This window comes from Helianthus annuus, chromosome 5 (assembly GCF_002127325.2).
Source record: "Helianthus annuus cultivar XRQ/B chromosome 5, HanXRQr2.0-SUNRISE, whole genome shotgun sequence".
NCBI classification, from domain to species: Eukaryota; Viridiplantae; Streptophyta; class Magnoliopsida; order Asterales; family Asteraceae; genus Helianthus; species Helianthus annuus.
Genome location: NC_035437.2, coordinates 153,134,385 through 153,185,719, shown reverse-complemented (window position 1 = coordinate 153,185,719; position 51,335 = coordinate 153,134,385). Strand labels below are relative to the sequence as shown.

At 40.4% G+C, this 51,335-nt stretch overlaps 2 protein-coding genes and 1 non-coding gene across 3 annotated transcripts; 2 read left to right on the top strand and 1 right to left on the bottom strand.

The window, feature by feature from the left end:
* Positions 1-17,908: 17,908 nt before the first annotated feature.
* Positions 17,909-20,538, top strand: LOC110941559 (heterogeneous nuclear ribonucleoprotein 1). Its single transcript, XM_022183199.2, has 4 exons — positions 17,909-18,301; positions 18,404-18,666; positions 18,877-20,014; positions 20,102-20,538. Exons 2-4 carry the CDS (start codon positions 18,415-18,417, stop codon positions 20,113-20,115), a joined length of 1,404 nt encoding a protein of 467 aa, XP_022038891.1. The 5' UTR covers positions 17,909-18,301; positions 18,404-18,414; the 3' UTR covers positions 20,116-20,538.
* Positions 20,539-21,671: 1,133 nt separating this feature from the next.
* Positions 21,672-21,744, top strand: TRNAF-GAA. Its single transcript has one exon. It is a non-coding gene; the product is annotated as a tRNA-Phe (tRNA).
* A 3,652-nt stretch (positions 21,745-25,396) lies between these two features.
* Positions 25,397-27,466, bottom strand: LOC110941558. The gene is made up of 2 exons (XM_035990282.1): positions 27,282-27,466; positions 25,397-26,745 (listed from the first exon to the last, which is right to left on the bottom strand). The coding sequence occupies exon 2, from the start codon at positions 26,737-26,739 to the stop codon at positions 25,618-25,620; it is 1,122 nt and encodes a 373-aa protein (XP_035846175.1). The 5' UTR covers positions 26,740-26,745; positions 27,282-27,466; the 3' UTR covers positions 25,397-25,617.
* Positions 27,467-51,335: the final 23,869 nt, after the last annotated feature.

Sequence of the window (51,335 nt, the reverse complement as noted above, 5' to 3'; positions counted from 1 at the left end):
ATCACCTATAAAATTGGATACCAGAGTTCAAATGTGTAAGAGGGTAGTCCAAAGTGTGAGAAAAATCTTGTTTAATTAGGGTGGAGGGAGTGATCAATCACTGGTGAGTGTTTGAGTTATTTTCTAGCTAATAATATCATGCCATGTCAAGTCTCCACTCCACTCCCTATTTTGTACTCAATCCCTGACAATGGTCAAACACATGGAGAGAAAAAAAATGTGATTGGTTGAAAAGGGTTGGGACCCATCATTAAACCTCTCTCTCTCCTCCTTCCCTCCTCTTCACGCATCGGTGTATACTCACCGCCGAAGCCTCTCTCCGCTCACCGATCCAACACCGGCATCCCCTTCCCCGTGCAGCAACCCCACTCCCCGAGACCATACCGTCCCCCCTTAGTATGGTAAAGTAACATTAGAAAAGCTTGAAGGGATTTATGGTCGATTCACGGTTCGGTTGTAGACACCCTAACAACTTTCTCAAATCACTTGACTGAAGCATTGAATCTAAGAAATCACTAAACTTTGCCATTTCATTGGGAGGTGTTGACATCGACAAAATATTATTGATTCTAATTGATCTATCTATGTTTTGATCTGTTATGAAATCGGTTAATAGATATGTCTAAACTTTATGCATTGAATCAAATATTAAAGGTCAGATACATAAATATTAGAAGGAATACGTAAGCCTACTTCACATATCTAATGAATTTCATCAAAAAAAAAATGTATGTTTTATTGACGATACACGATGAAAGGTAATGCATCTTAGCCGTTCCACGCATGATGTGATTTAAGTAGACACTTGATGCAACACATATGGATATGTAGTCATGATTAGGGATGACTTTGGACATGTTTGAGATAGACATTGGTAATCTTTTCGATTGGAAAATTATGTCTTATGTTGGTTTAGTTCTGTTTATACATAAAGGAAAACATTAAAACATACCTGTTATAGCAGACAGTGCGTCGGAGAATCCAGTAATGGAGTTCGACATGCTTGTCATCGTGATCTGGTTCCTCCTTAGGGTGCTGACTAATGATGGGGACTTAGGAAACCGAAAAGGGATATCGGCTAGGAGAGGAGGTCGAAATTATGATGTTATGGCTAATGGGGTGTGCGTAATTGTGTAACTGAGTAACCCCTTAACCTCCACATAATTCTCCTTATATAAGCACCCAGGAGGAAACCTAATTAGTTAATAAGGGTAATATGGTCCATCAACAATTACCAACTAATTATTTAATAGGTTATTAAATATTTTGATCTATATTATGTAAATGATTATGATGGCTATAGATTAAATATTAATACATAATATATTTAATCTTACATTCTCCCATTTAGCCGAGTAATCATTTACTATGAGTAGTAGATAAGTCTGATCAGGAGTTAACACTCATTTTAGCCTTAAACAATTACTATAGCAGAGAAATACAGCCGTTGAATCATTTTGCGACTCAGGACCCCCATTAATCATACTATAGCCTTAATTTAAAACCTAATCGTCATGATCAAAATACACGTAAGCCCTTTGTTTGACTTGTAACTTTATTTGTCTATATACCATTATACCGGTTGAACATATTCTAAGAGACATACAAAATCAAACTGAGGAAATTTCATTAACATAAAACATAAGCTAGTACAATATGCTCAAATAAGGTCTTTACTAAATCCCATATTCCGAACATGTTCTTCGTAAACCTTAGGAGGGAGACCTTTAGTCATCGGATTCGCAAGCATATCCTTAGTACTAATATACTCGATACAAAGATTATTTTCCTCAACTCGTTCACGTACAAATAGATATTTTGTATCGAGATATAAACCAGCTCCAGTCGAACTGTTACTGTTCGAGAAACTAACGGCAGCTGAATTATCACAGTAAAGCTTCAATGGTCTAGAAATGGAATTAACAATTTTGAGTCCAGTGATCAGATTTCTAAGCAACATTCCATGACAGGTTGCGTTATAAACAGCAATGTACTCTGCCATCATTGTGGAAGTTGTGGTCAACTGTTGTTTATGACTCTTCCATGAGATAGGGCCGCCTGCTAACATAAAGATATAGCCCGAAGTGGATTTCTTGTCATCTTTGCACTTGGCAAAGTCTGAATCAGAATAGCCCACCACTTCTAAATGATCACTTCTTCTATAAGTCAGTTTATAGTCTTTCGTCTCTTGCAGATATCGAAGTACCTTCTTAGCTGCTTTCCAGTGATCTAGGCCAGGATTAGTCTGATAACGGCCTAGCATTCCAGCAATATAAGCGATATCTGGGCGAGTACAGAATTGAGCATACATCAAGCTCCCAACTACTGATGCATAAGGTATCTGGCTCATTTGCTCCTTCTCAACCTCTGTTGTCGGACACTGGAATGAACCGAAAACATCTCCTTTAACTACTGGAGCGACGGAGGGTTTACACTGTTGCATGTTGTAACGTGTAAGGACACGATCTATGTAAGCCCTTTGGGACAATCCTAAGATCCCTTTGTGTCTATCTCGGTGAATTTCGATGCCAATGACGTAAGAAGCATCTCCGAGATCCTTCATGTCGAAGTTATGCGAAAGTTACTGCTTCAACTCATGCAACATGTCTAAACTATTACTTGCCAATAGAATATCATCTACGTAAAGGACAAGTATAGTGAAGTTACTCCCACTCATCTTGAGGTAGGTGCATTGATCCACTTGATTCTTCATAAAACCTTGCTTCTTCATGACTTCATGAAACTTGAGGTACCACTGACGTGATGCTTGTTTCAACCCGTAGATGGATTTCTTCAACTTACAGACTAGATGCTCCTGACCCTCAGGTTTAAAGCCTTCAGGTTGTTTCATGTAAACATCTTCGTCCAAATCTCCGTTAAGGAAAGCGGTTTTAACGTCCATCTGATGCAGCTCTAAATCGAAATGAGCTACTAGGGCCATGACGATCCTTAATGAATCTTTACGAGAGACAGGTGAAAACGTCTCTTGATAATCAATTCCCTCTTTCTGAGTGTAGCCCTTTGCAACCAATCTCGCTTTGTAGCGTTCAACGTTCCCATTCGGATCCAGTTTTGTTTTGAACACCCATTTGCATCCTACGGGTTTGACTCCGTTGGGTAATTCTACCAAATCCCAAACGTCATTTTTCTTCATGGATTCAAGCTCATCAATCATCGCTTTATTCCATTCAGAAGACTGATCACTGCTAATGGCTTCATTGTAAGAGATAGGATCATTGAGCTTTCCGGGATCCATTTCAGTCAGGTAGGTAATATAATCATCCCAATTAGTAGGCTTTCTTTGCCTAGATGACCTCCTGAGTGGATTGTCGGGTTCAGCGTTGTCGTGGTTATGAGTGTTTGATGTGCCTTCGTCATGAGGTATAATGGGTTCTGATTGTAGAGGTGAATTTGGAGTTGGTCCAGTAGTCGCATTGGGTACAAGAGGAGTAATCGGAGTAATGGTAAGCGACGAGTCTCTCCCCCCCGCGTCTTGTACTTCTTGCAATTCTTCGTAAGGGTTGGTACTGCTCCCACTGACCTTGAAATCCTCCAGGAACGCGGCACGCTTGGTTTCAACAATACTGGTGACATGGGAAGGACAATAGAAACGATAACCCTTAGAGTTCTCAGGATACTCGATAAAGAAACAGGTAACTGTTTTAGGGTCAAGTTTCCTTAGGAAAGGATTATAAAGTTTTGCTTCAGCAATGCAGCCCCATACTTTCATATATTTAAGACTCGGTTTCCTTCCTATCCAAAGTTCATAAGGAGTTTTAGGGACAGACTTAGAAGGAACTCTATTGAGTATATGAACAGCTGCTTTTAACGCTTCAGTCCAGAGGAATAATGGTAAATTAGTGTTGGCTAACATACTGCGCACCATGTTCATAAGGGTACGGTTTCTTCTTTCAGCGACTCCGTTCTGCTGAGGTGTACCAGGCATGGTGTATTGGTTCACAATCCCCTGGCCCTTACAAAACTCATAAAATGGACCAGGAGCTTGACCCACATCAGTATGTCTTCCATAATATTCACCGCCTCTATCTGATCTCACAACTTTAATCTGACGATCTAATTGCTTTTCAACTTTAGCCTTATAATCTTTAAAAGTTGTAAGAGATTCAAATTTCTCCTTAATAAGATACAAGTACATGTAACGAGAATAATCGTCAATGAAAGTGATAAATGAAGTATGTCCTGTTATGCCAGCGATTTGGTAGGGACCACTAATGTCAGTGTGAATGAGTTCTAATAAATTAGAACTCCTAGTGGCACCTTTCTTATTCGCTAATGTCATTTTACCTTTAAGACATTTGACACATGTTCCAAAATCAGAGAAATCGAGAGGAGGTAAGACTTCATCCTTTACGAGACGATTTAATCGTTCTTTTGAAATGTGGCCTAAACGCTGATGCCACAACATGGATGAAGTCTCTAAGTCTCGTTTCTCTTCCATCTTTGTGAGTGATTCATTAATGTTATATGACAACAAAGATTTGGAAAAGGCATCATCTAGTTCTAATCTATAGAGACCACCATCCAGAACACCAGTGCCATAAAGAACAGAATCATAGAGGATAGAGAGTTTGCGATGACCATGGGAAACAATAAAACCGTCCATGTCTAACTTTGGTCCTGATACAAGGTTCCGAGTTACCTCAGGAACATATAAGGTATCATAAAGTTTAATACATAAACCAGTTTTCATAACTAATTGTAATGTTCCAATGGCCTTCACTTCTAATTCTCGATCATCCCCAACCTTAAGCGTTCTTTGGTTTCTTTCCAGTTTCCGGATTGAAAGGAATCCCTGAGTAGAATTGGTAACATGAACCATAGAACCAGAATCAAACCACCAAGAATTAGCAGGAACACTTAAATTATAGGACTCAAGTATCATAAAATAATCGTTACCTTTCTTAGCCAGCCACTCCTTAAAGTCAGGGCATTCCTTCTGCATGTGTCCTGTCTTTTTACAGAACTTGCAGCGGATACTGCCTAACGAGTTCTTAGAGCTGGAAGGTGCACTTGTATTAGGATTAGGATTAGGCCTTTGGACTTTTGAAGCATCCTTCCTCTGATAATTGTTCTTCCTTTTCTTAGAATTGGAGGTAGTGAAGTTTGCAACATCAGTATGGCGATCCATCCTCATACGCTCTTCCTCCTGTATGCACATAGCGACCAGTTCACTCATTGTCCATTTGTCCTTCTGAGTGTTGTAATTGATCTTGAATGCTTCAAAGGACGAAGGAAGCAAAGTAATGATGAAATGAACAAGGAAACCATCACTGATTTCCATTTCCAGCTGTAACATCCCGAAATTTCAAAACTTTATACTAGAATTATAAAATGTATAATAAACAAGAATAAACTAACTAGGATAAATAACCTAGTTAGTTAAGAGTCTTGTAGTAACACTTGAATGAGTTAAAAGGCCAAGAATATAAACTAAATAAGAGTGGAGGGACTAAAGTTGTTAAAATAGAAACTTAAATTACTAAAATAGTAAAAATCAACCAAACACCCCATTCAAGAGGTGTCTGGTCGATCAACAAGCAGGGGCGACAGGGGATTTCTTCACCCAAACCCTAATTTGCAAGAAAATCACAAATTGGAGCCTCAAATCAGTTAGAAATCGAAATTCAAGCACTGAATCGTGATCACCTTGTCAAAGGGATCCTAAGGTATGTTGAATTAGGTCATTTTCGTTCGATTCAAAGTTCATGTATGTGATCAAAATCGGATGTAGAGCTTGATTATGTGTAGTAAACATGAAATTGGAAGTAAAGTAAGGTTTAGGGACAAACCCTAGATGATTTCTTGTTAAAATCTTGCATGTTAGTTGTAGGAATCAAAATCACTATAGTGGGTGATTAGTAAGTTAGTAGAACTTGATAAACACTAGGACTAAGACTCTTGTTCTAGTGAAAACTGAAATTGTGAGATAATCTCTGAAATTGTTGATGTTAAAATATGTGTATATTGTCTAATTGAAGTTGATTTGAGTGATAAATTCAAGTTATGAACTTGGTTTAGATCATGTAAAAATCTGACCCGCAAGGTGTTTGATAAAACGCCTAAATGAGGATTAAAATGTTAAAGATTGCTAAAAACGCAGATTTACATATGTAATGAATGAATGCGTTAAAGCTTATGAAAAAGAGTTCTAATCTTTTATGAATTGGACTCTTTAGGCAAGGAATCCGGAACGTGAAGTGGACACGCCGGAGGTGATACCCGCGGAAAAGGTGTGCTTTGAAGGTACGTGACTTTAGTCTCGTCGAATTAAGTTTAGTTGCTTTGGTTTGACATGTAATTGATGTTGTAGTGTAAAGGATGCGTTTGATGTGTCGATAAGTGACGAAGTGCACTCGACTATCAAACGGGTCAAAATAAGAACTCGGTATTTAGTTGGGTCAGTCAATGAAGTGATGGTTTTCACTAATTGGCAAAACGGGTCAAAATGATGTTTTCAAAAGAGTCACGAGAGTTGCGACTTGAAAGTCTCATGCCTTGTTAAATGATAAATTGTACCATACTAATGATTTGGTAACGGCGAATCTAAGTATAAGAACCCGGGATATGGGTCAAACAATAATGTTAAAGGAAAAAGGATTGTTTGAAACGGAATGCTTGAATTCCGAATAATCAAGTAATAGCCATAGAGGAATTTCAAAGCCATGGAATTGGCGTGAAAACACCAAGTATGTGAGCCCGGGTAATTGGGTAAATATGTTAAAAGGGTTTAAGAATGAAAAGAGGTGCTATGCACTCACACTAATGGGTCGAATAATGGGAATAAGGAAATTCGTGAACCAATTTGTGGTATCTCGGTTTCCGCAATGTAAAATTTACATGGTTAAGTCCGAAGTTTTATTACGGACTCATAGCAAGAAGAATTGGTTGAATCGGATCAATGAGTAAAGAGTTATGAGCTTCTAAAGTTGAAAAATAGCCAAAGTGCAAATGTGCAGAACCCACCGTAAATTACGGTTCCACCGTAATTTACGGTGGACAACAATGTGTTACGGTGTTTTGCTACTGTTTTACGGCAGAACCATAACATTTCCAGGTCCACCGTAATTTACGGTGATACCGTAATTTACGGTGGAACCCAGTAAAAATTTATATTTTATAGTCACTTGTGTTGTTAAAACCTGTTTATACATTATATATTAAAGTCAAAACTAACGGTTTTTAGTGTTTGACTCTAGGTATGAATGAATCTCTCCCGGATGATGATCAAGCACTTCGTCAAGAACCGAACATGCAATTTGAAGCTTCCGCACTGAATATAATCTTGTCTAAACTTTAAAAATGTCATAAAGATTTTGTTAATGGTGTTTTGAATCCTTTAAACTAGTTGTTAGTTGACTAGTAGGGGTTGCCTTTAAATGAATTATGCATTATCTTGAACATGCTTGGAAAAATTCTACTAGTATGCATGGTTTAAAACACGAAATGCTTTTGTAAACTCTGATTTTTACAAAGTTTCATGAAATATTTAGTTAAATTATGTTAAATTATTAAGGGTGTTACAAGTTGGTAATCAGAGCTTAAGGTTGTCAACAAAAGTGTTCGGTTCAAGCTTGATCGATCGTCCGGTAAGAGTTAACTTATTATGTTAACAAATTATGTTCTATATGTGAATAAGAAAGAAATTAAAGGGCATGGGAAGAGTGTGTTAACACACTCAAACCCGGGAAGTGCACCAAATTTAAACGGTTAAAGCAAGTTGAGAACTTGACTAAACCAAAACAAAAGAAGCTATGTTATAAACGAAATGTTTAACGTTTAAATGTAAACATTTCAGTTTCAAAGATGACGGATAAGGGAAATGACGAAGCGGTGCCAAGAGTCACCGAACAAATGAGAGAAGTGATTGCTGAAGAGGTAGGAAAAGCAATCGAGAATAGTTTGTCGGGTTTCATCGATAAAATCCAAACCACGGTGTTATCAGTGGTGGATGAAAGGATAAAGAAACTGGAGGATAATGCAAATTTAGCCAAGGAGAAATTGGTAGAGCGTAAGGGCTGCTCGTACAAAGAATTTATGGCATGCAAACCACCACTCTACAACGGAGAAGTGGATCCGATAGTGTGCCAAAGGTGGTTAAGTGATATAGAAGGGGTATTTGAGAGAACCCACTGTGACGCGAATGACTTCGTGGCGTATGGCACGGGTCAACTGAGAGGTCAAGCAAAAGACTGGTGGGATAATAAGAAAAAGGAAATCGGTAGCAAAGAAGCGAAGGCGATGACATGGGATGAGTTTAAGGTACCCTTCCTTAAACATCACAGTCCCAAGGCGGTTATCAATCGAATCAAAGAAGAATTTATCCAGCTTAGGCAGAAGGGCGAATCCATTGATAAAATCACGGGAACCTTTCTTGACAAATTAAGGTTTTGTGATGAATTGGTAACGACCGAAGAACAGAAGGTGTATTATTATTATAATATGCTAAGCGCAGAGTATCAGGAGTTCATGACTCCCTCAAAGTATGAAACCCTCACCGAAATCATCAACGCCGCTCGGGAAAGAGAGATAGAGTTGAAGAAACAAGTTGAGAGGGGTGAAAGAAGGGCGCAAGTGGTTAATCCAAGTCCTACAAAAAAGGCACGCGTAAATGACTCATCAAAGAAGCAAGAAGGAAAAAGTAACTCGCCAAGCTGTAAAGTATGTGGGAAAGGGCACAAGGGAGAGTGCCGGTTTAAGGACAAGCCGTGTCCTATATGCGGGAAGACAGGGCACACGGCTGCATTGTGCCCAGGGAAAGTTTCGGTATGCTACAAATGTTATCAGCCGGGTCACAAGAAATCCGAGTGCCCGAAATTGTCCGGAAAGAGGGAAGATAAGAGTGCACACACCGAAGCACCAAAAGCTAAAGCTAGATCTTTCCAGTTAACGACAGTGGAGGCGAAAACGGAGCCCGATGTGGTCTCAGGTATATTTGCCATAAATTCAATTCCTGCTCATGTGTTATTTGATACGGGTGCGAATAAGTCCTTTATTTCACATGGACTTATTCGACATCCTTCCTTTGTATTAACAAAATTACCTATGCCATTAGAGGTAGAAATAGGTGACAACAAAAGCTTCCTTGTATGTGACATATGTCGAGATTGTAAGATAAGCATAGATGATGAGGAATACCCGATAGATTTAATTCCTATGTCCATGGGAGAGTTCCAAGTAGTGGTCGGAATGGATTGGCTATCCCGACATAATGCGAAAGTCATGTGTTTCCGCAAGGAGATAAAACTAAAATCTCCAAGTGGGAAATCGATTATCATACGTGGTGAGAAGGAAGGAAAACCTGTTATGTGCTCAATGATAAAAGCTTATAAGCTCATGAAGCACGGATGTAGAGCATTCATGATATACGCAAATGAACCAAATAAAGAGTCGTTAAAGATTGAAGACGTGCCGGTAGTGCGCGAATACGCCGATGTGTTCCCGGAAGACCTACCGGGAATACCGCCGGAACAGGAGATAGAGTTCGGGATCGAATTGATTCCGGGCGCGAAACCCGTGGCCAAGGCGCCGTATCGGCTTGCACCCTCAGAATTGCAAGAGTTAATGTCTCAAATTCAAGATCTCCTCGACAAAGGCTTTATTCACCCAAGTGTGTCACCGTGGGGCGCACCGGTGTTGTTTGTTAAGAAAAAGGATGGGAGTATGCGTATGTGCATCGATTACCGCGAGTTGAACAAACTCACGGTGAAAAATCGATATCCACTTCCAAGAATTGACGACTTATTCGATCAATTTCAAGGTGCTAAATGGTTCTCCAAGATCGACCTTAGATCGGGGTACCACCAGTTGAGAGTCAAGGAGGAAGACATACCGAAGACGGCTTTCCGTACATGGTACGGACATTACGAATTCTTGGTGATGTCCTTTGGGTTAACAAATGCGCCCGTGGCCTTCATGGACCTCATGAACCGGGTCTGCAAGTCCATGTTAGATAAGTCGGTAATAGTGTTTATTGACGACATTTTAATATACTCAAAGGACGAAGCGGAACACGCAAGACATTTGTACGAAGTCTTGGAGACGCTCAGAAGGGAAAAGTTGTATGCAAAATTTTCAAAATGCGCCTTCTGGTTGCGAGAGGTGCAATTTCTTGGGCACGTCATCAACGCAAACGGGGTATTAGTAGACCCGTCAAAAATAGAAGCCGTGGCGAAATGGAATCCACCGAGGAATCCTTCGGAAATCAGAAGCTTTTTGGGGCTTGCGGGTTATTATCGGAGGTTCATACAAGATTTCTCCAAAATTGCCATGCCACTGACCAAACTAACCCGCAAGGAGGAGAAATTTATGTGGGGCGAGGACCAAGAAAAGGCGTTCCAAACGCTTAAGGAAAAATTGACACAAGCACCGGTATTGTCATTACCGGATGGAACGGATGATATGATAGTTTACTCGGATGCCTCGCATTCGGGGCTTGGTTGCGTTCTGATGCAACGAGGCAAGGTTATAGCCTATGCCTCAAGGCAGCTGAAAACTCACGAAAAGAGATATCCTACTCATGACCTCGAGCTAGCGGCGGTGGTGTTCGCCTTGAAAATATGGAGGCATTATCTGTACAGGGTAAAGTTCACTATTTTTACCGACCACAAAAGCCTAAAGTATTTCTTCGATCAGAAGGAATTAAATATGAGGCAAAGGCGGTGGTTGGAGACGGTCAAAGACTTTGATTGTGATATACATTACCATCCCGGGAAGGCTAATGTAGTAGCGGACGCGCTAAGCCGAAAGACAGATTATGCGCCTATTCGAGTCCGATCGATGCAACTAATAGTGACATCGGGATTGCTTGACCAAATTCGAAAATCTCAAAGTGAAGCAATAAAAGAAGAGAATGTGAAAAAGGAAAGAATAGTAGGGCAGTTAAAAGATTTGGAGGACGGCAACCAAGGATTAAAAACTCGATTTGGGAGAATTTGGGTTCCCAATACATGTGGAGCCAAAGCACTTTTACTTGACGAGGCCCATAAATCTCGTTATTCGATACATCCGGGGGCGACCAAGATGTATAATGATTTAAAACAAAATTATTGGTGGCCCGGAATGAAAAGAGATATCGTGAAGTATGTGGAGAAGTGCCTGACTTGTTTACAAGTCAAAGCAGAGCATCAAAAACCATACGGTAAGCTGCAGCCATTAGACATTCCAGTTTGGAAGTGGGAACAAATTACGATGGACCTGCTGACTAAACTGCCCAAAACTAGCCGTGGTTTTGACGCCATATGGGTAGTAGTAGATCGATTGACAAAAAGTGCACATTTTATTCCGATTCGTGAGACCTATACATCAGAAAAGATGTCAGAAGTGTATACTAACGAGATTGTGGCGCGTCACGGAGTACCGATATCCATAGTGTCCGAAAGAGATACCCAGTTTACTTCGGATTTTTGGCGTGGTTTCCAAGAACAAATGGGAACCAAGCTGTTTATTAGCACGGCTTACCATCCCCAAACGGATGGGCAAAGTGAGAGAACAATACAAACGTTGGAAGATATGTTGCGTGCTTGCATTATCGACTTTGGGGGCAGTTGGGATGTCCATTTACCCTTAGTCGAATTCTCATATAACAACAGCTATCACACGAGTATTAAAATGGCTCCATACGAGATGTTATATGGTAGAAAGTGCCGAACCCCAGTTTGTTGGGGAGAAGTTGGTCCGCGGGGTTTAGCTCAGACTGATATAATCCGAGCTACAAATTGTAAGATCGACTTAATCCGCACTCACTTAAAAGCAGCTCAGGATCGACAAAAATCCTATGCGGATAAACGAATGAGGCCAATAGAATTTCAAGTGGGCGATAAGGTAATGTTGAAAGTATCGCCGTGGAAGGGGATAATTCGATTTAGAAAAAGAGGAAAGTTGAGCCCAAGATTTATCGTGCCATTCGAAATCGTAGAACGGGTTGGAAAGGTAGCATACCGTCTCGAGCTACCTGAGGAGTTGAGTGGAGTACATAGCACATTCCACGTGTCACATCTTCGTAAATGTTTAGCGGACGAGACTGCTCGTGTCCACTACAACGATATCGAGGTGGATAACAGCCTTAACTACGCGGTAAGGCCAATTGAAATTCTAGATCATAAAGTGAAGAGTTTGAGAAACAAAAAGATCAACCAAGTGAAGGTTAAATGGGAACACCGTAAGGGTGCGGATACTACGTGGGAGTCCGAAGAAGAAATGCAACGGCTCTACCCTACGTTATTCGGTACGTAATTCGGTTTCGGGGACGAAACCCTCTTTAAGGGGGGTGGACTTGTAACATCCCGAAATTTCAAAACTTTATACTAGAATTATAAAATGTATAATAAACAAGAATAAACTAACTAGGATATATAACCTAGTTAGTTAAGAGTCTTGTAGTAACACTTGAATGAGTTAAAAGGCCAAGAATATAAACTAAATAAGAGTGGAGGGACTAAAGTTGTTAAAATAGAAACTTAAATTACTAAAATAGTAAAAATCAACCAAACACCCCATTCAAGAGGTGTCTGGTCGATCAACAAGCAGGGGCGACAGGGGATTTCTTCACCCAAACCCTAATTTGCAAGAAAATCACAAATTGGAGCCTCAAATCAGTTAGAAATCGAAATTCAAGCACTGAATCGTGATCACCTTGTCAAAGGGATCCTAAGGTATGTTGAATTAGGTCATTTTCGTTCGATTCAAAGTTCATGTATGTGATCAAAATCGGATGTAGAGCTTGATTATGTGTAGTAAACATGAAATTGGAAGTAAAGTAAGGTTTAGGGACAAACCCTAGATGATTTCTTGTTAAAATCTTGCATGTTAGTTGTAGGAATCAAAATCACTATAGTGGGTGATTAGTAAGTTAGTAGAACTTGATAAACACTAGGACTAAGACTCTTGTTCTAGTGAAAACTGAAATTGTGAGATAATCTCTGAAATTGTTGATGTTAAAATATGTGTATATTGTCTAATTGAAGTTGATTTGAGTGATAAATTCAAGTTATGAACTTGGTTTAGATCATGTAAAAATCTGACCCGCAAGGTGATTGATAAAACGCCTAAATGAGGATTAAAATGTTAAAGATTGCTAAAAACGCAGATTTACATATGTAATGAATGAATGCGTTAAAGCTTATGAAAAAGAGTTCTAATCTTTTATGAATTGGACTCTTTAGGCAAGGAATCCGGAACGTGAAGTGGACACGCCGGAGGTGATACCCGCGGAAAAGGTGTGCTTCGAAGGTACGTGACTTTAGTCTCGTCGAATTAAGTTTAGTTGCTTTGGTTTGATATGTAATTGATGTTGTAGTGTAAAGGATGCGTTTGATGTGTCGATAAGTGACGAAGTGCACTCGACTATCAAACGGGTCAAAATAAGAACTCGGTATTTAGTTGGGTCAGTCAATGAAGTGATGGTTTTCACTAATTGGCAAAACGGGTCAAAATGATGTTTTCAAAAGAGTCACGAGAGTTGCGACTTGAAAGTCTCATGCCTTGTTAAATGATAAATTGTACCATACTAATGATTTGGTAATGGCGAATCTAAGTATAAGAACCCGGGATATGGGTCAAACAATAATGTTAAAGGAAAAAGGATTGTTTGAAACGGAATGCTTGAATTCCGAATAATCAAGTAATAGCCATAGAGGAATTTCAAAGCCATGGAATTGGCGTGAAAACACCAAGTATGTGAGCCCGGGTAATTGGGTAAATATGTTAAAAGGGTTTAAGAATGAAAAGAGGTGCTATGCACTCACACTAATGGGTCGAATAATGGGAATAAGGAAATTCGTGAACCAATTTGTGGTATCTCGATTTCCGCAATGTAAAATTTACATGGTTAAGTCCGAAGTTTTATTACGGACTCATAGCAAGAAGAATTGGTTGAATCGGATCAATGAGTAAAGAGTTATGAGCTTCTAAAGTTGAAAAATAGCCAAAGTGCAAATGTGCAGAACCCACCGTAAATTACGGTTCCACCGTAATTTACGGTGGACAACAATGTGTTACGGTGTTTTGCTACTGTTTTACGGCAGAACCATAACATTTCCAGGTCCACCGTAATTTACGGTGATACCGTAATTTACGGTGGAACCCAGTAAAAATTTATATTTTATAGTCACTTGTGTTGTTAAAACCTGTTTATACATTATATATTAAAGTCAAAACTAACGGTTTTTAGTGTTTGACTCTAGGTATGAATGAATCTCTCCCGGATGATGATCAAGCACTTCGTCAAGAACCGAACATGCAATTTGAAGCTTCCGCACTGAATATAATCTTGTCTAAACTTTAAAAATGTCATAAAGATTTTGTTAATGGTGTTTTGAATCCTTTAAACTAGTTGTTAGTTGACTAGTAGGGGTTGCCTTTAAATGAATTATGCATTATCTTGAACATGCTTGGAAAAATTCTACTAGTATGTATGGTTTAAAACACGAAATGCTTTTGTAAACTCTGATTTTTACAAAGTTTCATGAAATATTTAGTTAAATTATGTTAAATTATTAAGGGTGTTACACCAGCCCCTTCAGCTTATTGGCCATGTCATTCATCATCATGATGTGCTCGCGAATGCCGCTCCTCCCATCATACTTAGTTGTCGCCAGCTTGAGAATAAGGGTACTAGCGTGCGCTTTAGACGTCCCCTTGAACTGCGCCTCCACAAAAGCCAAGTAGGTTTTAGCATCTTCAGAATCAGGAATAGCTCCCCTGATAGCATTGCTTATGGACTGCTTCATAAACATGAGACACATGCGGTTACACCTAGTCCACTTTTCATGAAGTATCTGCTCAGCAGCAGTACTCTGAGTGGTAAGGTCCACTGGCTTATTCTCCCTTAGAGCATAATCAAAATCCAGCAGCCCAAGCGTAAGCATGAGAGCATCCTTCCACGCAGCAAAGTGATCACCAGTCAAAGATGGAATCCCCTGATTTGGTGCTGATAGTGGAAATAAGATGAGCAAGTTATGATACTAAGGAAGAAGTCCTAATGTGATCTAAGGGCACGTTAAGCTAAGGCAGGCATAAATAATGACCATTTTACGTTATGAAGCTGTGATATTGTCTATTACTAACATCAAAATAATAGACTTAGTTAAAAATTCTACTTAAACGAAGACAAAACAGCTTTGGCCAGAAGTGTAATCATTTAAGCATATGTGCAAAGTGGTTGTAACAAATCAGCTTTGGCCAGAAATTGAAACAATCACTTTAGTTATGCACTTGTTAAGTATGCCATCTATGAAAGAATTAAATCAGCTTTGGCCAGATATTAAAACATTCATGCTTATGATGCACACTTAACATAGCTTTCGTAATACTTGAATGGTAAGTAGATGTATCAAGTCAGCTTTGGCCAGAAATGATACATCAGAAGCTCATTCAAGTTAAGCTATTTTGGTTTTGCAAAACATTATCTGATTCTGATTAATTAATTAAATAACTACAAAACCAATTATTTAATAGCAAACTACCCGTTAGTTCACATCTAAACAGCCTAAAATAATGAGGTTTCGAGTCAGGTCTCGACTGAGTTATGAGATCTCAAGTCAGTTATGAGGTCTCGAGTCGCAACCTTGTTGTCACGAGTCGGAACCATGGTCTCGACTACTATATCTTATGAGATCTCGAGTCATGATGAGGTCTCGAGTCGCAACCACGGTCTCGAGTCGCAACCTTATGGTCTCGAGTTATGACGTTATGGTCTCGAGTCGCAACCTTATGGTCTCGAGTTATGACGTTACGGTCTCGAGCCGAGACCTTTGTCTCGAGTTGTAGACCTTTTAGCCCTTATGATTTCGAGTCGAGACCTTATGGTCTCGAGTCGAGACTGATGGTCTCGAGTCGTAATCTGATGATCTCGAAGCTTCCTGTCAACAGCTGTTTATTGTGATAACATAACTGAAAATTCGAAATCTAAGGGATTATGAGATATTATTTTCTGTTTTAAGATGATCTAATTTTATCAACATATTTTGAAAATTATAACTGTTTATCTAATAACAGTTTTCGAATAAAGTTAAAAGATAAAATTGGATCAAACATGGAAAAAACACTCATTAATCCTAAAACATTCCAAAACATAACAGAATTATCGAATTTTCCCAAGAACATGATGAACCCTAAAAGCATAAAACATAAATTCTGGAACCCGAAACCTGAATATTAATAGTTTTTTCTAAACAGATTTCGGCTAAAACATAACCCAGTTGAATTTGAGTGAACATATAATTAACCTTTTTCCCGAAAACAGAGATCTCGAGTCGATCTTCATGACTCGAAACCGGCTGTCACTGTTTTAAAGTTACAAAAAATCCGTTTTCCAAGTTTCAATCCTAGAATTATGGATACGAAAACAGAACTGACTAATCAACATATGCTCTGATACCACATGTTGGTTCAGTTCTGTTTATACATAAAGGAAAACATTAAAACATACTTGTTATAGCAGACAGTGCGTTGGAGAATCCAGTAATGGAGTTTGACATGCTTGTCATCGTGATCTGGTTCCTCCTTAAGGTGCTGACTAATGATGGGGACTTAGGAAACCGAAAAGGGATATCGGCTAGGAGAGGAGGTCGAAATTATGATGTTATGGCTAATGGGGTGTGCGTAATTGTGTAACTGAGTAACCCCTTAACCTCCACATAATTCTCATTATATAAGCACCCAGGAGGAAACCTAATTAGTTAATAAGGGTAATATGGTCCATGAACAATTACCAACTAATTATTTAATAGGTTATTAAATATTTTGATCTATATTATGTAAATGGTTATGATGGCTATAGATTAAATATTAATACATAATATGTTTAATCTTACATCTTATACTCTGCCAAATACATGTAGGGTCTTTGGGTATAGCCACTACACATAAAAAGAAAAAGAAAATACTTTCAAGTGTTTGTTTTTTTCTTGACATTCTAACTTTTTTACAATCATATGTTTCTAATAACTACAACAAATTATAATATGATAAACTGCATAGCATCACTGATTCACCGCTATAAAATGTTTGAAATACTATTTCATTGTCATATAAATTTCGAATGGTAAGATCAAACTTCATAACATTCAAAATATAAATAACATTATCAAATTCATATCTCAAAAGAAAACATTTCTCACATAACGAAAATATTATGATGAATCAATACTATAAAAGTTCAAGAGAAAACAAAAAGAAAAATAAGTTTTTGCTTTTCGAGTATATGGTTCATGTGATCGCTATATGGTTACGTGTAATCGGGCCAAGTTTGCCATACCCATAATTTTTTTTATCAATCCCATATCCAGCATCATACCCAAAAACCCCTCTCATTATCCGTCCGAATACTTTGAATTCCCATTGTGTTTGATTTTTTTTCTTTAAAAAAAAAACAATAAGAGTTAAATGCCATTTTAGTTCATCTGGTTTGGGCCATTTTGCCAATTTAGTTCAAATGTTTTATTTTTCGTCTGTGGATCCAAAAAGGTTTCACTGTTGCCATTAGTCCACTGAGTTAACTTCATCCATTTTTTTTATTAACGAGAAGGGCAATTCGGTCATTTTATATGGCTGAATTACCCTTCTAGTTAACAGAATTATATATAAAATGACTGAATTGCCCTTCTCGTTAGCAGAAAAAATAGATGAAGTTAACTCAATAGACTAAAATGGCAACGATGAAACCTTTTTTGACTCACAGACGAAAAATGAAACATTTGAATTAAACTGACAAAATAGCCCAAACTACAGGGACTAAAATGTCATTTAACTCAAATAATAATAATAATTAATCCCATAACTTAAAAAAAAAATCCCATAAACTTTTATCTGGATTTTATTTAATTAAAAATTACTGAAATCCAAGATTTAAAAGCTCATCATCTTCTGTCATCTCTTCAAATATTCTTACACCAGAGGATTTGCCCAAACCACACTGTCTCCCTCTCTCTCCTCTTCCTATTAATTTATATTATTATTCCCATCAATCCCAACTACAAATTCCATTTCTTTTCATTATTATACACAAACCAGTGGGGAATAACCAAGAAAATGTGAACCTTTTTCACCAACAATACCTTCCCTCTATTCTTAATATTATTATTTTTCACAGATCTCCTTTTTCATATTAATGCTGAACCCAATTTTCATTCTTTTCAATTTCCATAACTTTGTTTTGTTTTTTATAATCATTTTCTACAATCTCTTTGATTTGTGAGTGTTTAGAAATCTTGAATCTACTTGGGATTGATGTTTGATGGATCCAATTTTAATCAATTAGTTATCTGATCATTGTCAAGATAAGGTAAACATTTGCAAGTTTTAATCTTTTTCATACCCACATTTTGAATTATTAAATTTGGTTTAAATTCAAGAAATCTTTCAACTTTTGATTGATTTAATGTAGAATTGAATTATATGGCAATTCAACATGGGATTGTGGAGAAGAGTGAATCTGAGTTTGGAAAGCTCTTCATTGGTGGGATTTCTTGGGATACTGATGAGGGTAGATTGAAAGAGTATTTTAGTAGCTATGGTGAAGTGATTGAGGCTGTGATCATGCGAGATCGGATAACGGGTCGGGCTCGTGGATTCGGGTTTGTGGTTTTTGCTGATCCTGTTGTTGCTGAGAAGGTTGTGTTGGAGAAACATATGATCAATGGTCGAACGGTAAGCTTGTTTAAAGTTTTCGACCCTAGTTTACATTAGGGGTCTGCTAAATGTACCCCGGTATGCTAAACATACCCCTATTGAGTTAAGGTAGAGATATAAAATGACTGATTTAGTTGAGGGAGGGGTACGTTTAGCACAACGCTGCTTTACAGTATCAATGTTTGAATGTGAATGAACTAAGTGGTTCATAAGTTCATTGTCTTTCAGGTTGAAGCAAAGAAGGCTGTCCCAAGGGAAGACTATAACGGGCTGAACCGAAGCAATGGTGGTATTCAAGGGTCACCGGGCCCGGGTGTGCGTACGAAGAAGATATTTGTAGGCGGTTTAGCATCTACGGTAACCGAGAGTGATTTCAAAAAATATTTTGAGCAGTTTGGTGATATTACGGATGTTGTGGTGATGTATGATCACAACACTCAAAGGCCAAGAGGTTTCGGTTTCATCACATTTGATTCGGAAGAAGAAGTTGATCGCGTGTTAATCAAGACGTTTCATGAACTTAATGGTAAAATGGTCGAGGTTAAACGGGCGGTCCCAAAAGAGTTATCACCAGCCCGTAACCAGAGCCCGTTGGTTGGGTTTAACTACGGGTTAACCCGGCCCAACACGTTGGTTACTAGTACCTACCCACAAGGTTATAGTATGAGCCCGAATGGAGGTTATGGAGTTCGAACCGATAGTCGGCTTAGTCCGATTGGTGGGGGACGAACTGGGTTCTCTCCATTCGGGTCATCTGGTTATGGTTCGGGTATAAATCTTGAGCCGGATTTCAGCCCGGGTGCGTTTGGAACCATCCCTAACAATATCGGGTACGGGCGAGTTTTAAGCCCGCAGTTTAATGGAAACCCAAGTAGGTTTATTAGCCCTATTGGATATAATCAAAGCAGCGTCAGAAACGAATCGTTTATCGGTTCATCAACCCGAAACGTGTGGGGCAACAGCGGGCTCACAAGCCCGGGTGGGTCGGGTGCTTATTTGGGTTCAGGAACTAGTGGTTTTGGAGTATTTGGAAATGGGCCCAATTGGGGTTCATCTCCTATACCTACTCAAGGTGGAATGAGCTCTTCTGGGCCTTTTGGTTATAATAATAGTGGAAGTATTGGACCCATAGGGGGCCATGAAAACAATAATGGGCTAGCAATTGGACGAAACGGGCCTAGTATAAGCCATGAAGGGTCTTATGGTAACTTGTACCGTAGCGGTTCAATGTACGGTGACCCAAGTTGGCAGTCTTCACCTACTGATCTAGACGGGCCGGGTCCGGGCCCGGGTTCATTCAGTTATGTGCTAGACAATTCAGAAGATGTTGGAAACTATAGCATTACAAATAGACAAACTAATAGTGGTATGTAATAACTTTTAAATTAAAAGAATATTTTCTATAATATTTTCAAGATTTGCATTATTAACTTTTTCTTGGTGAATATTGTAGGGATTGCTACATAGAAGTTTTCAAGATTTACATACAAGAAGGTAACAAATAGGAAGAACCCTAGATAATCCTATTTAGTACAATACAACACATAGATTTCATGATTTAAAAGGGTATTTGGTGTCAAGTTTTGTTTCAATTGACCTTAGGCTTCCGAAAGGACAACGGTTGATGTGCGTCTTTTGAATGAGGGTCGTTAAATTAGACCAAATAATTTGCATTTCTGTTTTGGGTTATTCGGTTCGGGTTTCATTTGTTGTCGAGTTGTTGTAACATCGGGCAAGGTTGCCCTTACTTGATCTTCGTTTCGACGATGTATTTCGATTTTGATTACAAAGTGTGAAAGATTGGATACTTGAGTTAATAAGTTTATTAAAATAAACATTTTTATTTTGTGGTGATGTATAATGAAATGAAATAATAAACATTTTTATTTTGTGGTGATGTATAATGAAATGAAATAATAAACATTGGTCCCATTTATTGATACTAAGAATATAACAATTGGGCCCGTAAAATAAACAATAACATGAATCAATTCCATTTGTTCTTGGGTCCACATCAAGTAGATAATAAGATCCATACTCGTTTTTCTGCACACCATATAAATATGATTTCGCGAATCAATATTTTAAAGGGTCGTACTATATTCACCACCTTTTAAATTATGTGATCATTTTCTTAATTCTTTTTAATTAATATTTTATGTAAATTGAAATATACTGTTATGTTTTTATTTTAAGGAAAATTGGTATTTAATAAACCAAGCTTTAACCAGTTGGTAAATAATAATCCAATCTACAGAATTGGTATATAATAATCCTACCTATCAATATTTTGGTACTCAATGAACTTCTGTTAATTTTTTTTAACTGAAGTTAGTTTTTATGTTTTATTTATTACACAAACAGTCCCTGTAGTTGTAATTTACTAGTTTTAACTATTTTATGAAACAAAAAAACCAAACGAAAATCCTCCTTTTCCTCGATTTGAGGTTTATAAAATAGTTAAAACTAGTAAATTACAACTACAGGGACTATTTGTGTAATAAATAAAACTTAAAAACTAACTTCAGTTAAAAAAATTAACGAAAGTTTATTGAGTACCAACATGTTGATAGGTAGGATTATTATATACCAATTCTGTAGGTTGGATTATTATTTACCAACTGGTTAAAGCTTGGTTTATTAAATACCAATTTTCCTTCCTTATTTTAATTATATATTGATCTAATTTTTTCAAAACTATGGTGTACCCAATAATATAATCTATATTGGATAACTTGGTTTATGATCAAATTTATATCAATGTACAGATAAAATCGTATCCTAGCGGCATACGCGAATTTATATACCACATTAAAAAAGAAAATGAAGTTATATATAAACAATAAAGAATTTATATAACACGTTGTAAAAGAAAACTAAACTTATATATGAAGAAGAAATAGAAAATGAACGTAGTTGGTATCTACAAGAAAGATCAACCAACAAGAAAAATCGAAAATAACTAAAATGATCATTTTTCATTAAATAAATCATGCCTTTCGAGTTTCGTAGATGTCACAGTTGCGGGGATAGCTCAGTTGGGAGAGCGTCAGACTGAAGATCTGAAGGTCACGTGTTCGATCCACGTTCACCGCATATTTTTCTTTTTACTTTTACTTCCCAATTTATTCATAAGAACTCACAGTTCGCATGATTTCCTTTCACATTCATGATTTATGATATTTAATGCAAACTAGTGAGAGTTGCATCATACAAAAATTTACATCATAATGAATCTTAAGAAATACAAAAGCAAACTTTAAAAATCGTTCAGAAAATAAAACGTATAAGGAAAAAAAAATTATATTAATACTTGGATAAAAATAACGCAACGGCACACCTGAGACTTTATAAAAATTGTATCTTTAAAAATATAATAGAGAAACAAAAGTTGCTCAAAATGTCGGTTCCGATACTGATGTTGTTCAAAGAAAATGAACGTATTCTTATTTGCTTATCAATCGATTACCATAGGCATGGTCTTAAATTTGATTGTGTTGATGCATTATGAGAACTAGTATTTCTAAGAACTAATTATTAATTTTTAATAAATGTGTAAACGGACATAGATGAACAATCGTAAACGAAAATAGACCAGGACGTGTTTATCTCATTTGCTTTTTATACTTTTGGTTTCTTGGCGCCAGATGTTGTGGACCTACTTAGCCGAGTTCAAAGGGTCCCGCATAGTAATGTTTTGATCGCGAGATCTATGGACGTAGTTTCTAAAAGACTTAGTTTTGATATTCAAAAAAGGGTAGCGGCGCAGCTTATTACCCGTTTACCATCTATCTCGATGTAAATTCATGGTGAATAAGTTTGAAACAAAAAAAAAATAAGTTGAACGAAAGCAACATCGTTTCATGTTTGTTTGTTTAATTAAACGAACAAAATTTTTGTTTATATCTATTCATTTATATATTAAATAAAAATAACATAAATTAACTTTCTACTAAACGGTTCATGTCAGTTGTCACCCAGTAATATTACACTCACGTAAACAAATTAAAGTCGAGTTAACATCCAGGGCGGATTTACCTTTTTCATCACAGGAAAATCAATTGTTAATGGAGTTTTCTTTTTCATAAAAAAGGCTAAAAATAAAGACTAAGAAATTTCACAAATGAGAAGCTATCAAAAGTTTTGATAATACATGATAAATATGGAGGATGAAATGATAGGCCTAAATGGCTAAATCCCCTATCAATAAGATATATTTAATGGCTTAGAGTATACGGAGCGAGAGGTCTTAAAAAGAGGCGTGAAGCGACCTGTGGCAGCCACATCAACAACCTGAAGTCGTGGACCTCAGAGAGTCAGAGTATAACTCGAACAATCAAGTTAATTGAGGACATATGAGACTAAGTATCAAAAGATACCGACACATCTTTACTGCACACTTTCAAGACCTAAATCTCATACGAGACATGTTTTGTGGAAAAAGGATGATCAGAATCATCCTTGAGATGGTGATCGCCGATATCTTTCGGTCGTTTGTTGGTGTGACGGTTGTACATGTTCTTTTGAAAAAACCTATTAGAGGCATGCATAATTATTTAAAGAATTTATATGTCATTCTACTAACTTATTAATTTGGTAATTGCATGTCTTTTACTCGTTTATTATTACTTTCACAAAGTAATGATTCTTTACGCAATGGTAAAAGATAATATTACTGTTACTAATAGGAACAAATTCAATCTACATCCACCTTGTCCCCTTGTCTTCACCAATTCCAATTTTCTTTCTTGTAAAGTCGCCGATTATTGTGGTCCATTTTGTGACTTTTCCAAAATAATTCTAAAATTTAGTGGGACATTTTATTATGTGTCAAAGTGAACATATTTACTTTATATTATATATATGGGGAAAGTTATTGTACAAATAAAGTTAACGTACTAAACGTACAAACTGAAGGAAAAGACAAAAACACGCGGTGGCATTTTCATAATTATCTGCTTGTAGGGTAATTATCAAAATTAATTTACAAATGATAATGTAGAGTAATTTTAATCTTTTGTAGAGTAATAATTTTGTAAAATGTTCTTGTAAAGTAATTTTAATCAAAACACTATACCTAACAAAAAAAAAACCCAAAAAACCTACCCCCCCCCCCCACAAAAACCTAAAAAAAAACCTAATCTCCCCACCCCAACCCACCCACCCACCCAATCTAAAAGTTAAAAACTAAACCATAAAGCTAAACTCCATAACTAAATGCTAAAATTTTTTTACAAAATTACTCTACATGATCATTTGTAGAGTAATTTTGAATTATATGTTATTTGATAAACTTGCAGGGTAATTTTGATTTACTTGTAGAGTAATTTTGATAATTACCCTACAAGATCAAAGTTACTTTACAAAACATTTTACAAAATTACTCTATAAAAGATCAAAATTACTCTACAGAATCATTTGTAGAGTAATTTTGATAGTGTCTAATAATTAAGAAAATGTCACCGCATGTTTTTGTCTTTTCCTTCAGTTTGTACGTTTTGTACGTTAACTTTATTTGTATTTGATCTTTTGCCTATATATATTTAGGTCTACGTTTAAAATTTATAGTTTAATACGTATAGCTAATCAACTTTCAAATTATTTTATTTTTACTAAATAATCATGTTGATTTTGTTGCATTCAGATATAATATATGAGATATTTATAAATTTTATGACAATCGAACAAGAGAGTATGATTTGTACTAAATTCCAATAATAAGTATAAATGTGTATAGATCATTTTAAGTTTTATCAGCCTATTTATACCCTTAAATTTTTGTTATTAGAAATAAAAGTATATAATCTCGTATAGTATAAGAAAAAAACCAGTACGTCTTTTTCTCTTAAAATCGTAACACCCCTTCTGTCTTACTTTTCAACCGTTGGTTAACTCATATTACCCGTCCATTTAATCATTTATAGATTCACTACTAGTAACACTTAAAATCCGTCCATAATTTATATAAATAAACACGACATGAGTTTAAGGCTATATGGATCAAACTTCACTTCACCATAAAGGCATAAACTCATGTCGTGTTCATAAGGAAAATCGGTCCATAATTTTGGTTTAATGGTTTCATTGGGTCACCAAAATTTTAATGGAATTGAGATCAAACTTCACCCTAACAATGATAAATCATTGTGTTGAATGTTGATGTGAGACCGTAACTAAACATATGATTGAATCACTTCACCTTCTAGCTTCGTCAATGTGGCTTTGATTACATTATCATTAACAACACAAGCATTTAATCTACCCAAACAAAACAAAACTAATATTCTTCAACTAATGATTGTGTCATATCCGGATCTTAAAGCAACAATTTGAACAATTATACCATGCTTCTTACCGTGATCCTTGACGTGTTTTATCATTTAACTCAGCCCGTCAATCCGTTTACAAGGATGTTCTTGAATGTCGTAAGACGGATGTACATGTGGTTCGAACATTTACCAACTCTCATTACTCAACCTCACAATATAAATACAAAATATATACTTAAAGGTTGTTTGGTAACTTCTGATTAAGATGTCTGAGCCATTAAGTGTTGGACCAGTAAGAAGAAGTCTGAACCATTAACAGCCAGTATAATGCTTAAACGTTCAAAGGCAAATGTCTGACCAATTCAGATTAGGCGTCTTAACCATTCAGACTCAATATAATGCTTAACCATTCAGAGTTAAATGTCGGAACCATTCAAACATCTGCTTGCGAATTAATAAACTGTCTGAACCATTAAGTGTTGAACCAGTAAAAGGTCTTTAACCATTAAGAGTCATTATTAAGAGCTAAACAAAGTAACACGTATTCAGTGGTAAACAAAGACTAAACTCCATAAACACCGAGGTTAAAACACATCGATCCATACATACATACATACATACATAAATTAAAAGAGTATTAATCACGGGTCTTTTTTATTCTAACCCCTAGTTTGTCTGTCACCTGTGAATCACAAACACTTTAAAAGAAAGCCCGACTCCCATAAAACACCCGACCCTGCGACCCATTGGGCGTCTGAATCTTCTGGTCCGAACCCGACTTCCCAGAATCCGGCCCCTCTTTCTCCACCACATCCAACGGGAGTTTCATCTTCGCCAACGATTCAGTAAACTGTTGCATACTCTTCATGTACAGATCCACAAAGTCCTGCTGCACCACTTTCTGATCAAAATCGGTGTTGATCGTCACAATCGGCTTCTTCACCAGATTCTCACTTTCAAGATCACCGTTCTTCGCGGGGTTTTCCTTTTCTTTCAGAGGCGAATCGTATTCTTGACTCGCACATTGAGATTCATTAGTTGACACACTTGTAGGTGGGGACTCGGGTTTTGGAACTTCAACCGTTTGTTCCACAATGTGTGGTTCGGTTTGATCATCGGTGTCGGATGAGACTAAACTCTCCGAGCTAAGACCATAGTACTCGCTCACCATCATATGGTTTTCGTTCGCAATCTTGGGATCCGGGAACTCAATCTTGTCGAATTCAGCTAGTTCCGACTCGGTGGCAACTCGTTCACCCGCAGGTGGCGGTGAGATCGCGATTACGTCAGGGGAGGCTCCGGTGTACGATAACGACAAGTGAACAAAACCGGACGGCGAGTGGAAAAGATCAGTGGAAGATAAAGTGAACTCGTTTTCTAACTTTCCGTTTTTTATCAGGATTTCGGACAAAGGGATCAAAGCAAACCCTAACAGTTGATCTTCAAGATAATTCCTCACCCTGCTCAACATGTATATTTCACACTTAAGTGAAGAATCAATCGTCGGAACATTGATTTGAAGGGTTTCGTTAAAAACCGGATTTTGACCACCACCATTGATGGTTTGAGTGGTGACTGACTTTTCAGGGTTGCTTGTGATGCAAATTTTGGCATAAACATCTTGCTTGTGGTATATGCATATGTTTTGAATGTCTCTAGCTTGGTGAATATGAACCTGAAGAACACCAAGAACTAATTCGGGCTCGGGTTTTTTCGTTGTGGGGTTCGGGTTTTTCGTGAAAAGATTGAGGTTCCGGTTTTCGGGTTCAGGATAGAGAGATGAGGCCTTGAATGGTGACACAACAGATTGTGGAGATTCCATGAAAACCTGCAAATTTTACTCAACTCATAGTTAACTTTCACAGAATTAAACAGCAAGAAGTTTAGATCATTGGGTTTCTGAACAAATATTAATCAAATTCATAACCCTAAACATTAAATTATAACCAATTATGAAAAGTTAAAAACTTTTGAATGATCAAGAAACAGCAGAATTTGGAGTCAAGTAACAAACTTTTTGCAGCAAGATTTCACAAAGAACAATTTAGTCAACAACCCAAGTCAACAAATCAGGCAAACATCATAAACCCATGTAAAAAAGCTAATTGAAAATCAAACCTGAAAAAGTAGAATAGCAAGAACCCTAATCTTGATCTCAAACCCCAACTCCAAATTAGTCAAAAAAAAAAAATGATCATAAACTCAAATTTCCAATAAATAAACAGAACCCATAACAATAAACTTAAAATCAAGAATCCAAGAGAGTAAAAATAGAACTTTGAATCAAAGATTCATAATCAAGAAAGTAGAAAGGGGAAAGTACAAAAGCATGAAGTATATAAGGAAAGTTGGGTGATTTTTTACCTTTTTTATGAGATTTTTTGATCCCAGAAAACCTGCACGCAATCAAGTTCGAGAAGCGAGAAGAAGGAATAATAATAATAATAAGGATAAACTGAGAAAGATAATATTGTCCCTTGAAAACAATTGATGGGTTTTCTGGAGTGTGTAGTAGTCTGTGAAAGCTTCTGCATTCGTGTGTCCCCATTTTTATAAGTTGCTTCCTACTTTATATTATTTTATTTATATTTATATATTAAAAACATGAATACCTTTCGAGTATTAGACCATGTGTAGTGGTAACAATTTATAATGCCCTCACCATGGGGCATTATGCGACACGTGGCATCCTAATCATACTTGGGCATTATAGCAAAAGTGGTGTAGTGGGCATAATGCCCTATAATACCCCTACCAATCATTAAACAAAAAAAAAAAAAACTATTTTCTCATTGGCTAGTCAAACCCATTCAAACCTTCCACAATTCATTTTAGGCGTTTTCATTAAGAGCATACGTAGTGCCCCTCATAGCGCCGCCATGGCGCCGGAAACACCATAACGCAGGGCGCTATGCCCAAAAAAAAATTGGAAGCGCGATGATTTTAGCGGCGTGATGGGGTGAATGTTTTTAATATTTGACCGTTGTCAAACGGTCATATTTAAAAAAAAATCAATTTTTTTTTTTTATTTTCACACTATAAATCATGGTTGTAAAACAAGGTTTCCAAGGCCGAGTACTTTCCGAGTAGTCGCTACAAGGTATGCTGCCGAGCCGACTTTCTCCAACTCCGCCTAATTACTCAGAATTGGTCAAACGCGGTCAAACTCGGCCAAAATCGGATCTAGTAAGTCAATTTGGGGCGAGTTTGACTTAAAAAATAATAAAACATAATTTATATGACTATCATATTAAATAATAAATATTATTTTCACGTATTTTGTTATAAATATTATTAAATTTATGTTATTAGACATATATTTAATTTCCGAAAACTAATTTCTTTATAATTTAACATGTCCGGGTACTCCCCGAGTACCCTCCGCCTATACCGAGTACTCTCAACTCCCTGGTTGACCGACTAGGGAGCGCCTAACGACTTTTGCAACCATGCTATAAATACATTCCAACTCTTCCATTTTTTTACAAATCAAACTCAAATATTCTCTCATTCTCTATATTTTTTTTAAAAAGTGTTGAAGCTACTCTCACCCTATTCAAAAAAATGGGTTCCCCGTCGGAAGACTCTTTCACCGAAATTTACCGAAAATTTTTTTCTCCCGAAGAAGACGCGGCCGAGGAAGAAGCGGTTACGAGTGCATGTACTTTTGTGATACAAGCATTTGAGCACATTCGGCCTACTCCCCCTCCACGACCCATCTTGCGACGCACCTATATCTTGCGAGATCGTGAAGCCGCGAACGAGCGTTTGATGAAAGACTATTTTGATGCGACACCGGTTCACGGACCGAATGTTTTTAGACGGCGTTTTCGGATGAGCCAAAGGTTATTTTTGCGCATTAATAATGATTTGGAAAATAGGTATGATTTCTTTAAGCAAAGAATGGACGCGCGAGGATATCTAGGCTTCACCTCAATTCAAAAGGTCACATCCACCTTACGCGTATTATCATACGGAAACACGTACGACATCAACGACGAGTACTTGAAGATGGCGGAGAAAACAACCCGAGATTGCTTGGAACATTTTTGCTATGGTAATTTTTATTGTCTTTTATTTATTTACTTTTATATATTTATTTTTTAGTAGCTTACTAGTAAAACTTTTATATATTAAATTATATTTTAGGTATATGCCAGTTATATGGAAAACGTTATTTGAGACACCCCACTTGGAACGACCTTCAACAAATATATGAGGTGCATCTAGAAAAGCATGGAATACCCGGCATGATTGGTAGCTTGGATTGTCGTCAATGGCGTTGGTATAATTGTCCAACCGCATGGCGAGGTCAACATACACGGGGTGATCAAAAAGGGCCAACTTTGGTATTACAAGCTGTTGCGTCATACGACCTTTGGGTTTGGTCGGCCTTCTTTGGTGTAGCCGGGTGTTTTAACGATATTAATACGTTAGAGGCTTCACCATTAATAGAGGGCTACATTTCTGGAACTATACCAAAGGCCGGTTTTCATGCAAACGGGAACGACTACGAGCATGGCTACTACTTGGCCGATGGTATCTACCCGGAGTATTCGATTATTGTTAAAACGTTTTCTGAAACGTTCGATGAAAAAAGAAAGTATTTTAAAAAATTACAAGAGTCTTCGAGAAAGGATATCGAGAGGTGTTTTGGGGTTCTACAGCAACGATGGCATTTTCTCAGAAATCCTTGTCGCATGTGGCATAAGGATAGAATACGAATGACCATGTATGCTTGCATCATTTTGCATAATATGATCATTGAGGATGATGGAAGAGCGATATGCCAAAACTATATTCCAGAAGATTTAGTCGAAGGAACCCAAGCAACAATGGAAGAGAGACTCGCAAATGCTCAGCTATTGCGATCTAGAGAAATACATAACACGTTGAAGGCGGATTTGGTTGAGCATGCTTGGGCGATTCGCCCAATTCGATTCAACAGTGATCACGACGAAGATTCCGAGGAAGAAGAGGTTGAGGAATTCGAAGACGGGAACTTTGAAGACGTAGGTTTGGATGCTGGAGAAAACGAAGAGGAAGAAGGAGAGAATGAAAATGAAACCGAAGAATAAATTTATTTTTTAGGTTTAATTTTTTTTCTTTAACTTTTTTTTTATTTTAATGTATTGTTTTTTATTTAATGGAATGTTTTTTAATTTTATAAAACTTAAAAATTAATTAAAAAAATTAAAATTAAATTAATTGAGCAATGATGACAAAGGGGCTTTATGACTACGGCCTCAAATTGCATAACGCCCCATAAAGCCCCTTGCTGACGTGTCATGCCACATGTCGCATAACGCCCCCAAAAGGGCTTTATGACTACACATGGCCTAAAACGCCAAACCATTTTTTTTGCCCTATAATGCCCTATGTAATGGGGAAGGGGGCGTTTTTTTGCCCTATAATGCCCTATAATGCCCCACTACACATGGTCTTAATATTTTTATGTCGTTTAGCTTTTTGTCATTAGATATACTGTTACATATTTTAGCAACAATAATAGTAATCATACTTATTACACCATGTGTAGTGGGCTTGATTTTTTTCAAAAAAAAGCCCCCAAACACGCTCAATCATGCCCCACCTCCATCCTAACGGGCGTTTCCTAGCGTTTTTTTTTTTCTAAAAAAGCCCCCCGGCGTTTTTTAAATCACGCCAAACATCCAATTGTTTGGCCAATCACATGCATTCTTTCCTATGCTTGCCCAATACCATTTTTTGGATGTTTTTTTTATTTAATTGCTTAACACCCTTTTTTAATATAATGCCCACATCCCCACTACACCCATTTTAGAAAAACGTCCAACAATGCCCCTTGCTGACTGTACTGCCACATGGCGGAAAACGACCAAGGGTATGAGCTTTATTCACCAAAATCACGACACATGGTCTTAGACCGTGTGTAGTGGGGCGTGATTTATAAAATTTTAAAAAAAAAACGCCCTATAACGCCCCGGTAACCACTACACCCGGCGTTATTTTTCCAAAAAATTGAATCAGGCGTGATTATTAAAACACCATTTTGCATTGTTGGAGCTTTGACTTATGTTTGACCCACCAATGAGAAATCACTTTGTTTCTTTTTTTTTTTTTTTTTTTTTTAAGGATTGAAAGGGGCATTATTTGGGCATTATTACCACTACGCCACTTTTGCTATAATGCCCCCTTGCTGACTAGGACGCCACGTGTCAGATAATGCCCCATGGTGGGGGCATTATAAGGTGTTACCACTACACATGGTCTTAGAGTATTAACATTGGACCCTCTATATTTACGTGAGTGAGTTCTCTATATTATTTAGACTTTAGAGTCGTTGTGAGTGAGGCAGAAAAAAAATATTACTGTTTATTAGTAAAAAATTGATGAAAGCACTATTCAATTTTGAATTACCGATCGACCATTATACCACTTTCAACGCCAACTCTACAGTTAGACGGCCACTAATTTTCAGTTTCTTTGATACATTTACAAAACGAGTATTTTTTTTTTTTTTTGTCAAATAGACATATCATATATTTTATTTACTATAATATAATAATTTCAATTATAATTCATTCAAAATTTATTTTTTTGACGGTTTTCTATTCAAATCCAATACTTCAAAAATTCTTAATGTAATGAAGAGTAAATTCTAGTTGATGTAATAAACATAATATTTAAAATATATGGGTAAAGATATAATAAAAAGTTTATTTAGGTAGGAATGTTAGAAAGTAATTTTGACAATCTATTTATTAATCAAGAGCTAAGATTAAATGAGTGAAATTGAAGAAAAAAAAATGAGGCACGTGGGTTTGTGTAAGGGCATTCTAGTAAATCCAAGCCAATAGTTTATCTCTCCTCCAATTCCTCTTATTTTTTAAACGTTAATAACTCTTTCATACGACATTATTTATTATATCAATTGCACCCAAAAAAACGAGCGTTTTATCTTTAAAACGAGTATACTATTGCTATATTTTTGAAAAATTTTTCGAAAACCCAGTTGCGTAAAACGCAATGGACAAAAAGCGTAAAAAATGACCTTTTTCTAAAACGCAATGGCGGGAAAACACAAAGAAATGTCTTTTTTCTAAAGCGCAATTGCCTAAAAACACAAAATAAAGTGTTTTTTCTAAAACGTAATGGACTGAAAACACATAAAAATGTCTTTTTAAAAAAAACACAATGACCTAAAAACACAAAAGAAATTGTTCTTTCTAAAACACATTGGACCAAAAAACACATAAAAATGTGTTTTCCTAAAACGCAATAGATAAAAACACAAAAGAAAATGTTTTTTTTTCTAAAACGCAATGGACTAAATACACATAAAATGTATTTACCTAAAACGCAATGAACTAAAAATACAATAAATGTGTTGTCTCTAAAACCCAATAAACTGAAAATACAAAAAAAGACAGTGTTTTTTCATTACTTTGTAAAACGCAATGACTTAATTCAAAAACTCAGATCGTAAAAATGAAATTTAAAAATTTCTTACATAGATCGAAGCCCGATTCCTTCATATTTCTTCAACGATTGACAAAATTTGAATGTTAGAAACACTTATCAGCGATCGAATTGAAAGAACCGAGTGATTCGCTTCAAAATCACGAGAAAAAAATAAGATATTGTATGAAATTTAAACTGGGTTTCTTCAAAAAAGTTGAATAACACGTTGATTGGGTGTTTGAAACATTGATTGGTGACGAAAATCGCACTATAATGTAGTGATTATTGAGATAGAAAGTGAAGAAAATGTTGAAGAATGTGGGTTTTGAAAATGGTGTGTTTTAAAGTTACAGAGAGAAGAATAGAGAATATTAGATAAAATTGACTAAAATACTCTTTATTTTTATTTTAAATTTTGTCACATATCATAATTTTATTGTTTTTTATTTTTTCTAACTAAAATAAACTTTCTATTTAATTCTGTATCTAAAATATAATTAGCAGCCATTACTATGATAAATACATATATATAAAGATTAATCACAACTCACTTGGTTTTATTGGTTGTTTGAAATAAATTTACCGGGGTAATCCTTAAAAAAAAAAATAAATTAAAAAAAAAACTTTTTTGAGATTAAAAAAAACATTAGAAAAAGAAACAATAAAACTGTTATTAACGGTAACCTAACGGCTGTGAGCATCATTATTTTTAGTTTATGTTAAAATAAGGGGGCTACTTTCTACACCCCCTCTATCTACTTTTTTCACTCCTCTCCTCTTACAGTTTTCCTCTCACAAGGGGGGGTATAATCAGGAAGATAGGGGGGTGTGTATAGAATTAGCCTAAAATAATCTAAATTTACCGTAAGGGACCCACAGCTACGCATGTGATGACGTGGGTGGGAGCTGAATCAGGTGAGTGCGACCACAGTGTATGCAGCCTAGGACAGTGGGTCTCATTTTGTTCTTTAATCAAGTTAGCCCCAGACAGATTTGTAATTGTCATTGAGGCCCACCAACTTTTTGAAACTGTTCATATGGGACCCCTTGAGTTCTAGTATTGTTTTTCAGTTCTTTGTCGGTGGAATGTTCAATTGACATTTTTAATTTTTTAGTTTTTTATTTGTTTTTCAGTTATTTGTCGGTGGAATGTTCAATTCACATTTTTTTTAATTTTTTAATAATAATATATGAAAACCAACGTTTCTAGAACCGGACCAAATGTAAGAACCGTCCAATCGGTTAAATCTGAAAAAATATATAAAAAACGGTCCAACCCTTACAAAAACCGGTCCAATCGGCTGGTTTCCCGATCCAACCGCCAGGTCGCCGGTTCAACTCCAGTTCAATGTATTTTCGGCCCAATACCATGACCCGGACCGGCTCAACCTCCGGTCCGATCCAAGTCTGAAAACACTGTACAAAACTTGAAAACTCATCTTTAACTAATTAAAGATTGTTATGGATATCTTTTACCAATATTAAATGTACAATAACAATGATATAATTCATTTTTTTTACAATCATAATGTATAAACTTGCTTTATAACGTAATCTTGAATGAATCCGGATTTCAAAAATCGAAAATCAATCCAATTTTGATTGTCGTTGTTGCATATACAAAGCAACACAACCCAATAATCTTTGTTGTGAACATGACTTAGAGGCTGTTTGTTTGAGCTTTTAATAAGCTCTTAATGGTTTAGACTTCATACCAATTCAACACTTAATGGTTCAGACTGTTTGTTTCGTAAGTAGATGTCTGAATGGTTCAGACATATGCCTCTGAATGGTTACGCATTATACTGAGTCTGAATGGTTAAGACCTTTTATCTGAATTGGTCAGACATTTGTCTCTAAATGGTTAAGCATTATACTGACTCTTAATGGTTCAGGTATCTTAATGGTTCAGACATCTTACTGGTTCAACACTTACCCATTCAGAAGTTGTCAAACAGCCCATTAGGGCTTGATGAAACAATGGTTAACCGGGCAGGGTTAACACACTGGTCTCGTCAAGAAGGGTTAATCCTTTCCTCTCGAGGATCGCTGGCTGGATCACCGGTGGTTGATCTCCTGCACAAGGAAACAAGCCGTGACTCGTAACAAGGAGGATGGGGTGGGGGGTGCTCCTTGTTACCACTCTCCGGCGTGAGAATCAGTAGTTTGCTTGGGAAGCAAAGTAAGATAGTAGTAGTAGTGAGAGAGTTGTGAGAAGATACCTCAAACCTGGTTTGGGGTTGGTATTTATAGCCGAGGAGTGAAGGAGGATGATGATGGATGGACTGACGACGTGCTGCACCCTTTCAGGTGTGTCAGGCTCGTCGGTTATGGAGGTTACGCCACGTCAGTCCATTGCTTACGTAGCTCTGACAGGTAACTGCCATTGGTGCCACTTGCACTGTGGTGTCAGTACCACTTGCTTGAGTACATAGGATGCGGTGCAAGCCGCATCGCTACGTGCGGTAACATCTGAAGTTACCGCGTCTCCTACTTGTGATCAAGGAATACGCGAGATGCGGTGCTAGCCGCATCGTCGTCTTGCCTGCATCCCTTGTCGTGACGAAAATGTCCGTACGGTGCGGTGTCAGCCGTACCGCTACGTTCATCTTCTTCTATGCCTAAGGTAAGGCTTTCCTGTATTGATAAAAGTGTTCACTGGATGCGGTGCGATGCCGCATCGCTGTGAATACTTCCGTTTTCATACACCAGATGTGATGCTATGTCGCATCACTCTACCGTTCTCATGTCCCATGTAAGTCCTCCTTTGTTACTAGATAGATTGGATTCAACCCTTGTGTCGATGCGTTCCCGCATGGGCACAAGTAGGTTGTTAGCTAGTGGGGGTTTTGATAAGGGTAATGGTCACTCGCGGTCGATGCTGACGCGAGATCTGGGACCATACCCCTTCAAGTCCCCCCAGTCTAGTGTTGCTGCCACATACAAGGTGTGTGTGGGAGGAGTACTGGACTATGGTGTTTGGAAGGTAGTTTGGAGTCTGGAGAAGATCCTAGACCATGTGTGGTCTTTTCTGTATTTAAATCAAGCTGGAGGTCTGGAAGGGTCATCTGACGCCTCTTCCGTATCGGTGAAGGAATCTTCGTCTGATGCGAGATTCTCAGCCGATTTATGTCACCAGGTGGCTTGCCACCTGTTGTTGTGCCGAAGGTCTCTTGGAGACCTTGTTAGTAATGCTGCACAAACTTCGAACCAACCTCTGAGATGGTGGTTCGAAGGTATGTGGAGGTTTCCCATCCTTTAAAGGTGGTCTTTTCTTCATACCAATTGTTGAATTGGTGCATGAAGAAGAAAAGAAACTTTTGGACCAATCTTTGATACTGGGATCAAGAGTTGTTGATGCTTGCAAGTGCTTTGCTCAAGCTCTATGTTCAGCATCTAGTTATGAGACGACGATCCCTTTTTTGTTGGGTTTTCGTGTTTTATCGTCATAGCTCTCTAGTAACCGCACGTTCTTTGCGGTTACCTCGTTGCGTCATTGTTGGCCATGTTTGGTCGAACAATGTATATTCATACTATGGGTAAATAAACATGGTCATAGGCAAGGGTATGCCCACCATTGTTTATTCTATGCGGCCCATAGTTGGGCTAACAAAGTCATAAGCAGACTTGTTACCGCTGTTCGGACGCTTGTTGTTCGACGAGGGTTTATTTAGAGCGCTGTTCTGCGTTCGTTTTGGAGCCACTTACCTTCCCGCTCCAATACCGAGTTTGCCTTGCAGTAGCATTGTTCGGTGATGTGGAGTGAACTTGGCTCTTCCGTAGCAACCACTCTGCGGAAGCTATGGTTATGTCCGTAGCTCCTCGTGAGTGTCTGTGGTGTTGCATTACCACATTTGCTCGAAGCGGGTGTGGCTCGGATGTAGCTCTTGAAGGTTCAGGAGACAGGGTTGCTGATGTGCGTTCGCGTGCATTCCTTTCCTTCCTTTTGTTAAAGAAGGTGTTCATGTACCCTCTGCGGTTGTGAACCGGACAGGAGGGATTTGAAGCTTGAAGAGAATGAAGGCAATGCGGTTCCCCTGTGTCTGAGATGCGGTTCAGTCCAACGGCTAGCGCTGGTTCTGAGCATCTGACACACCTGAACGGGCTCGTGTGTGTCGTGTCCGCATATTCCACGTGTGCTCGTGGGTAGTGCGGATAGGTATTATACCCCCTTATAGTGTAGAGATATATATTTTTAACTATTTTTAGGGGTATGTTAAAAAACAACATGCGGTATGGGTTATGGTGCGGTATACCAGAGAAACCGCATGCCGCTTATAATTGGATAATGTAGTCGCTTTTTGTTGCATACGTGGCTGGACGCACGTGTGAGTTGGTGGAAGTTGGTGAGATCTTCCTGGCATGTGCTGAAATGAAAGGACGTTTGCACTGCCCGAGGCATTAAATGCACTGTAGCGAAGAGTGTAAACGTCTCTTGTGTCAGGCGCGTGGGGGGCCACGCGCGCGTGATAACCGTCAGCGGAAACGGCGCTCGACACGTGGTGTCATACGATTTGCCCTTTTTGAACGTGATCATTTGATTTCTCCCTCCGCATTAATTGCGATGGGTATATAAGGGGAAACCGTTCGTGGTTTCCCCTCACTTGTTTGAAATTTTCAAAAATTTGCCGGTGAGAGAAACTTGTTCTTTGTCTTCTCCGACGAAATTCCTTGAAGTTCCAGTGAGGGTTTTGGTTTTTCTGTTCACCATCTTCTGTTTCTTTGATATTCTTGATGGCTGAACCATCTAATCCACACAATGTGGAGGGTGAAAACCCTGAACAACCGGTAGTTGTTGAAGAAGAAGAGGAGGGGGCTGCCGGTGGTGGATTACCGGCGTTAAAGTGGACCAGAAAAACCTTTGATCGTCTTATGCTTGACGTCCAAATGCCCCCTGAGTATGGGGCTCAGTATCCATCGGAGGGTGACACTGGTGCTGACGCTCCGGCTGGTTATGTGACCATGTGGGCCGACTTTTTTGGTGACTGTAATCTCCGGTTACCGTTGACGGTGTTCGTTGTGGATGTCTTGGAGTGGTACAAGGTCCACATTTCTCAAATGAGTCCGTTTGGTATGATTCGGATTCGGAATTTTGAGTTCACCTTCCGTGCTCTTGGTATAGAGCCTACCGTCGGAGATTTCCGACGGTTTTATCAGATGACTGTGTCATTGGGTTTCTTTTCTTTCCGTCAACGAGACGGTAGCCCCAAGCTGATGACTCCTCCCAAGGGGATGACGATGTGGAAAAAGAAATTCTTCTATGTCAAGGCTGCTGCCATTGTTGCAGATATGACGTTTCGGAACGTGACCGAGACGATCATAGGGGAGACCATTGCGATGCCCAGTTTGAAATCAGTGCAGTGGTTTCCGCAGCTTCAGACTATTGAGTCTGTGAAGCTGACCAACACGCAACTGTGGTTGTTGCGTATGATGTTGACGAGGAGGAACAAAAACTCGAGGCCCGTGGTGCGGGAGAAAAGCGGTGGTACGTACTTTTCATGTGTTTGAGTTCCCTATTCGTTTTTGCGGTACTGACTTTATGTTTGTTATCAGAGGATGCTCCCGCATGGAGGATGTTTGCCCCGGATTTTCTTGGTACGGTTGAGACCGTGGTTTGTGCGGATGGTGAGGAGGATCATAATGCTATCATCCGTAGTAACTTCCGGGTGCCTACTGAGGCCGCACTGGCAGTTGAGTTGCCGCCAGGCAAAGGTATAAATTGGAAGGTTTTTCACTTGTGATGATAATGTTGGTTTATTGATTCACCCTTTGGATTAATTTTATGCAGGTGATCTTGGGGCCTTAGGGGACCCCGATGCGAAAGGTGTGCCAAAGAGGCAAACTGTGAAGGGCGTGCGCTTTCGCCAAAAGAAGATAAAGGAGGTCACAACTGTGCCTCATCTGGTGCCGCAGGTGGCAGGTATCTCTCACTCCTCTTTTCGTCGACACAAGGATTATGTGATAGTATCTGATACCCTTGAGGGTTTGGGTACAGCCGCGGGGTCGCGTTCTGGTGCTGCGAAGAAGCAGGCAGAGGAGACGGCCGCGGGAGGGACAGCTGCGGGTCCCCCTGTGATTGGTGAGAAGAGAAAGCCAGAGCCGAAAGCTGCTGGTGGTGTTGAAACCAAACGTCGGAGACTGGTAACCAAAAGGTCTGCTCTGACGCAGAAAAAACCTGCGGTTGTTATTGGTAAGTGTATGCTAGCTTGTCTTAACTGTTATGTGTAACTTGTTTTGATAGCTATTTGACGTTGTTTTTTGCAGAGCCTCAAGATGAAGATTTTTCTATCTTTGATGCTCCGGAGTCGCCCCCGCGTGCCACGGATGCGGGTGCAACTGAAGTGCCATCGACACCCCCTGCCAAGGTGGTGTCGGAGTCGACGGTGCGGTCAGAGGGTACCGCAGAGAATGCTGCGACCCAGATTTTTGACACTGTTGACTCGTCCAACAATTTGATTTCTCCCAATGAGGGAGACAATGTGAGTGTGCGGTTTGCAGATACCGGGAAGCAACGGTCTGATGCCGAACCGGAAAAAACTGGCGCTGAAACGCGGCAGCATGATGCTGAGCCGCAGAAGTCTCCTGTTGATAAGGGTACCAGCTCGTCTGCCGGTGGTGCGGGGTACGATGGGCCTCCAATTCAGCCTGGGGAGTCTGAGTTGGAGTACTACTACCGCACCTATACCCAGGGTCGTAGTACTGTATATCACCGACCCCCCTGGACTGTTATGCAGGGGGATGATATTTCCAATGACCCGTCGGCATGCAAGGAGATTCTGGGTGGTCTAGGCACCCCTTTTGAAGTCGAGCGTGCCCGTGCCGCGCCCCGAGAGCTGCGTATTAACCAGCTTTCATCAATGCTGGTAGGGACTTCCATTGTGGCAAATGCCATTTTGGAAGATTATAAGGTGCTGGGCCGCCGCGAGGAAGAAACTGTTCGCATGCGGGCCGAGGCGGAGAAGTTGGTTGAGGCTGCTCGTGCGGGTGCGGAGCAGCTTAAGAAGGACAAGGCTGCTTTTGAGCAGCAGAAACAGACTTCTGAATGGGCTGCCGCTGCCCAGCTGAAACAGGTGCGTACCCTTGCTAAACTTCTTGCTGATGAGCGCAAGAGTTGGAATGAAAAAATGTCCAATGAGCGCAAGAAGTGGAATGCATCGTGGGCTAAGCAGAATGACATTCTGTTTCATGCTCGGCAGGAGCTGACAAATGCCAAGGCAGCGAATGCTACCTTGAGCCAGGAGAAGGCTGCGGCTGAGGCCATTTCTGTTAAAGCGCTGCAGGCGAAGGCCGACGCCCTGAAGGCGCTTGGAGAGGCCAAAGAAGCCGGGGCTCGTGCCTCAAAGGCCCTTGAAGAGGCCGCAGAGAAGGAGAGCCGTTCTTCCAAGGCTCTTGAAGAGGCGAATGCGGAGCGCATTCGTTTAGGCAAAGTTGTTGACAGTCTGCAGGTATGTTTCTTTAACTTTGTTGCTTTCGTCCTTTATTGTTGTGAAAATATTTATCGAGTGAACTGTTTGCTGTTTTTGTAACAGGCTGAGGTTCAGGCCCGGGAGGTCGCGGTTGCAGACCTTACTGCCCGCGTGTCTGTTGCGGAGAAACGGGCTGACGCTGCTGCTGAGGCCAAGGATGCCTTGGTGTCCTCTTTTAACCAGCTGGAAGCTGACCGTGAGTGGTTGCGGACTCACGGCATCGCGCGTGTAAGTATCCGTTGTCTTTGCATTTGCTTGGGTTAGTATCCAAGACTTATGATCCCTTTATTGCAGATTGTTGAGGCTATAATGAATGCCCCTGAGACCGCATCGGGTTTGGACCTGGTTAAGGAACGTGCGCGCGATGCTGGCTTCAAGGCTGGTTACAACCGCTGCATTGGTCATATCAATGTATGGCATCCGGGTTCCGTGATGTGGATACCGAAGGTCGTCTGAAAGCGGCCGTAGCCTCCTTTTATGACACGCCCCTTGCCTGTGTAGGGGAGCTGGACGATTGTTTGGAGGTTGCGGACTATGTTGACCGCTTGCGGATGCTTTATCCGGATGTGGAAGAGGAAGAACCCGCTGGTGGTGCCGGAGGAGATGCGGGGACCAGCGGTACAAAATAGGGTTTAGGTTGGCGAGTGCGCCTCCTTTTTGTATTCCTCTTGTATAGAATAGGAACTTTATGTAAATTCGCTAAGCATCATGTGGATACTTGAATTTTTTGAATATAAAGTTTCTTTGTTCAGTTTGTACAAGTGTTTTTAATTCTTGCATGTCTGAACGTATGTATGCGTAACTTTACCCATTTATGAACGGGGTCAAGTATACTCCATACTTTTGTTGTATGAGTATGCATCAATTCTGTTATTTACCGTGTGAGGGTTTTAGAATTGCTTAAGCTTTGTAAAAGCTTATATTACCGGAACTCTACCCATTTGTGAATGGGGTCAAGTGTACTCCATACCTTTGTCGTATGAGTCCGCGTCAATTCCATTGTTTGCCTTTTTGGGCTCAGGAATTGTGTCAAGTGTTTGACAAAACTTGTTTATCCGGCCGGATGAACATGCAAGTCTTTTTGCCTTTTGCTGGCCTATTACAATATTTGTGTGTGGTTACCACTTTGTATGGGTATCTCGAATGAAGATTTTGCCAATCTGTTTTTGGGATACCGCAAAGTGGAACACGCATTTGTAATAGTAATAACAAACAATAATGTATAAAATTGCGTATTTATTTATTTGCAAATGGCCTGCGGCCCGATAGGTTACATAGAGAAATGTAAGAACATGGCTTACATATAACAGCGTCGAAGCTGTTGTGCATTCCATGTGCGTGCGATAGGTTCGCCTTCTAGTGTTTGCAATCTGTACGCGCCTTTCCCTAAGACCTCTTTGATGAGGTAGGGTCCTTCCCACTTGGGGGCGAGTTTGCCTGGGCGCTCGGCATTAGATGCCTCATTGTCGCGTAGGACGTAGTCTCCTGGGTTGAAAGTACAAACGCGGACGCGCGCGTTGTAGTACTTTTCAAGTTTGGATTTATATTTGGCCTCATTGATGGCTGCGTTTTCGCGCCTTTCTTCCAAGAGGTCCAAATCGATCATGCGTTCCATGTTGTTGTCTAGTTTTTCAATAGCCAACATTCTAGGAGAGGGGAGACCTACTTCTGCGGGGATCACCGCTTCTGAACCGTAGACTAGGCTGAAGGGTGTTTCCCCATTGCTTGTTTTTGGGCTTGTACGGTGAGCCCATAAGATACTTGGGAGTTCATCGACCCAGCCACGCTTGGTCGTTCCCAACCGTGCCTTGATCCCTTCGACTAGGCTTTTATTGATACTCTCGACTTGGCCGTTCCCTTGCGGGTGTGCGACTGATGAGAATATGTGCTCAATATGTAGTTCCTCTAGCCATTTTTGAAATTCGTCGGCAGCGAAGTTGGTGCCGTTATCGGTGACAATGCACATTGGTAATCCGAAACGGCAGATGATGTGTTCCCAAATGAACTTTCTTGTTATCATAGCAGTGGTTGAGGCGAGTGGTTTTGCTTCTACCCATTTGGTGAAGTAATCAACCGCCACTATGATAAATTTAACCGCACCTGGAGCGTCAGGGAAAGGTCCCACAACGTCAATTGCCCATTTCTGAAAGGGCCATGCGGTTGTGACGGGGACTAAGTTGTTTTTTGGCCGCAAGGTTTTTGGAGCATGACGTTGACAGTCGATGCACTTGCGCAACTCTTTGACGGCGTCCAGGTGCATGCCGGGCCAGTAATACCCGGCATTCATGATTTTGGCCACTACCATGCGTGGTCCAGCGTGTATGCCACATATGCCCTCGTGTATCTCTCGAATGAGGTATGTGGCATCCTGGGGGTTGACGCATCGTAGTAGTGGCCCGAGGTATGATTTGCGGTATAAGATACCATCTCCCATTTGATAATGGCACGCTTTGTATTGTAGTTTGCGTGCTTCTGATTTGCTTTCGGGAGTCACACCTGATTGTAGATATGCGATAATTGGTGTCATCCATGATGTTGAACCGTATTGAATGACGTTGACTTGGCGCAGGGGTACCGAAGGATTTTGCAGGATTTCGATGCGTATCTCCTTTGCCAAGTGTTGGAAGCTGGTAGATGCAAGTTTTGATAGTGCATCTGCGGACTTGTTTTCGCTTCGATTAATATGGCGAATATTGAACGAAGTGAATTTGGATTTTAGTTGCAGGACTTGCTCGAGGTAGAGGATCATGATATCCCCCTTTGCGGCATAGTCGCCGCGTACTTGGCCTGCAACTAATAAAGAGTCGACGTGGGCTTGCAGATGTTGCACGCCGATTTTGACTGCTAAACGTAGCCCCGCTAACAGAGCCTCATATTCTGCCTCGTTGTTTGTGCTTTTGAATTCGAGGCGGATTGCATATGTAAGTTCTTGGCCGTCAGGGCTGACGAGTCGCAGACCTGCACCCGCCCCTTCGTCGTTGGAGGCACCATCTGTGAAGAGTGCCCATGTCTCTGAGGAGGGTGGCGTTGGTGCAGGAGTTTGTGCTTCTTCGCATTCTTGGATGCGATTCACCGGTACTTCGGCGGCGAAATCAGCTAAGATCTGGCCTTTAATCGCGGGGCGCGGCTTATAATGTATCGTGTGCGCGCCCAGCTCGATTGCCCATTTCGCTAATCTCCCAGAGATGTCGGGTTTGGAGAGGATCGGGCCGATCCTGTAATTGGTTAGCACTGTGATGACGTGGTTTACGAAGTAGCGTCGCAACCGTCTTGAAGCGTGCACTAATGCTAGCACCAATTTCTCCATTATTGAGTACCTCGTCTCTGGGTCGTTGAGCATCTTGCTGATGTAGTAGATGGGTGTTTGAACCCCCTTTCGCTCCACTATTAATACCGCACCCACCGCATTGTACGCGGCGGATAGGTATAGTATGAGTGGTTCATCCTTGCGTGGTGCGGTTAAAGTTGGGAGTTGTATCAAACACTCCTTCATTTCCCGGAAGGCCTGTTCAGCCTCTGCGGTCCACTGGAATTGTTCTTTCTTTGAACAGCTCCGCAGGGTCCTGATGAACGGATAAGACTTAGCTGCATGGTTGGCTAAGAATCTGTTGAGTGCCGCTAGCCTGCCGGCTAGCCGTTGCATATCCTTCATTGATGAAGGCGATGGCATGCGCTCGATCGCCTGGACTTTCTCCGGGTTTACCTTGAATCCATCTTTAGTCACGATGAATCCAAGGAATTTGTCTTCTTCCATTCCAAACGAGCATTTCCCTGGATTGAGCTTTATGTTAACGCTTCGCAGAGTTTGGAATGTTCTTTCAATATCTGTGAGCATGGTATCTTCTTCCATGCTCATGACGACCAGGTCGTCCATGTAGATTTCGACACTTTTGCTTATTTGGCCGCGCAAAGTGTCGTTCATCAACTTTTGGTAGGTTGAGCCTGCGTTGCGCAACCCAAACGGCATTTTTGTGTAGCAGTAATTTCCGGTGGGAGTCCGGAATGCCGTTTTGTCTTCATCCTCGATTGCCATTTGTACTTGATGGTATCCTTTGTAGCAATCGAGGAAACACTTCCACCTGAATGGTGCGAGATTATCGACCTTTTCGTCGATTTCTGGAAGTGCGTAACAATCCTTGGGGCAGGCTTTGTTAAGGTCTTTGTAATCGACGCACATGCGCCAGCCCCCGGACGGTTTTTCTACCATGACTGGGTTGGACAACCAAGTCTGGTATTTGACTTCCCACAGGATGCCTGCGGAGAGCAGTTCTTCGATCTGCTCTTGCATCGCCTGATTTTTAGCTGACCCAAGGTGGCGTTGGCCTTGGATCACTGGCTTAATACCTGGCATGGTATTCAAGTGATGTTGCGCAATATCACGTGGGACCCCGGTCATGTCTGCGGGTGTCCACGCGAAGATGTCCTGGTTACTGAAGAGAAGCTGCTTCAGTTGCGCTTTGGTGGTCGGGGACAAGGCGTGACCCAATGTGACCTTTTGTTCTGGGTATCTCGCGTTGAGAACCCATTTTTCTGGCTGGTCGTTAGGAGTGGGCCTTGCGACCTTGGTCGGACGTACTTCGTCCGACATCATGACGTCCCTGCGGGCATAGATTATCGCGACCCCCAATTCGGTTGGGAAACCAACCGCAGAGTGGGGGACCGACGTAATAATATTGAAATCTCCTTGGGATTCTCTCCCGAGGAGTACGTCATATCTGGAGGTGTGAGGTAAAACCATGAAGTTTACCTCTTCTGTCCTTGTGCGGTTTCCGCTGGAAAGACGCACAGGGAAAGTAATCTGGCCTAGGGGAAAGACCGTTTCCCCTGCGAACCCGGTTAACGGGTAATCTACTGCTTGCAACCGATCTTTGTCCTCCTGGTCGAATTGGTTGAAGCATTGTTCGTAGATTATATCAGATGTACTGCCCGGGTCGATGAATAGACGCTCGGTGCAGTAGTGTGCCAGTTGGCCTGAAATGACGACGGCGCGCCTATCGCGCGGTCCGCCTCGGACCTTTGGAAAGACGACTTGCTCGTCCTTCTAGTCACATTCCGGCCTTCTTGCCGCTTTTCGCGGCCTGCCCTTGCCTCCGTGGATCATGTGGGTGGAAGCCACGTGCATGGTTCTCTTTCCGGAGGAGGTACCTTCGCCATGAGGGGTAATGCGCTTGGTGGGTTTTTGCCCACCTGGCAAAAGATGTTGCAGTTTCCCCTCCTTTAAGGCGCGTTCAATCTCCAGTCAGAGACTGATGCAGCTGTTGGCGGTGTGGCCCGAGTCCTTGTGGTACTCATAGTAGAGTGTGAGGTCCTGATTCTTCTTGGACTTCATTGGTTGGGCTGGTCGCAAGAACTGTGGGTCCACAAGGAGGACCTCACTTGGCGACATGGTGATCTCGGTCCAGTTGCGGTCCCGAGATTCTTTCTTTGACGCCCGACTGTCTCGGGCGGGGTTGTAGTTCTTTGGGTCGAACGTGTTGGTTTGCGGGAAGTATGGTTTGGAAATATCGCGATTTCCAACATCTCGGTTGCGTTTATTGTTACGCTTGGACCCTTGTTGGGATGTTTCGGCTTGGGGTTTTGCCTTTGTCACATGCGGTTCGAGTGACCGCTGTGTCTGGGCGTATTTCTTGACCGCAGTCATGACGTCTTCCCATTTTTTGGGCAAGCCCTCCTTGCCAGAGATGGTCATGATCATCTCTCTGTCTTTGACGGCCCGGATGAAGTGGTTTCGTGCCATCTGGTCTGCCACGTCACCTATCTCCAGGCACTCTTTATTATATCTGACGACGAATGCTTCGAGCGATTCGTCGTTCCTTCGCCAGATGTTCATGACGTCACACGAATCTCGTTCGTGGCGTCGCTGCTGGCAAAAATGTGCGAGGAACTTGGTACGCAAGTCCTCGAATGAATCCAGTGATCCCACTGGCAAAGAATCGAACCATGCCCTGGCCAGGCCCGTAAGGGTCTGGGGGAAAAAATTACACCAAGTGGGTTCGTCCCACTGGCCGTTGATGCCCGCGCCCATGAAGACGTTCATGTGGTCGTCCGGGTCGGTCGAACCACTGTATTTCCCAACGTTGAATGGGAACTTTGTCGTGGTGACATGGGCGTTGGCAATCCGCGTGCCGAACTTGGAATTTTCGGCCGCTGCCTTTGGCCTGTATGGTTCGTTCGCAGGGCGCTTTGCCGCCCTAAGGTATGTGTTGCGGGGATGACTGGGAGGAACATAGTTGCGTCCTCCCGGTCTGCTACTGGTGTCATGCGAATCACCGCGGTAGCTGTGGTCGTCAGGGTCGGTATGACCGTACCCTTCGGTGTATAGTTGTGGGCCCAATCGGCTCTGAATGCCTGGGCCGCGTCTGGAGGTTGATCGCCTCCTGTCCTCGCCATGGGGGCCAAGGCGGGTATGTACCGGTCCTCTGGTGTGGGACCCGTATGAGGAATCATCCTCGTTGAGGGTGTGGACCGAACAGTAAGACGATCCCCGTTCTTCACGTCGGCTTCTTGAAGCCGGGCATGAATGTATCCTGCCGTCGTATTGTAAAATACGCTCAACAGGGGTGTGCGGTGCTGGGGGAAGCCCAGCTCGTATATTCGCTTCAGTACAAGCGCGGTTGTATGCTGCAGTCAGCGTGGCTGCCTGCTGCTCGTACCAGGCATGAACGGTCATGCCTGGTGGGATCACAGATGGGAACTGTGATAAGTCATGTCCGAACATAAAGGAGGGGCTCCTTTGTGTGGACGTGCCAATGTGTCCGGGTTGGGAGGTCGAGGCATTGACCCCTACCGGGTTTGGGATTGGAGGATTTTGGTTATCCGCAGTGTTGTTTTGGTGATCAGTCATGATCGTGAGAGAGAAAAAAGGATGGTTTAGAAAATGCTAAGAGTAGCGGTGGGCGCCAATGATGAAACAATGGTTAACCGGGCAGGGTTAACACACTGGTCTCGTCAAGAAGGGTTAATCCCTTCCTCTCGAGGATCGCTGGCTGGATCACCGGTGGTTGATCTCCTGCACAAGGAAACAAGCCGTGACTCGTAACAAGGAGGATGGGGTGGGGGGTGCTCCTTGTTACCACTCTCCGGCGTGAGAATCAGTAGTTTGCTTGGGAAGCAAAGTAAGATAGTAGTAGTAGTGAGAGAGTTGTGAGAAGATACCTCAAACCTGGTTTGGGGTTGGTATTTATAGCCGAGGAGTGAAGGAGGATGATGATGGATGGACTGACGACGTGCTGCACCCTTTCAGGTGTGTCAGGCTCGTCGGTTATGGAGGTTACGTCACGTCAGTCCATTGCTTACGTAGCTCTGACAGGTAACTGCCATTGGTGCCACTTGCACTGTGGTGTCAGTACCACTTGCTTGAGTACATAGGATGCGGTGCAAGCCGCATCGCTACGTGCGGTAACATCTGAAGTTACCGCGTCTCCTACTTGTGATCAAGGAATACGCGAGATGCGGTGCTAGCCGCATCGTCGTCTTGCCTGCATCCCTTGTCGTGACGAAAATGTCCGTACGGTGCGGTGTCAGCCGTACCGCTACGTTCATCTTCTTCTATGCCTAAGGTAAGGCTTTCCTGTATTGATAGAAGTGTTCACTGGATGCGGTGCGATGCCGCATCGCTGTGAATACTTCCGTTTTCATACACCAGATGTGATGCTATGTCGCATCACTCTACCGTTCTCATGTCCCATGTAAGTCCTCCTTTGTTACTAGATAGATTGGATTCAACCCTTGTGTCGATGCGTTCCCGCATGGGCACAAGTAGGTTGTTAGCTAGTGGGGGTTTTGATAAGGGTAATGGTCACTCGCGGTCGATGCTGACGCGAGATCTGGGACCATACCCCTTCAGGGCTGTTTAGTAGCCTCTTAATGATTCTATTAAGAGACAACCTCTGAATTAGTTAATATTAAGTGTGTTTAGTTTACCAAAAGAACACATCTGAATCAGACAGCAAGGCTCTTACCCGTTAACTTTCAAAACGATACTAAATAAAAATTTTACATCTGACATTTCACCTGTGTTCATAACCCTCATCCAGCCACTCACACACCACCAACCACCATTACATCAACGTACTCTTATTGGCTCAAGACTTGTTTAAAATCTATTATCTATTCAGACCTCTTACTGATTCAATACTTACCGATAGATTCTAAACATCCCTTTAGTTTATTTTTGAATATCATTTAGTAGTTTACTAACACATCTGAATCAGATAGCAAGGCTATTACCCTTTAGTTGTATTGTGAAGGGTTCAACATGTTTATGTTTGTGATAAGGTATCCAATTTGGTTTTTTTTTTTTTTTTTTTTTTTTTTTATATATATATTGTTACATTATTGAGACCAAAAGTGGTGGTGACGGCCAAATCATGGATGGTCGGCGAGTCATCAGTTTTGATTACTAGGTTTTTGAGTTTTTAATCATTGTTCCTTTTTCTTTTTATGTTGGATCTTGACATATTTCACTTAGAGCAAACGATTTACTAAATACAATAAACGACCAAAGTTTACATTTTAACTTGTTAGTCTGTTACATACATTGGAACTGTAATCACGTAAACTCAAGTTTAACTATAACAATTTTTTTTTAAAAAAAAATTAGAAAAACTTTAGCTATTAACAATTTAACATATCTCGTCAAAAAACTTGTCAAGTTACATCAAAACAGAAGGTAGACGGGCAACAAGCTGCATCGTCACCCCTTTCTGATGCAAAATCTAACCTTCCAAAGACAGACCCCTACCCCCTGGGGTTGAACAATTGTTGTGGATGACCCGTTGGACCCTGGTTAAGAAGTGGATAGTTTCTGACGCTAGGGAGCCGAATGTATCAAAGGCAAAAGGGACAAAGACATGCTGGTTCTTTGTGCAAGCTTTAACGTGCTTATCCACTTTCTTTGATTCTGCCTTTCTTGTTGCTTGTCCAGCTATAAACCCGTTTTCCCTTAAACCAACCAAAGGGAAAAACCCCCATGAGGTCCATACAAGCATGTTTCCCCCCCAACCCAGCCAGAGACGAGCAGATCCGCTAGTCGCAGAGTAGATCTCTCTTCCATAGGGTCCGTGAGGAAATTCACAGGGGCCTCTTTTTTAGCAGAAATCACAGCTTTTCTTAGGATGTCCCACAAAACATTCCACACCCAGTCATGCCGATATTTGAACCCAGGGAGCTCTTTACAATGAACTGTGTGCTCCCCGTATTTATTCATACAAGTTTTATGGCATATCGGCCATGTTTCATCTTCCAGGTACATAGAGATCATCAACCGGTATTTGAGAATGGCGATGTATTCTACTGCAGACATGCATTGTCCCAACACTCAATTGGGATAACTGTAAAAAAAATCCTAGCATACGGATAACGTCTTTAACATCAACTTTTTATCTATACCAACAAAGGCATCATAATCTTCTGAAAGAATATGGTAAAATGTGTAAATGGGTGCAAGCTATGCGAGTTGAGGGATGGGTAAGTTTTGCGAGTACTACAACCCAGAGCGAGTAAAGGGAGTGAAGAGTTGTGTCTGACCCAGGGTCGGCCCAGAGCAAGTGCCGGGTGAGCGACTGCTCTGAGCCCAAACCGAAATAGGGTCCAAAAAAATTTTAAATTTCATATATATCTAAAAAGAATTCTGTATGTTTTATTAAAAAAAATCTTAAAGGGCCTGGATTTATGAACCAAAACATTCTTGTGCCTTTTAAGTATTTTGGATTTGTGATTTTGTAGCCTAATTTGCCAATATTTAGAAATTAATGTTTAGACTTTGATTTTTTGAATGTATGAAAATTTGCGAATAAAACCTAAATTTTTTATGTCACGGAGAGCCTTTTTGTAGTTTTCAGAGTATAACCCTTGAAATAAGGAGCAGGTAATGTGTTAGAGCATTCACATCCATTCCACCATTTTTTCACCCTAAATTACACTAAAATATACTGCATCTTCTCTCTCCTTTTCAATTAAATAATATATTTTTATACCTTTATCATTATATTTTCTCTCTCCTTCACTCACAACCGCTTTCAAAATATATTAAAAAATTATACGGGGTGAACAGTGTCTTTTCAAATATACAGATGAACAGTAACATTTTCTCTCCTCCACTCACAACCACTTTTTTTACTCTTCATATTATAAAAACCCCACTCACACAATTTAGTGGAATGGATGTGAATGCTCTTAGAGTTAGGTGACTGGCTGACTGCCCCTCCTCTTTGCCTTGAATTGGGTTAAATAAGGATTAGTATGTCACTACTGCGGAATCAAATGCAATAAATTGTCAAAAATTAACTTCAAATTTTAATTTCATATTCAAGAAATTCATTAATGTATATTACAATTTCATAGGATATAGCATTTGATGATCCACAACATGGTTTAATATCCAGTGTACAAATGACAAAACTTGTAGACACTCATGTAAGTGAACACCATACAAAAAGTGATCTCTAACGTAGGCCAACATTTTAGTTAAACAATCTATTTTACTATAGATTGTAAGGTTGTGTCAGTGGCGAAGCTGCTAACAACATTACATAAATTAAGGAGTGCTATCTTCGTATTTGTTATGTACTATTTATTTCCTGGTATAGGACTACATTGTATTATATATTGTATCCTTGTGTGCATAATAGAATCATTGATTGAGTCCTTACATGGTATCAGCCAATTAGGCGATCCCACCCTCCCTCCTCCCTCATCTTCTTCGGCCCACGCCACTAACCCTAATTCTTCTTTTTCCCTGCCTTCTGTCGCCGTTGTGTTCTTCATGGCCGCCTCCTCAGCCTCTGATCCCATTCCCCTCCACTCTCTCCTACACTTCATTCCTCTAAAACTCACTTCCACAAATTACCTTGCATGGACATAGCAGGTTACTCTTGCTCTTTCCCTGCAGAACCTTCTTGGCCATATTGACGGCACAACCTCCATTCCAGCCGAAACCATCACTGACTCGGAAAAACCTGACAAACCGGTCCCCAATCCTGCCTATGCGACTTGGTTAACCAGTGACCATTCCGTATGTCTCCTTCTCCAATCATCACTCTCTGAAGAAGCCATGTCTGAAATCATTGGTATTTCCAATGTTCGTCAAATATGGCTTGCGTTAGAGACTGCCTACAGTCAACGCTCTACTGATCGCATGCACATGCTTCGTGACACCCTACGACTTTTACAAAAAGGATCATCCTCTGTCACCGAGTTTGGTCGCAAGTTCAAAAATATTTGTGACCAACTCGCGGCCATCGGACACCCTGTTCCTGAAACCGACAAATGCCACTGGTTCTTATCTGGTCTTGGTACTGCGTTTGAATAGTTCTCCACCATCCATCGTGCCCTCGGTACGACCTCTTTTCGGGAGATTCTTGGAAAAGCCAAAAATCAGGAGACATGGCTTGCCTCCATTCACGGCCAACAAACACCCTCAGCCGCCTTTGTTGCTCAACACTCGCGTCCTGGTAACTATTCTCGTAATTCTTTTGGTTCCTCTTATACTAACCGTGGACGTGGTCGT

Bases quoted from the DNA above. Each gene is read 5' to 3' on its own strand.
- LOC110941559 (XM_022183199.2), top strand. From the start codon at position 18,415: ATGGCAATTCAACATGGGATTGTGGAGAAGAGTGAATCTGAGTTTGGA. The intron at 18,667-18,876 runs GTAAGCTTGTTT...ATTGTCTTTCAG, and splicing joins ATATGATCAATGGTCGAACG to GTTGAAGCAAAGAAGGCTGT.
- LOC110941558 (XM_035990282.1), bottom strand. From the start codon at position 26,739: ATGGAATCTCCACAATCTGTTGTGTCACCATTCAAGGCCTCATCTCTC.